At 41.6% G+C, this 72,089-nt stretch overlaps 2 protein-coding genes and 1 long non-coding RNA gene across 6 annotated transcripts in view; all 3 read right to left on the bottom strand.

Moving 5' to 3' along the window:
• LOC102714548 (switch 2) overlaps positions 1-8,789 on the bottom strand; it is a 9,168-nt gene extending 379 nt beyond the window's left edge. Inside the window, exons 1-8 of the mRNA XM_015835669.2 lie at positions 8,290-8,789; positions 7,934-8,040; positions 4,907-5,822; positions 4,579-4,826; positions 3,393-3,519; positions 3,031-3,306; positions 1,763-1,997; positions 1-266 (exon numbers count right to left, since the gene is read on the bottom strand). The exon at positions 1-266 is cut by the window's left edge and continues 379 nt beyond it. Of these exons, the coding sequence (XP_015691155.1) occupies positions 1-266; positions 1,763-1,997; positions 3,031-3,306; positions 3,393-3,519; positions 4,579-4,826; positions 4,907-5,822; positions 7,934-8,040; positions 8,290-8,688 (2,574 nt within the window). The 5' untranslated portion in view covers positions 8,689-8,789. The remainder of the gene's footprint in view (positions 267-1,762; positions 1,998-3,030; positions 3,307-3,392; positions 3,520-4,578; positions 4,827-4,906; positions 5,823-7,933; positions 8,041-8,289) is intronic.
• Positions 8,790-24,688: 15,899 nt separating this feature from the next.
• LOC102711413 (probable serine incorporator) lies at positions 24,689-29,868 on the bottom strand. Its single transcript, XM_006650181.3, has 6 exons — positions 29,566-29,868; positions 27,858-28,097; positions 26,300-26,411; positions 26,043-26,217; positions 25,265-25,505; positions 24,689-25,183 (listed from the first exon to the last, which is right to left on the bottom strand). Exons 1-6 carry the CDS (start codon positions 29,747-29,749, stop codon positions 24,882-24,884), a joined length of 1,254 nt encoding a protein of 417 aa, XP_006650244.1. The 5' UTR covers positions 29,750-29,868; the 3' UTR covers positions 24,689-24,881.
• A 22,877-nt stretch (positions 29,869-52,745) lies between these two features.
• Positions 52,746-59,818, bottom strand: LOC121053934. 4 transcript variants are annotated; one of them, XR_005811440.1, is made up of 7 exons: positions 59,746-59,818; positions 56,602-56,740; positions 55,486-55,713; positions 54,601-54,742; positions 54,393-54,489; positions 54,263-54,301; positions 52,746-53,277 (listed from the first exon to the last, which is right to left on the bottom strand). It is a non-coding gene; the product is annotated as an uncharacterized LOC121053934 (long non-coding RNA). The 4 variants fall into 4 exon arrangements; XR_005811441.1 differs by lacking the exon at positions 59,746-59,818 and adding an exon at positions 57,623-58,160; XR_005811442.1 differs by lacking the exon at positions 59,746-59,818 and adding an exon at positions 57,333-57,613 and having other exon boundaries at positions 54,557-54,742.
• Positions 59,819-72,089: the final 12,271 nt, after the last annotated feature.

Raw genomic sequence — 72,089 nt, 5'->3', positions numbered from 1 at the left:
CAAAACTTCGTGTCGCTGCAGAGGCGAGACAGATAGCAACCACTTGCTAAACTCAAGATCGTTCATACCCATGAAAGAAGCAATTCGGCTGAATTCCTTCTTTTTCTGCACCCGTGAGTAGGATTTTGTCCTAACTGTATATATTGCTTCACTCTTAATTCGCGGTTCCTCTACGTGGCTTGGGACACTTTTATCTTTTGCACAGTTGCTTGCTTCGTTTGTCCTCATGTTTACAACATCTTCATTACGGTGAGCATACACTACCCCTGTTTGGAGGGAACAAAGTTTGTTACTATAAAAATCAATCAACAGAGAATCTACAACTATAAAGAGAAGGTAAATATTCGGGCAGACAACTTGGCAAGCAACTTTCAAGTTTCAACTAGCTAAGTGCATGCTGTTTGTTACAGATAAAAGAAAATATATTAGAAATTGCCTAATAATTTTTCAATGATCATTTTTCTAGGGAATATTTGCCTTAATTTGATTTTGTATGTGACTATTAATTTAGATTTGGTTGATTCTTAACATTAAGAAGTTCAAGGAATAATTTACAAAATTTACAACAGGATACGCCACCACCTCTAATCCTCTATCTTCTTTTAAAACAGTATAGATTCAAAAAGGTAATTTGCAACATTTACGGTAGGAGTAGGTGGTGGCAAATTCACTGTCACCACCACATTGTTTTTAAGGGTTATGTTTAAATGAGTATAGATCTTGATTAAAATGATATTCTTGCAAAAGACAAATCGGTTTTTTCTTGAAACAGTAAACATAATACACAGAATATAATGACCAAATTCTATATAGATCAAGATGTCAAAGAGTTGCATAATTGGCCAAGGTTTATTTATTTTAGACTAAATTTCACAAACTGCAACTGTTTTGTCAGAACTATTAGTTTTAATCAACTTTTAACTGCATATTTCAGAAATCTGCAACAATAGTTGATGATTTTTTTATTTTTTTTCAGAGAACTGCAACTTATTCTTCTGATAGGTTGGGCCCTCCTGTCAACGTATGCTAAAGTAGTAGCAAACCAATAGTTGACAACAGTAATAAGTTTGTGAAATTTGCTCTTTATTTCATGATATTAGTGGTTAACCATTGCATTTGCACGCAATATTGATATTACAGTCATTTGCAATCATATGAAAGACAAAATACTTGTCATAAATATACATGGTGTATGAATATATCACTATTTATGAGGAAAAAGTAATTGATTAGAAAACAGAATTAAATTTACGTAAATTCAGTTTTTTTTTGGTAAAGTCTGATTAAGTTCTAATACAAATGTAATACTATTTTCCCTTATTTTATTCAGAATCATAGTTATTCTAACATAGACCAGATCTTTTTCTTTTAATAGGATTGTAGATAGATAATGCTGCAATTCCACCATATAAAACCATATTCTACAAATGTTTCTGATTTGAGTTCTATGGCATATGGGACATAAGGTTTTTTAAAATGTATAAAGAAAACTTAGGGCAGAGACTAAATAGGACTAAATAAATAGATACAAACATAAGAAGAATGGAATGCACAACAATTTAAAATATTTCGAGCCAGTATTTGAAAATAAAAATTTCATATCAAAACTGATTATTCAGCTACTACTATATTATTCGGTTTTCCACAACAGTAGTTGCAACCAACTGGTCATTTTGTTATTGAAGCTTTTTATGAAGCATATTATAAGGTCCACAATCAAGAAATTTAAATCAGAAATATTCAGATTGAAAGTAGAACTTACCACAATGATCCAAATTCTCATTCTCATTATCTACTGCTGCAATTGAAGATTTCATTTGATCTTGCATACTGAATATATTTGTATCAACTATTTCTCGAATTCCTGTTGTTTCAGCTGTATTACCCATCCCATGTTCTCCATGCATCTCAATGATCTCACTGGTGAACAGCTTATCAGACAAGTCGCGAAACAGATTGCAGATCCCAAAGAGCTCACCTTGAAATTTCTTGTCATCCTAAAATCGAAATCATGCAAGTTATCGATACTCCTTTCAAAGAAGGTATTGGAGGTGGCAGTTAATCTGCCACCACACCAACTCCCATTGTAAATTTTGGAAAACCCCTTGAGCTTCTTAATATTAAAACAATCTAATCTGAATGGATAGCCACATATAAAATCAAATGAAGGTGAATATTCCCTATAGCAAAATGATGCTTAAATATATTAGACAAAATTATAATTTTTCTCCATACCAAAGCACAGGCATTCAACTAGTATAAACAAAGTTCCAAAAACATGTGTCAGTGCCTCAGAGAGAGAGAGAGACTATTCTTAAAACTTGAAAGGTATATATGTTGGTAAATTACTTAAATGAATACAAAAGAAGCCTCATGAGAGTGACACAATCTCGTGAATTCTGAATTGTCAGAATGAAATCTACCATGTGATAGATTTAATACAAGTAATGACACGTTATTTTAGTAATGTATGTGTACTATGGGTGCAACCATTCTCTTAATGCCTGACTGCTAAGCTAACAACCAAAATTGAAAGTACATTAATGCCTGACTGTATGCAACACTGTAGGAATAATGCAGGCAGTTCATGTGTCACATGTTTAGTTCTACTATAATGTTATCTAATAAAAAACATTAATATCAGAATCATGTGCATTACACAATGTCCATGCTTCTCTATAACAATAAATCATCTAGGAAGTTTTATCAACTTACAAACTTCAAAATCACTGGTGAATGTATTAAACTGTATAATCAAATGGTGAAAATATAATAAATATATGAATAAAATATGAATGTCATGACTGTTATCCTCTAAGTAATAATCAGTCCAAAACAAGCACAGGAGAAAAAACGTATTTTGGGGAAGACAGAAACATTATAAGGAACTAAATGATTAGGTAACTCACGGAAATGATTTTAGAACAGGGCAAGAGAATCATATTTGGATGGCCCACAATTGTACCATTCTTCAAGTAATTGATACACTCCATCCAATTTCATCAGAATGCATTAGTTTTACAGCATTACCTGCACACCTTCGAAGTAACGTTTTTCTATTTTCCCAGAGACTGCAATATTGGAAAGCTGTTGCTTATATATTTGCCGAGAATAAACAAGTTCTTCAAGGGAACATGCACCGAGTAGGCGAAATACAGTGACATGCCGTCTCTGTCCAAATCGAAATGACCTGTCTTGTGCTTGCAAGTCTTGTGCAGGATTCCAGCTTGGGTCAAAAATCACCACACGGTTAGCACTGACCAGGTTGACACCTAAATTTCCTGCCCGAGTAGATATAAGGAAAACCTGTAGAAAAGTGATTCACCCTTTGATAGTGCTAAACAAAGTTATTTTTGCAATTCGTACCAAAATGCATGTCAACAGGAAGTTACCTGTTTGCTTGGGCTTCTGTTGAACTCATCAATTAACGATTGGCGTGCATTCATGGGAGTTGTTCCATCAAAGCGAGAAAAGCAGTAACCTTTCCGTATAAGAAATTTCTCTAGAATGTCGAGCATCCTGGTTGTCAATTTTGTGCATGAACAAGTGATTACACATGCAAAAGATATAAGAACAAGCAGAATATCTAAATTGTAAATATTGTCAAGCAAATGCAGTGAACAAGTACTAACACAGATGCTTAAGAGCAAAATGAGCTACCCGATACAGCAAGGTTTGCTTAACTTTCTTTCAGGTCTAAAACAGGTTTAGTTTGTGTTCAGTGTAACCTATGTAATCACATTCCCTAAAAAGTGCAACCATGAAGGGAGGAAGTCGAGGGAAGTTAATAAGTTTATATAATCATTGTCAAAAGTATCTATCCGCTAGTTGAATGCATGTGCTTTGCAAAGGATAAAAACATATTATGTTATTCCTAGAATAAAAAGAAAAATATTTTTCATGAAATATGTGACCATCTTTTTTATATAGGAAATATTCATATCAATTTAATTTTATGTGGATATCCATCTAGATTTGATTGATTTTTAATATTACTAAGTTAAAGGAGTAAATTGTAAAAATGCAATGGGAGTAGGTGGTGGTGGCAGATTCACTGCCACCACCACTATAGGCTTTTATAGTAGTAAAGATAACTCGAGCAAAAATTGGGAGCATTACAGGTATTTAGTAGCATAATGTAATAATAACATTATGGATACTCCCTTCGTCCCAACAAAACTTTATTTTTCACCCATCCCAATACAAAAGCAAAAAGGCTAAAATACCCTCCACATTATCAAATTCCAATACAATTGTCCCCCACTTCTTTTTGGTTCCAATGCATTTATTTTGTAGTTTCACAAACTCCAATACGATGATTGCTCAAAAGTGAACTTATTTTGGGATAAAAAAGACAAAAATGATCTTATTTCAGGATGGAGGGATTATATAGTAACAATCAATTCAAAGGTCTTCCATTAATAAGAGCAAGATATTTCAGTTCCAACATCAAGTATGGCTTAAAACTAAGAAATGTTCTGACTTCTGAGATATATTATTCTTGCTTTTCATTGAGTCAGAAGTCAGCACGAAGAACATGCTGAGAGAAGCATTGGCAGGTTGGAGATAACCACCGACCTGACTGAATAGCTGAAAACAAGAATTTTGTCACCCTGCAGAGTCCATAATGATAACAGTCTTTCCAACGCATGCATTTTTCCACAATTTTCTGCATCACTCAGGCCCATGAAGTTCTCACTTTTAGCACCTCCACCAATTAATTTAATATCTGTATCAAAGACAGCAGCTGCAAGCTCAGCATCTTTCTTCTGCTTCTCAATTTCATCTTTCGGATTTGGCTTTATCAGCTCCAGATGGTTACTGATCTATAGAAATTAGAAAGGAAAGTAAGTTCTTAAAAATTAAACATAAAACTGTCCAAAATATTTGAAGAATATGAAATAACCTGTTGAAGCTTCCCAAGGCAAGGAAGAACAAGACAGAAGGGGCACAAAGAACAGCCCTCCGGATTCTCTCTGTGAAGATAAGACCAGATAATGCCATGTGGTTCAGTTCTCTTACAACATTCCACTTGAGTCAAAGGACTTCCACAGCTACATGGGAGATCTTTGTTTATAAGGATTTGTACGTCAGGCTGTTGCAGCATTCTTCTGTAAACACGCTTTTGAACGTCACTCATTCTGCAGAAAACAATATTATCTTCTTTCCCAAGCATGAGATGTCCAATAGTCTCCTCCTTTGTTCTTCTCAACAGAAATTTGCTAAGAACAGAAACAAGGTGCTTCTTGCGCTTATCAGCAGCTTGTACGAATCTCTCAGGAGCACTGAACCTCTGTCCATGTTTTAAGGGCTCATCATAATATACTCGAAAGTGTTCTCGATCCCCCAAGCAACCAGGTATAACCCAGTCAAACAGATTAAATAATTCCATTATTTTATTCTGCATTATGGTTCCTGTGAGACCAAAACGCTTTGGTGTACTAATTCCCAAACAAGCTGTATATAACTTCGATTTTTCATTCTTCAGCCTGTGTGCCTCATCAACAACCACCAGGTCCCACGAGATGCCACACAAAATTTTGTCATGAATCCTAAAAGTGTCAAAACTGGTAATAACTATCTCTAGTCCTTGTGCTTCAACCTTTTGAAGAACCAGGTCACGGTTTGGGCCATGATAGACAGCAACAGAACATCTTGCCCATTCCGCAAACTCATTTTCCCAGTTTCGAATTACTGATGTGGGGCAGAGGATGAGTATAGGGCCAATCTTTCTTCCTTCCACTAATTGCTCACTGTCGTCATTATCTTTTCCAGTAACAGCCGATAAGAAAGCAATTGTTTGGATAGTCTTTCCCAAACCCCTAAATCAGAAGGCAAAAAAACCATGAGAAACAAGAACATCAGAAGTCCATGAAAATCTCGTTATTATGTTTTCAATTTGAGATTTAATAATAGGTGAGCAACATCATTGAGTACAAAAAACAACGTAAAAATAAAATGCTCAATCTTGGGGTGGTTGAAGTTCAGACTAGTTCTAGATATGCTCAAATAGCCCATCTAATTGACCCTGAGATTTTTTTTCCCAGCAGACCTACAGGATATATAACGGTATGTGAAGACCGGTGCAAGAGCCTGCCAATCAGCCACATGCTTATGCAGTATGCAGAATATGAGCAAACTATGTATATAAATCTGGTGATAAGAATAGGATAAGACCTCGAAGTAAACTGCCAAAAGATGAATGCTACATACCATGGGAATGTTTTGGTTATTAATTTTTCACAAAATAATTTAAACAGTGTTTATTACATAGAAGTTTTGGACATCAGGAGATATATTATACTTATATCTAGACATGCTAATTTTATTTTCTTTTAAAGACTTCAATTCTAAGATAACATCTAGAAACATTTCACACTAACTACAATTTCCATATTACAAAGGTATGTAGAAAATTAAATAAACTTCAAAAATATTAGTTGCCTTTTCTTAGTTTTGTAATTCCCTATAATTTCAGTTCTCTTACTGCGTAGTTGTCCTTGGGTCAACTAGCATTGATTGACAGTTTCGGCATAAGTGAAGAAGTGCAGGATTTAATGAAATAAGAGAGAATATGGTTTAAAGGATTGGTAAAGAATAAAGAGAATTTTCCTTATTATATGGTATTCTGTGCATGTGGGTCTCACTCCTAACAGGGATGAAAAAAGGATATACAGATGGGAAATGCCATACCCATTTTCATCCTATTTGCAGCATACAGAAACAAAGTGAATACAGTCGGACACGAATATATCTTGGAGCATAAAAGCTACTCAAACTACTCAAATAGCAGAAGCATCACAAGTAATTAGTTCATTTTGTCAAAATGTCTCAGTATGCATCACCAATTTCAGTTATGCAAGAAACTAGAATGATGAACTTGATCCTTAACCCTAAGAAAGATATATAAGGATGGTGTCCTCCTACCTAAATGTGGTTTAATGATTTCCAGATATGAATCATATGCCAAACTGCAAAGGAAGCCCCTGCGTAGCCAAGGGGGGTGAGAGGGTGCTGTCTTCAGAACACAAAAGCAGACCGTGTATTAAAAGGATAAGGGCTGCTGCGTGTAAGTGGGAAGGTGGTGTTGCAGACTCACCTAATGAATATGATCCCTATTTATTTGCATCAGGAAAGGACAGAAACAAGACGAGGAAACAATGCTATAACAAAGAAGAAAATAGCCATCAGGGGTCCACATGGTGATGGTGTAACAGCGAGGAATAGGTGGTGGAAGTGAATTCCATACCATGTAAAATTACCAGTCCTGCACTCATAATCAGGACAAGTAGGCCATGTAATTTAGGAAATTACTCCACAAGTTTCAAGTTGTTATCATGTTGGGGTTACAAATCAACCATAACAAAATCGTTTAAAGAAAGAATTCCCTTGTACTCCCTCCATCCACTTCTGATTGAAATATTTGGTCCAGAAAAGTATCCAAGATTAATCTGTGTATTTCTCTCAGCCACCACATTAGTATCTCGGTTTGCATGCATCGGGCCTCGTTTCTAGCATGCCGCATGCTTTGATACTTTCTCACGTGGGGGATGGAAGGCTGTGGGCATGTATAGGGAACAGATTTGAGGCACGGCCGAGAGCACAGTTGATCTAAGCAATATCACAGCTCAGCCAATGCGGAGTAAATGGAGTTTGGCACACACGTGGTTTCTCTTCAGGTCTCAGTGACAGGACGAAATACGTTGATCAAAAGTGGATGGAGGGAGGATGATATAATATCCTGGTGTGAGTAATATTACCAAGTTGCATTGAATAAAGAGTTAACGATTTAAGACCGCAACTCAGCCACAAGGTTTTCACATGGATACATAAAGATATGCATTGGTCTGGATATTATATAGTTTCCTTTCAGTCCAGCCAAAAGATAGTTAAGAGCATACTCATAGTTAGCAAAATAACTTCCAAACCTCACATGTCATCTCCGAGCACACCGCCATGGTTGTTTCTGTACAGATTGTATAAGAATCTTACACCATCCCTCTGGTGCACAAGTAACCTACAATTTATCGATGGTGGTACCTATACCAAAAGGAACAAGAAACAATAAAGTGAATGTACTTGTAATAACAAAAAAAAAAGATCATGACGCTGAAGAGAACAAGATTCTGTTAAAGGAGAGGGAAAGAGAGGTAAAGAGTAACAGATGGAAGGGGAAAGGGACGTTGACCTATTCCATGGCAGACATGGCAGTTGTGCAAAACGTTGGTGACAACTATCGAATCGTCGCCAAGAGGAAGGGGCAGCATAGTGCTTTTAGTGCTTTTATACCTGGACGACGGGGCGCTCTCCGGGTGGCGAGAGAACAAGCGGCTCGTAGGGCCCGCAGGAGCCGAGGGCGGCCGCTGGCGGAAGGGGTGCGCGACGTCGGATGCGGGGCCCCTCGTCCTCCTCATCCGGCAACGGCGGCTGTTCTCCCACGTTCGAGGACGGGGAAGTGTGAGGGAGCGGTGGCGGCGGGACGGAGGAGGCGGCCTCGAGCCGGAGGAGCTGCTGCGAAAGGGACGTCTTCGGAGGCCTCCGGGTGGGGAGAGGAGGATGAGGAGGAGGTGATCTGGGTTGGGACTGGGGCTGTGAGGAGGAAGAGAGGAGGGTTTCTTTGAGGCTGTGGAGCGACATGGCTCTCCGCCGCTGCCGGGGAGGAAACCGGGCGGCCGAGGAGAGTTTCATTGTAGAGGGATTGAAAACGAAAAATCAGTGAGACGGATCGGAAAGAGCATCGGGCCTGAAGCCCTGAACCCGTCCATTATCTGCCAAAAAGGCTATTTCGCGTCCGCGCGGAGGGTGTGTACCAACACATGCAAAAAAAAAAACAGTTATTTTTTACTTTATTTGTATTTCGTTTTTTTTTATTTTACAGTATAAAGTTTTGTTTGCATATAATATATATATGGATTTTCATATAGAGTTTATATATACATGTGTGTAAGTTTTTATGTGTAAAGCTTATACATATAAAGTTTATATATCTAAACTATTATTTATATATATTATACGTATAGTACCCGATACTATCTCGCACGGCGGGGCACACGCGGACTAGACCCCCAATAATCTGGGAGGATCCTAGCATAAATCCGAGACATTGGAGAAGAAACAACCATCACCATTGCATTCTTCTTTTAGGGCTATTATGGGAATTTTTTGTAGAAATATTAATTTTTTAATGGAAAATCGCAAGATTAGAGCCCAGGTACACAAAATCGTAAAAATAAAGGTCTGTCGACCGCTGGCCCGTCGATTGGGGACCTGTCGACGGACCACATGTCGACATGCCGCCACCGAAAGCCTGTCGATGGGCCGCATGTTGATAGGACCCCACCTGCCTACCAACAACATGTCATATTCTGGGATGTCGACGAGTCCCGGCACTATCCAGTCGAACCTTGGGATGTGGGCAGGTTCCGTCCTGTCGACTGGCCGCTGTTCGATACGTGACTGCAAATTTTGTATTAAATAAAAAACTTTCGGCGTCGCTCGCTATAAAAGCAACGAGGTCCCACCGTAGGCAAACATACAATCTTTCCTCAATTCCTTATGTACCATGGGTAGGAATGGTAATCGGGTACGACGGGGCGAAAATATACCCGCGGGTATACCCGTTACTGGATCACGGGTTTAGAATCTGACTGTACCCGTTACCCACGGGTGCCTTATACCCATGGGCATACCCGTCTTTACACGGGCACAAGATACCCATGTGTATACCCGTGACCCGCCTAAAACATATACAATACATACAGTTCGCAAGTCCAACTTAAATCAAAAAAATGACATAGTTCAATACACATGATAGCTCATAGTATCCATAGTTTGACACCCCGCAAATAATCATGGCAAAAATAATCAGATATGCAAAAATAGAACAAAACACATGCAAAAAAATCCGCTAGCATATACACCAGCCTCAAGCGGCGTCGGCAAGGACTGAGATGGGACGACGACGACGGCGTGGATGAGACGGTGGTGTCGAGTGGCGTCGGGGATGGGGACGTGGACGGCGGCGTCAGGCGGAGACTTCGGTAGGGACGGGGACAAGGGCGGTGGCTTCAGCCGGTGTCAGCAAAAACGGGGACGGCGGCTGGCGTCGTCGTCGAGGGGATGTGAGCGCCGGCGGCGAGGTGGCCGAGGGGATCAGCGTCAGCGGCGAGCAGATCGGCGTGAGAGCGAGGAGATCGGCGTGGGGGAGGGGACGCACAAGGGGATCGGCGGCGAGCAGAACAGCGTGAGGGCGAGGAGATCGGCGTGGGGGAGGAGGGCACACGGGGGGATTGGTGTGGGGGTTGTCCAAATTGGGATCGGCATGGGGGGATTTGGCTGGGATGGGTAACCCTAAAGTTTTCTTATATATGTGAGTACTTGGGCCCAACCGTCAGTCTTTATATAAACGGGTAAACAGGCGAAGCGGGTATGGGTAGTGCCGTACCCGTTTACCCGTTGGGTAGTAGTTTTGACCTAATAAAATACCCGTGGGTATTAAATAGGGAACATACCTGATCCTATTAGGGTTTTTACCCGCGGGTAAACGGGTACAATTGCCATCCCTAACCAGAGGCTCCACTCCTTGAAGCAATCAAGTAGAGTATGCTTAACAGGTAAATTGGGATTACCAAAAAGTCTTTTCAGTTTCTTCTAGTAGTGTACTTGTAGAGAGACTAGAAGATACTAAAAAGACTTTTTGGTAATCCCAATTTACCTGTTCAGCATAGTCTGCTTATAGAGGAAGGAGTAGGGATAAATCGTTATGCGGACTGTTCATACAACTTAATAGCAAGGTAAAAATTATAGTATATTGTAAATTCAGTTTGGTAGTTTCAGTTTAACGGTAATATTTGCTAATTTCACAGCTATTGAGAACTAATGGTACTTATTTACTTTGGCAACTTTACATGTCACTATATAAAACTACATAACTAGGATATTCATAACTTGTATTTATCAAGTATCAATATGTATTTGTATTATGGTTTTATCACCCGAACGGGATCTGTTTGGTTGTATCGTAAATTATTTAGTGTTAAATTTAGTACTAAATTTAAGCTAATATTTTAATAAATTTGATTTGTGGTTATGATTCATAGCAACCATTGTTGTATATAATGATCTCATTAAAGGTTGCGCATGCCGTGCGCGAAAGTGTTTAACGGATGCAAAAGTAAGCATAATGGAACAAAAATATTAATAAAGTGATTCATACATGTCTTAGAATTGAATAGAAATAGAAAACTCATGGACGGTCAGTGCCCTTCACACGCTTGCTAGGTCCCGTCTTCTTGCTATGCCTAATTTGCTCAGTGGGATATGTAAAATTATCGGGGGGTGCCTATCTCTTACTGTCTGCTGGGGTGTCGCCTCGGGTGACCGAACGCCTCTATCTCCTGTGTCGGTTGTGTGACCGGAAGTGCTTGGTGCCAAAAATCCAACCCTGGGTTCCCATGAGGAGGATCAATGGCAAACAAGTCGTTAAAGAATGCACTGCGAGGAGTAGGAGGGGACTAAGCAGACATTCCGAAGGTAGGAGGCATTCCGTAGGTAGCAAGCATTCTGTAGGTAGTAAGCATCCCGTAAGGAGGCATTCCGTAGGTAGGAGGCATCCCGTAAGCAGGCATTCTGTGAAGTGTGGAGGCCGAACCGTAGTTATTGTCCGTTTGCATAAGAAGGAGAAACCAAAAATATACGTACTTAGCCATGATACATGTAATTAGACCCTAAAGTATATTACTGTTTAAAATAACTTACATGTCTGCTGTGTTAGCCCTTGCTGCAGCGCAAACAGAGTGATATGAAGTCCCGTTTTCGGTGCGTTTAACACATTGTCCCATATTGGCAGCGGAGGAACATGTGCCGATGTAGATGCTCCCTGCGTGGACTGAACAAAAAGCGGAGTTTGTAGTACCTGCAGGCGTGGATGTGTTGTGCTCGACGTCGGTACCCCTGATCCAGCTGACCCCCTGGTGTAATCATGTTGTGTTGTGTGCTGAAAGGAAGGCCGACTATGAGATGTGCGAGGCTGTTCGTACCCACGACGTGACGTGGATGGACTACTGGTATCCATGCTGGAACATCGGGGTAGAGGTGGTGATCCCCTACGGGCCGACGGGGGCACCACATCTCCTGCGCTCTAACATGAGACACAACGTAGCAGTGCGGCAGCACGGGCACGGAAGTGGTGGAGGAGTCCCGACACATCGTCAGGAGTGACGACCGTAGGCCACGCCTCTAGTCTTGTCAGCATAACGTCAGACTCCTGATGAACTTGCTCAACAAATTCCGCATGTTGCACAAGTAAGACAGACAATCAAATCTACTGTAGTAATTGCATTATTAATTAATAATACTAGAGGTAGTGAGCTACTTGCAAATTTATTAAACACGTACCATTGAGTTGTAAGCTGAGTGCAGCTGAGCGGTAAACGTGTCGGTTATGGCTGCCTGGTGGGGCACGCTGCTATCTCCTTGTGGCGGGAAACACCTCCATCGTGTAGCACTGCGATACCAACGAAGGTACGACCCATAGAAACTGCCATCATCCGGTGCTGTCTCAGGTATCAAGTTATCAGCTGCGTGCTCCCACTCTTCTACAATCGACTGAATTGAGTTGACAATAGTAAGCTCGTAGGATAGCCCGAGCCCCTTTCTTGAGTACCTACACAACAATAAATGGAGACGTAAGCAGAAATGTTATGAATATGTATTTTTACAAAAACTGGATTCAACATATTCGATAGGTACTAACCTATGCAAGTTTTCGTCCAAAGCACTACCAGCACTCGGAGGAAAGTGTTGGTACATGCCCATTTGTTTCAAAACCCGATGGACATTGTGTGGTTCGATGTGCACGTCCAGCACGAGGTGACAAGTCGTCCTCCATAGTTGCATGTCTCGCGTGCAAAGGTCTGCGAGACCATGCGGGGCCCTGTCGTTGACATCGTGCGGGGTGTACGGAGTCCACCGAACACCGTTAGGCGTAAGCTGATCAAAGTCTGCTACGAACTGCGTGTAGACACGACGTGTCGTGCCACTAACCCACGTCGGCTGCAATAAGAAGAAATTCATTTTATCAGGATAGTATACCACTAGTACGGTGATCCGTTCGTAATGGTAACACGAAAGAATTACATAAGATTACCTCACGGTGTGTCCACAACGATCCCATAGTGGGATGATTGTCGAGGTCATCAACACCCGATGTGTACCTGTCGGACACCTTGTAGCTTGCGTACGAGTCCAGTTGAGGTCTCCCAATGTCGAAATGTCGAAGCGCTCGTGCACCCACAACATAAGCAGCAACGGACATCCTGTCAGTGAACATTTTGTCGTTCCTCACACAAGCATCGCACAGTCCGGCATAGGTTACCGCAAGTACCGCTGACCTTCAGCTACACTGTGGAATCTCATCGATAGGTGATGTTGCAATCTGCTCCGCATAATGGATGAAGTGTTTGTCCATGGAGTCAGCATGTGTTCCCGTGAAAAGCACCCATCCAAACAACCAAAGAAGGTAAGCGACTTGGTATCGTTGCTGTATCCACTCGTCCTGCTCATCAGGGAAGACATCCTGGCGAAACTGATTCAGCCAAGACTTCGTCGGCCCATGCCCATCCGTTAGATCATTAAGTCCATCGGGCAGCATACCAGCAAAACTGGCAAGAAGGTCGTCTACCCATCCAGCATGTACCATTGTTGGGCCAACTGCTGCCCCAGCTAGCGGCAAGCCCAACAAATAAGACACATCCTGCAAAGTGGGTACCATCTCTCCAACCGTGAGGTGGAAAGTGTGGGTCTCTGGTCTCCATCTATCCACAAGAGCACTAAGAAGCGCCACGTCAATTGGGATTCGTTCGGCCCTTGCACGTGAAGGCTCGACCAAACATGCAAAGGTCAATAGCCATGACAGAGTGGCAGTTAGTAATACATGAAGATGTGAAAATCTGTTGGTAGAACAACCCAAAAAATGTATGCACCTTGGAATCCACCGAGGATCAATACGCCAATATTGATCCGGTCCTCGCATTCTCAGCACATTGCAGAAAGTCCCTCTACTAAGTTGTCACAATCGGTGGTTCCTATCAGTGTCCCGATTGATGAGCTACTGCACTTCATTTTGATCAGTCATTCCTGTACATATGACGACATGTTAGGAAAACACAAATACGGTTGTAGTAAAGTACATAAAGCAATTACAGTACTTATCAATTTGAACTTAAAAGCTAACACAATGTGTGTTATTAACAGTACTGGAACATTGCACGTCAAAATGCAATTGACAAATCCACGACCCATACATATGGATATTGAAAGTGTACCACAAATCGACATGAAAGTGCAAGCCCAGAACATAGAAATTCGATTATTACAGTGAACTGTAGTTCGAAATAAAAATTACAAGCACACGTCACATAGATTTCGATATTAAAAGTACAAGATGGTACAAATTAAAATTACAGCCGTACTCGACATCAACACCAATACTACATACAGAGGTAAGGATTAATTTTCTTCTTGGACTTCCCCTTCGGAACGCGACGAACATCAGCACCTGTGGCGTCTTTCCCTACAGTGTACGAGGGGCAGTCTATACGGGAATGCTTCCCCCCGCAAAGAATGCAAGATTTCTTAGGACGGGAACCATCTTTGGCTTCAGCTTCGTCCATTAGGTTCTTGATCCTGCGCGACTTGTGACGACCCTTGGTATCAACTAATAGAGCTGAGTCAGGAACCCAATTGGCTTGCCCCGGAGGAGGACGAGTGAAATCGCAGACGGCATGCCAACCACGCAATTCACCATGCCAAGTAGCCTCCCACGCTTCCTTTATGAAGTACGGGGACACAAAAAAGTTTGCATCAACACCGGCTTTTGTCCTAGCGGCAAACACATGAGAACACGACCGGTGTGACAGATATGGCTTGTTGTAGTTGCATTTGCAAGCACGGTGCTCTGGCCACAAAGTGCATTCCAATGTGATGTCAGTTGATCCAATGCCGACACAACTCTTGTCACAAAGACGTATCTCAAATAGCAACTCTCTATTCCCATCAGCCCAAACTCTGTGCATTCCTCCCTTCTTACTTTTCTTTTCCATGTAATGCGTAATAGTTGGGCTGTACTCGGGCTTGCTGAGGTGCAGACTGGCCATGGCGAATCTTTTGCGGAGGTACTTCTGTGTACCCCTTGTGATACCCTCCAGAATAGCAACCAGTGGGAGAGGACGTGTATTCTTCATAACCCAGTTATACACTTTAGCAAGATTTGTTGTCATCACACCACACCTCAAACCATCCGTATCGTGCAGCAACGACCATTTCTACCTTGGCTCATATTCAATCCACTCCGTGAAGCACTTCGTAGCCCTACCACGCCTCCTGTGACGAGTAATACTTGGTGCTTCATTAGGGATGGCTTCAAGTCCCTCTGGCTCTTCCTGTCTGGCAACAACAGGCCTTTTTCTAATCTCTTCCATGCGTGAGGTGGTCAAACGATCCAGTTATTCCCATATAGCATCAAACTTTCTTTGTTGATTTTGCCTGCATAGCTTCTTGAATAGGTCCATCAGTCTCTTACTCCTAAATTGTCTGAAAAAATTAGCCCCCAGATGTCGCATGCACCATCTGCTATGCAAGTCTGGCCATGGCACTTCCTCGGTGACATCTTCTTGAAGCTTTTGTATCACCGATAGCAGACCGGGGTGTCGGTCATGCAACACACAAACATTTGGTCTGTTTTGAACAACACCCATTTTAATTTGTCGCAAAAACCAAAGCCAGCTTGATGTGTTCTCGCTTTCAACGAATGCGAAAGCAACCGGAACAACATGGTCATCCATGTCGACTCCGATTGCAGTTAGAATTGTTCCTCTGTACTTGCCAGTCATGAAAGTGCCATCCACGCATAGCATAGGAATGCAATTTCTAAATGCCTCTATCATGCACCCAAACGACCAGAAAGCACGACGAAGAACGTTCTCCCCATTTTCGGTGACCTCGTCCATAATAGCTATGTGTGTGCCGGGGTTTCTTGCTTGCATGACCTCCAACAGTAGGGGGAGATTGTGATAAGAATCCTCGTAAGTTCCAAACCTCATCTCCAGTGCCCTTTGTTTTGCCCTCCAAGCCTCGTCGTATGATATCTCATATCCGTACTATTTCTCTACGTCATGCATAATGGTGAATGGGGACAAAGATGTCTTCCTTACCACCTTTGAATATACCATTTGTGCCACAAATTCGGCTATCATGTTCCTATGTTGCAGGACAGTATTGTGCAACAAATAGGTATGTTGCTCAACCCTGGAAGCTACCCATAAAGTGTCATGATGTGGCTTGTACGCATGCACTCTCCAAGGACATCCAGCTTGTATGCACTTCACGTCATATGTTGTCCTAGTTGACACCTTCACCCTAAACTCACGCTTTTGGTCAAGTGCCCACCTCTTCACCGTAGCTTGTAGGTGACCTTTGTCGCGAAACATCTGTCCTACTTGCACCTGCTTGTTGTCGTAACACCAATGGGCATCTAAACCATCGTTAACCTTCATACGACTCATCGATATGGTCATGCAATCATCGGGTATGTCAGTTTCGTTGTCCCACAGAGTTGTATCTTGTCCCTCCACTACAAGCGCAAGGTATTCCTCGTCTTCCACTTCCATCTGATCCACAATTGCCTCATTCTCCTCCGCCGCATCAACACGCATGGGCGAATATGGTTGTTCGTCATCCGAATCGTTGGTATCCCGGTTATTGTCACAAACAATGCCCTCTGCTTGTGTAGTACCTTGTACAGCTTCTTTCTCTTGAGCTTGCTCATTCCGCCAAACATTTTCGCATGTGCATCTCCCAACGGAGTTTCTTCGACAGCGACATGACTTGGCTCCCCCGAGCGATCAACACATGTTGTTTTCTGCACCAGAATGGCCAGGCTATACCCTTTCTCCCTTACTTTACTAACGAACTTTCTCCAACTCCCAGTTGACGCAACCTCCACTACTCTCCACTGCCATCCATGTTGACCCCTCACTGGCCACACAGCGTTTATCGTAAATTTATTGAGTACTGGATCTACCCCGAACATACTATACAACCACCCAAACAGGTCGTTGAAACCCATATGCTCCGGTGCATTCGGACTAGTATCATGATAGCCATATACAGTCAAATCCACCCTGCTATCACATAGTTGAATATGAGCATCGCCATAATACAGACGAATGGCCATATCACCAGACATCCTAATAAAACATGACAAATAGTCTAGTGTTTAACAATTTAATTATTCGATAATTACCCTGTTAGAACTTATTGTACAATGCCACTTGCAGCTATTATTAACCAACGACTGGTTCCGTAATCCAAACGAAATGCAGTACCTTGCGATTAATAAGAGGTACTAACTAACAAATAATTTAACATTGTCACTACCGGGCATGCCCCTGTAATTTCACCAAATCCCTCCGACACCGCTGAATTATTTGAGTTGTGAAGACCAATAAGAAAAAAATTAGTGAATATTTGTATTTTATATGAAACATTATTTCATTATATTTTAAAGATTTATGGCAGCAAATTTGATATTACTTTTCAACAAATATGTGTTGAAAAAAGATTTGTTTTTCCTAGTTAGTTTTTTCACAAAATAGAAAACATATTGAAATTTTCAAAATAATTTTCTAACCAAAATTGATGAATTTCGTACATATTCCAAAAATTTGTACCTAAATAACATGTAGTTTTAATTCTTAATTTTCTATTAAAAGTACTGTATAGATGTAATCATATTTTAAAAAAAATTAAAAATTAAAAAGTTCTATTTTTAAAGTTGGTCATTACATGATTAAATCGCTTGCATATTAGTACAAGTTAATCTTTTAAATTTATTTTCCATGTATGTATCGCTTGTATAGCAGATATATATATAGGAGTGGTAATATAGTCATTTTAACATATTTTACGGTCAAGTAATGGTCAACCATGTACTAACTTACAACTATTTTTAACCAATTACTGGATTCAAAATACAAATAACATGTACTCCCTTCGTCCCAGATTATAAGGGATTTTGACTTTCTATGTTCAATGTTTGAGTGTTCGTCTTATTCAAAAAAAATTTGAAATTACTATTTATTTTGTTTATTATTTTATTTATTATTAAAAGTAGTTTAAGTAGTACTTATAGATTTTGATATTTACACTAAATTTTTTAATAAGACGAATGGTCACATTTTATAAGTGAATAGTCTAAAACCTATATATTATGGGACATATGTAGTACTAACTAACAACCAATTTAACCTTTTCACTAACAACCAATTTCACCTCAATTCATCTACCACCATTTAACAATGACACTGCAAACTGCTACATACTTAACAAATTGTCTACCAATTAACCATTTAATTATTCGATAATTACCTATTACAACTTATACTACATTGTCATGTACTAACTTACAGCTATTATTAACCAGCAACTGGTTTCATAATCGAAATAGAGTATAGAACCTTCAACCTAATTTATCCTTGTCACTAATCTCTAACATGTCCTGCCTGAGGACTAATTTAAACTTACAATTACTTGAATACACTACAAAATGCATGTACTGACTGAGGACTAATTTAAACTTGCAATACACTGGAAAATGCGTACTAACACTGCTAAACTAACACTGAGCAAACACGTGCTAACCAAACATACCTAGCTACTAAACAATTAACAAATCGTAAACCATTTTTTAATAAAGTTTACTTAGAGATTAGTAATGCATACCTTCACTGGTGGAGGTCGTCGCCACCTCTTCTCTCCTAGCCAGCAGCTCCTCGGCCTGCTCTCCGGCGAGTTACCCCTCCAGTAGCTCCTCGGCGTGTTATCTTGATCTGCCTTCTCGAGGAGGTGGTCCAGGAACAAAGAAGCTGCTGGTTTATAGAGCGGGCGGGCGGGCTGTCGACAGCTTTTTTCACACGCGCGGGACATGCTGGCTGTCATGCCAACCTTTTTTCACGCGCGCGGGACATGTCGACATACCACAGGTAGACAAGGTAGGGCCAGTCAACGTACCACAGGTCTAACACGGGCGGCAAGCGGGCCTATCATCGCGGTGCGTGTCGACAGGCCTCAGTGGGCGACAGGGTGGGTCCAGTCGCTCCGCCTCGGTTCGACAGGATCGGCGGTGGCCGCAGGTGTGGGCCCTGTCGTCGTACCGCATGTCGATAGGCCCTGTCGTCGTACCGCATGTCGACAGGCCCTGTCGTCGTACCGCACATTGACACACCACTAATCCCGCGATTTCATGCGCATGCATGTAATCTTGCAATTTTCCATTAAAAAATTAATATTTCTACAAAAAATTCCTATTATGGTACGAAATACTCTTCTAGAACATGTTGATTTTTATGAGATACGAAACATAATAACTTACCGGTATTAAGTTTGATATCGCATCAGTGGTGTATCAAGCTATCATCTGATACTCTGTCAGCAATAACTGATAGTAAAATGGTATCGGCAATACTAATCGATACAGGATGATACTTTAAAATATAAATAATACATTAAAATATCTCATTACTAATAAAATGATAAATTGAAAAAGAAAATTAAAAAAGGATTAAAAAAACTAACTGAGGTAACAGATTGAACAGTCGCTGGTACTGGAAAATCGTCACACTCCACACCGCATGCACGATGCACCCGTATTCTAGTAGTTCCGTTTAAAAGATACACATGAGCCAGGTATGTGACATATCTTGATTTCTTACGGGATACACACATGGCCATGAAGTTCATTTGGTTAAATATGACTATGGTTAAATAAAATTGTGCAATGTCTGAAACATAAACTTTATTTCAATCCTTTAATTTTTATTGTTAAATGTCATCATACGTTAGCACATGTATATTTGATATATGACTTGAATTGAGTTAAGGTGCAATTAGATCTATTCTGGGAAAATTAGTTTAACTAATGAAATTAAATAATGTATGAATGAAAATATTATGATACCGTAGCGTTAGCACGGGTATATTGCTAGTAGTGTCAGATACACAACTAAGGTGTACTAACTTACGTAGATGTCAATGTCAATTTGGTAGCACCAGTAAGTTATCGAAGCAATTAGAATATCTTTCCCTCATATAGTCTACCTGTTATCGAAGCAGAAAGTTGAAAAGATTTGAAAAAAACATCATATAACATGTGAAGCCCATGAATCATTGCTCAATGGGGAACCAATTGATGCAATGAGGCAGAGGAAAAGGAAAATATTACTTGGACAAGAAGAATATGTGACCTTTTTTTATATTTCCTAGGTCAAGAACAATCATCGTGGGACAAGATCACCACTCGGCAATGATGAAGATGGACAATGTAGGAATGAGGTTACCACTCAATGATGACGAACATGACCGATCGTGGAGGCGATGAAACCTAGTAGCGGCAGATGTGGCCAGCATGAAAGTGAGGTCACTATTCAACGGTGGCAAAAGCGACTAGCGTGGGGACAATGACACCATTCAGTGATGGTAGCTAGTGTGGAAGTGAGGAAGTCCGATGACGTGGGGATGAGGCCACCACTTGTTGGTGGATGTAGCATGTGTGGGGACGAGGTCATCACTAGCGGTGGTGATGGATGTGCTCGGCATGATCTATAAGGTCACCACTCGGCGGATGTATCATGTGTGAATATGATGTTACCAGTTGGCGGCAGCAACAAATATGGCCAACGTGTAGAGGCAGTTGATGCGTCCTGTGTGGGGACAAGGTCAACACTCTGTGACGAGGAATGCGACTAGTATCTAGACAAGATTACCACTCGGCTACGACGAAGGTGGTCGGCATGGCAATGTGGCTGCCACTTAGCAACAACAAAGACAATCACTCGTGAAGACTATGAAACTTGATGGTGACAGCAATGCAGCCGTCACGGCAAAGAACCTATGACCTTCTATAGGAGATGAAATAGGTGCCAATAGTGCCTATGACAGGGCCATTATATTCGTTGAGATTAATCTCTGCCCTGCCCTACCTACCACACCAATTGTTGATGTTTTATATCTACAATAATATTGAGGATGACACATAAGACCGAAAATACGATGTGCGTAGGAGGCGAGAGACTCCATGTTTGGGCCTTCGAATACAAAGTAAATCCTACTCCTACTGGCTAGGGGTATAGCCGTGTTTATTGGTGGGGTGTTGAATATCATCATGAATCTCGCGCCCTTGAGGGCCCCTTGTCTCCCCTTATATATCGAGAGACATGGTTACAAGTTAGTAAACCTAACCAAATACAACCCCGGTTTACTTATCTACACATGTTATTGTTTGATTGGGACTCAATTTCATACCATAGGATATCAGACAATATATAACCCAAGTTCTAGTCTATCTTATATATCATGGATCTCGACTGCTCCTGTCTATAGCCGGTTATGCCTTCTGTATGAGGGTACCTGGAACCTATATCATCCACATTGTTTTATTCTTGACATGTTGCACCACACATAACAATAGTGAATATTTGTTGAAATTGTATTATGAACTTGTTGGAACGAAAGTAGGAAAATGTTAGTCAAAATCTAAACTATACAGCCAAGTTGGGGACCTAATAGTTTAGATGATGCATCGAATAGATACTTGTTCCGTATTTTAGCAGATGGCGTGATTAACTTTTACACGTGTAACATTTGTTTTATTCAAATAACTTACGAGATTGTCATTTATTATGTCGTGGTTAGATTTATTACTAAATGTGTTTTTAATTGTACTTACTTTTTTAATATTTGTATAAAATTTTTAAACCAGATGAATGATGAAGTACATGTTAAAGAGTCAACGTCGTCTATTAAAACAATAGGGAGTATATTGAAAGGACTCTTGATTTGTTGGCTATTGGAACTTGGAAGGACTCTCGATTTGCTACATGTTGAACTAGTTTATCTTAAAATAGGTGTGTATATAGGGCAAAGTTGAAAGGAACACTAAAACTGAAGTTCACATACATTCGTGTGAGTACGAGTAGAGGTCTTGTTTTCATTTTGATAATAGATAACTGGAGAAAGATTGCGGTTCATACACCTGCACTCTGCCGTGATGATTCTCTCTATTGAGCACTCATGCCTACGTATTCCTAAGTATTCCTTCCCTCCGTCGTATATTATAGGACTTTCTAGCTCTGCTTAGATTCATATGTATGCTAATAAATCTAGACAAATATACCAAATATATATATATATATATATATATATATTAACACATGGATGAATCTAGACAAACCCAAAAAATCTTATAATATAGAACGGAGGGAGTACACAATAACTAGGGCCATCTTTTGGGGTTTTAAAAGAAAAAACCAAACAAACATATTTACAAACAGAAAATAATTTATGAATAAAACTTTTAAATATGTGTTTATAGCTATCTAAAAGCCATAACTATAACATAAACTACAATGTAAAAACTTCAAAATCAACTCTAAATTTAAAGTTAAAAATTTAAATTTTGGATTATAAGCATAAACAAAAGCGGGTGAATGGCTTCTAACTTCTTGTAGCCACCTCACCTGCATTTATCTATTAGATTATATTATTATGGACACGTTTGACAAGCCGCTAAATGCCAGTAAGTTTTTAAGTAATATTTTGTATAGGAGTTTATTAAAAAACTCAAAAGAATATATTTTATAAGTTTGTAATAGTTAATACTTAAGTATGTGTTAATTATAAATCTTCTCTAAGAAGACACATGGCTAATCAGCTCATAAGCCACTCCATCTGTTCCAAAATATAAACATTTTTTACTTTTAAATCTAATACTACCTCTGTCTCTTAATAACCTCATTTTTCGTTTTTCCGAGTCCAATGTTTGACCATTCGTCTTATTTAATCATGTTTTATCATCTAGTAAGAATAAAAATATTAATCGCAAAAAAATTCAAATAAGACGAATGGTCAAACGTTGGACACGAAAAAACAAAAAATAAGGTTACTATGAGACGGAGGTAGTAACACAGTGTAAGCATTTATAGTGCTCTTCCCGGTCACTTTCATTTAAAATTCGTTTTATTTTATTCTCACTCACTCTTATACATTTCTTATGTATTATAAGGAGCACCATATGTTCACACCTTTTCAGTTATGTTTATGCTTATAAACCAAATTTAAAATTTAAACCAGAGTTGATTTTGTAATTTATTTTTTATATTGGTTTTTAGATCACTAAGAATATGTATATAAAAATTTTATTCATAAATTATTTTTCGATTATTAACTAGCCGTATCGCCTATGCTTATAATAGGTAAAAGGATGGAGTTGTCTTTTCTTCCTAACTTTAGTTCCAGCTAGCGGTCTGAGGCTAGCGGACTTTTCTTCCTAATTTTATAAAGGAGGAATTACTTCGAATGGCGTCTGAGGCTAGCGGTCTGATTGGACGTTGAGAGCTTGTTCGATCCTTGTTTAGGACGATTTCTCACTAAAAATACAAGATTCGTTTTTTTACATGATAGAATAAGCATCCCAGCCTACATGCTTGAAATGAAACATAAGCGAATAGGTCGTATTAGCAATTAAAAAATTATAGCTAAAATTTTTATATGCATGTGCTTGTCATTCTTAAAAACAAATACTATAAAACAAACTATGTTAAAAAAATCTTAATATCAACTCCAAAATTAAGCTCTAATCAAACTTTGATATATTCTTATATAAAGTTGTCTAAGACAACGGGTACTTCGATTGAACATGATCACTATACTCGGCTAAATACAGCCCATTCATGTTAATGACCAGCGTTTAAAACTAGGGACCCTTCTAGAACCACGAATTTACGGTTTATCTTTTCGTTTGACTTATTAGCCAAAATTTAAATTTTTAATCTTAAATTTAGAGTTGATTTTAAAGTTTTTTTTATCATAGTTTATTTTTTAACCCATGCTTTTATATCGCTAAGAACGTGCACATAGATGTTTTATTTACAAATTATTTTTCATTTGCAAATATATTGTTTCAATTTTTATACAAGAGCCAATCCATGACCGTCCGATTGCTCTGAGATTCATGCGGTACGCGGTACACCCCAACCCTAACCCTAACCTAATACTAGCTCTCTTGTTCCTGTGGTTCACGCCGCACACAGAAATTCGCAACATTTTAGCCTTCAATTTGCAAGATTCTAAGGTTAGAAATTTGCAAAATTTTAGCCTCAATTTTCTGTCGACTATGATTTAGCAATTCCATTAAAACTACTACACATACAACTACATACATTCCAGGAAAGATACTGGCTTCTTCAATTTCCTGTCGAGTATGATTTAGCAATTTCCATTAAAGCCTTGTTTAGTTTGCAAAAGCTTTTTGCAAAAACATCACATCAAATCTTTGAACATACATTTAAAGTATTAAATATAATCTAATTACAAAACAAATTTCAGATTCCCTGGAAACCGCAAAACGAATCTTGAGTCTAATTAATCCGTCATTAACATATGTTGGTTACTGTAACACTTATGGCTAATCACTTCTTACTTAGACTTAAAAGATTCGTCTTATGATTTCCTCCATAACTGTGTAATTAATTTTAATGTTTATATATATTTAATGCTTCATTTAGATGTATAAAGATTTTAATATGATATTTTTAGAAAAAGTTTTTTTAACTAAACATGGCCTAAAACTACTGCGTATACAACTACATACATTCCAGGAAAGATACTGGCTTCCTACAAGCGAGGATCTGTTCACAACTAAGCTACTTTTACATGGAAATAGACACGTTTGAATCACGCACTGGCCTTTAGGTTCCAGAGGTTGTTTGATTATTTACATCAAATCTTTTCATGCGTTACCACATTTTAGCGATGGGTTACATACATGCCTACGAGAAATCCCGGTCTGGGAACAGCAGTGGAGCAACGAGGGTCCAGATGTACAATCCAGCGGTAGCCCACTCGGTGCAGATGCGAACCCAAACAGTAGTCCACCCAACATCCATCAGCTCCGAGCTGTCTGAAGCAGCGCTTGTCCAGCCCGTCAGAAGCATGGCTGAATACATGCTCGCAAGAGCAAAGATAAGGTGGAAAAAGGTATATGAATAGCTCACGGGGCGCGCATCAAGTTCTTTACCATTGCCATTCCCTGCCTCCACGTTATCATCACCGAGTAGAGGATTTTTGGTTCCTGTTCCATTGGTTATTTAGCAAAATAGTCAGCAAGCACAGCAGATGCAGACTGGGTACCTGGTAATTGGCAGTGACCTACCAGATCTAGGAGATGACGGTGGTGACAGAAACGTAGTGGAAGATCCAGCACGAACAGCAGAGTACACAACAGAGAGAACAGTTGTGAGCATCCCAAGTATAAGAGCGCTCATTGAAACCTGCTTAGAGTGCCTGTGAAGTCCGTTGCATGCATAGTCATCTGGTTCACTCGAGAGACTAGTGTAACACAGGTATGCACAATAAACTGAAATGATAGAAGCAGGCATAACACTTCCATTGACCTGGACGAGGGACATCATAAATTTAAATTATTACTTATCAAAAAAGAAGAAGCTGGAGAGAATTAACGTATTTGATTTTTGTATCATCAAGAAATCATCAGAAGCATTCAATTCAGTCCTACATCTGTTATATAGATGTATAACATTATGCATAATCAATGTGATGAATGAATGAGAGGACCCGGCAGATCCATACTTGGTGATAGGATGATTAGCATCACTAGTGATGGACTAAATGTAGTTTCAGTTTTTCTATGCAGACTGATAAGACTGAATACAGCAGACTGTCATTAAGTCACAAATAATATGGATAGGAAGCATATCTTGCCTGCTTATAAACGAAGCAATATTAGGTTGTGTTGTTCAAATAAATTTATCCGCTTATCAGCTATTACTAAAAGGTGATGGTTTGAAACCACATAAGAATATTCTTCATATATTCACATATACCTGTAGGGAATGGTACATGCTCAATATAAACAAAAACAATTAGACTGCATCATGAGAATATTAAAGTGTGTATAAGTAGCATGTCACCTGCGGATGCAACGCAATTATTGCGAATGCAAAAGCAAGAATAATGGTCATGGTAATGAAGAACACATTGAGACCACAATCATGACCAGAGGGATTGAACCACATGAAGAGCAAACCAGAGAAAGCAAATGTAGAGAGATAGCAAACCACAGTTACTACCAGCAAAGCAATTTCCCTGCAAGATAGCATACCAGAATCAGCGATAGGAAAGAAAAAATTTGGTTCAATAATAGTTGAATGGTGGCTAGTGCACACACCACTTTTGCTCATCCTTCTCAACCCACGAGTCATTCCAATTGTTTGTGAAGTCTAAAAGCATCACGACCTGCACCAGAAGAAACAAGCCTGATCCAAATTTTGACAGTATCTCTGCAATGAACAATCATGAAATCAGAGAAAATCAAGAGGCATGATGATAAGTTGAGAACCAGTTCATAGCAATACAAACAGCCAAACAGGGTACTAATATCTGCAAATATATAAGGGAGATTCATCTTGTGTCAACCAACAACTAACTGCAACCAGTTTCCCACAGGTAACATCCTGGTTAACTACAGTTAATTGAAGTAACATAGTTACCAGGAAAACTTGAATCGCCAAATGCTCACTGGAATCTAAATTTGAGTTTTTGAGTGAAGTGAACTTTGCTAAGATCGAGATAACTAGTACATAGAAGGTGGCCAAATGTAAACAGAGATGGTAGAACATTACACAGGAAATATACTAGTTCTTTTTTCTTGCCTGGTTAACAATGACCTGTCCACAAAGAATTAAACTCTATACTAAAGGCCTGTTTGGCATGGCTCTAACTCCTGTATTTCTATAGAAAATAGAATTTGTTACCTAAAAGAAGTGATCTAATAATCTTGTTCTAGCCTGAAGTGTGAACAAGATGTCTTACCCTAACAACCCTATTATAGTTTGAGCTCCAACTCTTAAGATATCCAACCACCAAAAAAGTTGGAGTTGAAGGTGTAACAAACAGGCCCTAAAACAGAACTAACAGATCAGATCTGAAGCAAATCATCACTGCACAGTGTAATTATCCTGGCACCAAAGATATCCTTGTTACTATAAGAATAACCACCATAGAAATTTTGGTTTATTTCAGGGCTTCAATGCATAGGACAGCTTTCAGGAATTATGTGACCTTGTTACAATTAAAATTCTTTTTAACTGCTGGGCAAAAGCCTGGCAGTGTTCCCTTAAAAAACAATCAAATTTATTGGAGTTAGTAGCAGTTGTTCCATGTATTGTCCCTTGTATTTCACTTTGTGCAACATTTCAATAATAAATATTGCAGTATACCAGGGCTCAGGCATGCTAGGAGCCACCAGCCAAACCTGATCTTGCTTGCAGATGCAAGCTAAAGAAGGTTGGCCATGTCACGTTGAATGTTAATGTTTTAATAAGTTACAGAAAAAGGGGCTAACACTTAATCTGCATACACATTTCTATTTGGGGGAAATAGCCTTAATTCTCCCCATGCAATTTTAGCATTGGGACCTGAGCTGGCCACCAGATTATAGCTGGCTTACCTAAAACTAAGTAACTCAATTTGACTTGATTTCTTTCTCCAAAATCTGGTTCCTACAGGTGCATTTTCTTCTGCAAATATTTCTTCTCAGTGTACCAATCCAAACTGCCCATCAAGACCCCAACATCACCCTCCCCCCAAAGGCCAAAACAATTGCCATCACCGACCCACACAGAACTTGTTTTAACAGAAACAGTAGCGCACCAATAATAGACAGGGAAAGAACAGTAGTGCAAATTTAATCTCATATATGGACGATTAATAAATAAAAAGCTTACCATAAATAGTGATAACAATGTTTGGCACACAGAACATGAGAACAGTAAGAACAGCCCAGACAACAATTTTTGCAATCCAGCCGCCATGGTGCCATGCATCACGCTGGTCATTCTGGTCTTTGACACCAATCATCATCAGAGCAAATATTGCAAAAAACAAGAAGTTTCCCAGGCTGACACGAAGAACAGCATTCATTTGAAACCATTCATCCGGTTGCACATAATCAAATGTATTTATCCCTGCAATTCATTTCAAATTTTAGCCCTTATATAATGCTGAAAATCAATGCCTCACTGATTCCTTTAAATTGCTAAACTGGCCAAAAGAACTGAAACGACGATAATTTAAACACAAAACACATGCTCCACATTACAATATAAGCATCCAGCTACAATAAACAAACAAAGTGATCATTCTTATCGATCAAAATTTGGTCAATGCCAATGATGCCATTTCAAACTAGAGCTACCTACCCTTGAGTGTCAAAAGAATTTAGTGAATGGCAATGATGCCAAGCATAGTTACACAATAGAAGAGATCTCACTTAGTTCTGGCCATGAATACATAAGATCTACAAATTTATTGGCCTAAACAAGCAATTCTCAAGTTCAGAGACCCATGAGAAATTCTTGCACAGGTTTAGGGACATAAAACACAATACTCCTGAATTAGTATCAACATGAGAATACACACACAGAAATACAAATCCAGTGCAGTATATACATTACCACAAAATGCTGTTTACTAATAAGATGAGAAAACACATAGACAGATGCAATTCCTGAGTAGTAGGGCACCTGAAATCTGGAAATCCTCGAAAACTAAAATCAACATCCCATTTAGGAATGATCCTAGAGCCATTATTCCCCAGTTCACTGCTACATGACTTGTTTCCATCTATCCAAACATGCCTAAGCAACCGCCGCACATACCTTAAGTTAAACAAGAGTACTGAATGATGAACCAGAAACATGTATGCCCATTTCTAGCACTCTGTAAATTACTGTCTTTGCTGTGCACATAGTGATAAATCCAATTTTACTACAAAAACATTACAAACTGACTGGCCTGTTTATTTCTTTTTCTAGAAAACGTGGAGAATTGCGTATGATTGCATTAAGAAAAAGTTAAATAAATACAAGAGAAAAGAAAAAGAACACCGAACAAGCGTGACACGACCAAAGTACCGGGTCAAATAACCCGAAACATCATCTGAGCTAAACTCCTATCTCGGTATCTCCTGCTAGGAAATTGCTCCTGCTATGCACCAATATGCCCTTCCTCCAAGAGCTGCAAACAAGGAGAGGCTCCATTGAATACACAACCATCTCGATGCTTCCAAAGCAGCCAAGATCCCAAAGTGATTAGGAATTCAAACCACATATAAGAACGTTTGGAATCAAAGAAATTGATCTTGATCAACCGTTTGCAAAAACTCACATCCCAAATTTCTCCTCAATTTTACTATTCAGAATCGGATGTGAAAAGCAAAGTGACTAGTCGGCACCCAAAAATTCCCTAAATCAGCAGTGCAAAAGAGCCTAATCCTCGTAAATTTGGACACGCGATGTCTCAGCAACAACGGCTGACAAAACAAGACAGAAGGAAACCCTTGAAATCATTTCAAGAGGAATCCGGAGCCGAGAAGTAAGAGGGGACAACGGGATGGGGGGTTTCCGCTGGGAGTGGCTGGCGGCGGGCACGTACACGGTATCTGCTTGAGCAGAGGAGTAGCGAACTGGCGCGTGAGAAAGGAGAGGACGAGGGAGGCGGCGAAGAGGCCGCAGTAGGCGAGGCGGGCGGAGCGGCGGGAGATGGCCGACGCGGCGGACGCGCACAGGTTGCAGGTGCAGCCCGCGCAGGCGGACGCCAAGCACGAGGCGCACCACATGTCCTCCTCCTCCTCCTCCTCTCGTCGGTGCCGGCGGCGGCTCTGCCGCTATGGCCGCGACGGCTTCCGGCTTCGCCGACGGAAAGCTTTTCTTGCTTCCTTCTACAACTCGCTGGTCGGATCTCATAGCACGGTGATATTATTGGCTACTCCAATTTTTATATTCCTCCAGGAATATTCCTATGCAATCGTATAATCTCAGTCACAAAATGTTAGCATGGTAATCTATTTCAAAATATAAAAAATACAACTATGGTAAAATGGATGGAGAAGGAAGTAGGGCGTGTTTACTTCGCGAAAAGAAAATTTTAAGTGTCACGTCATACGATTAATTGAACGTCGGAATGAGTTTTCAGACACGAACCAAAAAACGAATTTCATAACTCGCCTAGAAAACGTGAGACGGGCTATAAGCCAACTATAAGCATATATAAGCATATTTTAAAGAAATAAGAGGGGAGAGAGAAGAGATATGTAGTACTAATTTGTAGCCAGCTGTACACGGACTCCAAGACAAAATGTGTGTATGACGTGTGGGACCATATATTGATGTTTTATAGGTAACTATTGTATGAATTGGCTATTTGATTGGCTATAGATAAATTGGAGCTAGTAGTTGGCTATACTATTGAACTTGCTCTTAATCTATCATTAACGCATAATGGCTACTGTAGCACTTATGCCTAATCATACACTAATTAGGCTTAAAGATTCGTCTCACGATTTCTCTCCTAACTATGCAATTAGTTTTTTTATCTATGTTTAATGTTTTATTTACATGTCCAAATATTCGATGCGATGTTTTTACGAAAAACTTTTTAGGAACTAAACTAGCCCTAAATATATAGGACTATTATTATATTATTGGATCGTGGGGGTCCATGTCATTAAGTTGTCATAATTAGTTGGCTGCCTTCGTTACTTATATTATTCTAACATTATTTCTTTATATTATTCTAACATTATTTCTTGACTTTTACGCAAACGTTTTCTCCACATGCTAAATGATGTTTTTTAAAATTTTATATAAATTCATCATCTCATCTAAGTAGATTTTTAACTATGCATTAGGGAAATTATTCATTTATACCATTAAATTACTATAAAAGTTAGATAATGTTTCATCTTACAACAGGTTGCTCGATCATAGAGCCAGGATGCGTTCGGCATGGGGTGTAACTTACCCCGGTACAGAAAACGTAGTAATAGATTAATACATGATTAATTAATGATTTTTTAAAATAACTTTTCTATAGAATTTTTTTGCAAAATATACACTGTTTAACAGTTCGAAAAGCGTGTGCGTGGAAAACGAGAGAAATATGTTAACTTATCAGTCTAGCGGAACGCGGCCCTACTCATCTGCCCCTAACACGTGACCAGGGTTTACATTACCGTTATAGTTATTGTGGTGGGACGTTTAATTCAAATGAATTTTGATAAAATTCAAAAAGTTTGCAAAAATTGTGAAAAACAAAAAAAATCCTGGTAATATATATGGAGTTGTAATAGTAGTTTGGTGATGAAATTTCACCCAAAAAATGTTTCTAGGACAAAATCTTAACCAAAACCGATTGAATACTAGAAAAATAAATAAAAGTTGATGACAATGCTATTAATAACTGAGGCCCATGCCTGGTCCACTAATATTTTTATAGTGGACACTATAACGTTGGTACTATTTCAATGGTACGTGCATAATTTTTTAAATATCAATTATGTTTTATATTGATAGCTTAATTGGGAATTGTTATCTATAATTGTTCGAATGTCAAACTTTTAATAAATGTCATGCCAAAATTTTCTATTTACCAACTAATATGACCTACAGTACCAAATTTATGATAATATTATTTTGTTATTTGTCATAATTTTTAAACAGTTGACATATTTTTGATTTATACTCCCTTCGGACTGAATTTTGTGCACTAGATATTCTCCATTCTTATCAATTTTGCTAATAACAAATCTATAAAGTAATGTCTTCTCTAAACAATCAACTGGACATAGATTATCAAATTTAATATAGTCCCAAATATTTAAAGAACATAAAAGTCCCTCATTTTTACTAGTTATGTGAATAGCATGATTAAAATCAACACGCAGTGGTTCAACAACACATTTTTTTCACTAGTTGTTGACTTGTTGTATAGATGTAAGTGAAGCATTGCACAACCCTTATTTGTCACAATGAATAGCTATCTAAGGAAACAATTAGATGAAAGTAGCTTTTGGAAGGATAAGTATAGTAAAGAAGAAGTAAACAATGAATTTTCTTTTGTAAACTAAGGTTTTGACAAAATACATAACGGGGATTTCTTCCTTAACCATCCTAAGAAGGGAAGGAACCATTGGCTTTGTCCAAGAATCGTATGGCTCTCATACCAGCTTTGTCGGCCCCCGTTTTCAGAACATGAAACCTTACCCAATGAATGTACTAATCCCTAGATCAAATTGATAGTAATCACGAATACATGGTTGCTGACAGCAATTACACATACACATATATGTCTTTCAGAGATTTATTACATAACTAGCTCGACAGTTAGGATTACTTAGGACCATATGGTCCACAAATTATGACCAAAGGAAGAAATAAGATGAGGAAGTGGAAATGAAGGCAACGGTGAGCCATTGAGCCATGCAAGTTGAGACTTCGATTGACGAGTACATCATCAGTTCCGATATGATCACCGTACCTATAATACACATTAATAAACAAATGGTGCATTATTTCTATATTGGATTTATATTTTACATATTTAAATAAAGGATGTTGCACCGTGAATTTTGTGCGTTATTGTTTGCAGAAGTACTTGCGAGGGTCAAGTAAAGGGGAGTGAGCGTACAATGAAGTTCATTGGGGATCAGACCATGAGCTTATCCAAGTCTACGAGAACATCTCCATGTTGCTTTTGGCCCATAGAAGGCAAGATATAAAATTCCACACATTTTGAATTCGTATTTGGCCTTCATGATAGTGTCAACTTCAAATGGATTTTGACACTCATCCAGAAGACTTTTTGAGACTCATAAGTAGTTGATGAAAATCTTATGGAGTTTACTTTCAGATGGTTTTCATTTTACGTCAAAAATCATTTTGAGTTATATGGAATCATCAAAACAAGCCACACACATCATCATGTCTAAATCTATTTTCGGCCTTGTGCCTTATAATTGTGTTGTGGGCTAGCCCAAGTGGTGGAAGCCCCTAGGGGTAATCCTAAGAACTTAGTATTCATATGATTTAGTTGCCGTCATCACTTTTAGTTGGGTTTTGCATTGATTATTCTATCGTCATATTTTCGCTGGTAGATCAATTTGTGGAACTCGAATTCATGAGCATAGTCATTTATCTACAATTTACATTTCTTTTTTCTATTCCCTGTGAATTTCTTCATTTTTTTGCAAGAGCAAAACCTTCGTAGTGAGGTTGATTATATGAGAGCTTGGTCAATAATGACTAGACATGCAAGTATAGCAGTTGCAAGGTGACGATCGACTGATCTAAAGCCTCAAAACATGTACATATTCATATCACCAAATCGAACCTATCAGAACATCAAGGACCTAATCTCGCATCAACGACCAAATCATATATGGAAATCCTTGATTGTGTGACCTAACAGGTAGGTATATCTATTCCATTGGATGCTAATATTGTTTGCTAAAGTACTACAACAATTTCTAACACTAGAGGTCAAAGACTTACAACTTAACTCTCTGAAGTTCTAAAATCCAGTTCAGCCTTCTGAGAGAGTGCTGATTTCAAACGGCCACCAATTTGCATAAAGGCTCCGTTTTTGGCCCATGAGTACTGCATGAAAAGCTCATAGAGTCCTTTTATCCAACGGATCAAGTCTCATCTCAAAATTTCATCTAAGTTAATCCACATTGAAGAAATAAGTTGTTGTGCCAACTATCTTGGGTCTACGGATTCCTAACTTCATTTAGGACCCTGCACTAAGTAGGCCCGATGTTGCGTGCCCTAAATAGATAGAGCACGATCCTAGAATCCTCCTACTTGTTTAAATAACTAAGTACACCTTTAGGGTTTTGGATTTTTTGGATTGATGTTTAACCATTGCTACTTTACATTGCATATGCATTTGTTGGCTGGACCTCATAGTTACTTATCTTTGGAGTCCTACCTTATCGAGTGTCTTGATTTACCACGAGCTTTATTTCTTGCTTGTAGTCCAGTTTGCTTTTATGTTGTTGTTTCTTGTTTTTTGATTTGCTCACAAGATCAATATAGATTTTGACCCGCAAGATCAATAACCCACAGAGAGATGTATTGGTCGGTAAAGCATAACACGACAACATCTCGTACGACTGTAGTTAGATTATCAATGTGTCTTCTCAAATTATAGTTATATTCAACTCGGCGAAAGGTCAGGTCACTCCTACTCAAATCAACTGGTATTGAAGTTGTGAGTATATCAAACCATAGACATGTACAATTTAATTACTAGAAGCAAATATGCACAAGCCTATTCATGTCTATCCAACAAAAGTGCTCCATCCCATGGCTTTTGAGATGGCCCATGCAAAATATTGTTTTGAGATGGCCCATGTGGCTGGGAGTCCACATAGACCCTTGCGTATAGTGTTAATCTTTCTGGGAAGATTAGTTTTTCTCATATTTATATAGTGACCGTTTTTTATATTATTAGAAATAGTTGAGTTTTTCAATCATACTCTTAGTGCTAAATTGATAAATTACAAAGTAAATTACATATGCATCTATTATAAATTCCACATGTCACAAAAGCACATATTGATACAAACCAACAATTAACACTTTATACACCAGTGCATGCATGCAATCGACAAAATTGAAAAAAAAGGGACTGTAGTCATATATTGCCATTTAGACTTGTTCATGGATCCAACGACCAATTATACAAATGATAGATGGAAACAAGGGACTAGAAAAAGGTACAGAGAAGAAAAGAAATGCAGCAAGATAGTCATCTTTTATTTCCATAAAAACCAATATATTGCCATTATAGCTAGTATGACTTAGGCCCTTTTCGGCAAGGCAGATATGTTATCTAGTTTCTTTCCCTCGTTTTCCACGTGACACTTTTCGAACTGTTAAACAGTGTATTTTTTCAAAAAATTTTCTGTATGAAAGTTGCTTAAAAAATCAGATTAATCTATTTTATTTTTTATAATTAATAATTAATTAATTATGTACTAATATATTATTACATTCTCTGTGCCAGGTAACTAAACCTTATCTCCTTACATGCCGATCTTAGGAGACAAATTAAGACATATGCCACCTCCTATTAGAAGAGGGAAAAACAACCATTTTTGTGGTCCTTACTGAATTTTTGCACAGTGGGTTTTTGAGTTCATCACAACAAGCTTATCCAACTTGCAAGCTACACGAGACATAAGAGCCACAAAAGAAAGGGCGCAACTTTAACAACGTCCACAACACTATCCATACAATATTTCCTCCGACAGGACATCTATTCTTTCAGGTTTATTTTGGCAGAGAATGGGTGATGAATGCGTGATGGCCTTGCAGTGGCGGATCTAGAATTTAAGATATGGGTGGTCCGACTAAATTTTTTTCTCAGACGTGCTTAATCTAATGATACTATATAGCATGTAAGGAATAGACCAAAATGTACGATGATATATTAATAAAACATCGTAAAATCTAATCCATTTTCTAAAAAATAAAACATCTTAAAACATATAAAATAGTAGTTAAGTGAAATGTTGACTAAATAAGCATATATGTTAGAAAAGTTTAAAGAAAATTACTTTACTTCTTTTTCTTGTCTACGCCTTCTAATGCCCATAATTTGAAAGCATCCGCTCAATTAATTATATCTTTCTTCATGTTTCATGGTCTACAATAGAGTAATACCATTAACAATTTAATAGCACACGACAAAAGTTTAAATTTTCTAAACTGCAAATTGAAAAACTTCCACAAGTACAATTATACAAAACCTAGCCAAAATTTGTACGGTTGAATGTTGACTGCTGTCAAATACATAGTATTTGCTACCGCGCGTCTCTGTCGGCCACTGCCAGACTGCCTCCAGCTTTCGTCTGCCGCAGCGCGGTGTGCGTGGTGTGGGGTCGCCGCCTCGCCGGGGTGCCGGTGCGCCAGCCGGTGGTCGCCTAGCACCGCCGGTCGGATGCCCGGACACCGGCCCGCCACTGACTGCTCCGCCGCGCCGCGCCGCTGCCGTTTGCCGATCTGCCGCTCCGCCGGGCACCATCCGCCGTCCCGCTGCTGCGCCGATGATCGATCGCCAAGGCCAAGGAGACGGAGAGGAACTGATGTGATGATTAAGATGATTAATTAGATGTAGAGCAGACGATACGTCGTTCACGACTCCACCTGAGACAGTTCTGTTTCTTCCACCTTTCACGGTCCCACTGGACCCACTCCCACGGAAACGGGCATGCAGCGTAGCGTAGATGGCAATAAGGCATGCATGCGTTGATTGCATTGCATCATCTTCCTTTTTTTGCTTTCTTTTTTTTTTGTTAATAACAGGGGTATGGTCGCCCTTATTTTTGGCGGTCCGGGGACCACCCGGACCACCCTACAGCTCGGCCACTGTGGCCTTGGGACAAAGGATTGAAACTCTTTTGCTATTATCAGTTCATGACCTTGTCATCTCAACTGCAAAAGATATTTTAACCTCTCTTGGTGTTTGGAGCATTTTGGGTGGCTGGTAGTGCTGAATGCCAGGGAAATGAGATGAATCACGGATTGTTTAGATGACGTCATGTCACATCGAATGTTTGAACACTAATTTAAAGTATTAAATATAGACTAATAAAAAAACTAATTTCATAAATAAGTGGTAATTCGCAAGACAACTTTTTTAAGCCTAATTAATTCATAATTAGAGTATGTTTACTGTAGCATCACATAGGTTAATCATGGATTAATTAGGTTCAATAGATTTGTCTCGCGAATTAGTCCAACATTATAGATGAGTTTTATTAATACTCTATATTTACTATTTATAATAAACGTCCAAATATTCAATAGGACGAGCGAACTAAAAATAACTCACATGTCCCGACCACCACCTCAATTGGCTGCTTAAGATCAGGTGAATCCCATGACTCCAATAGCGGGCAGTAGCTGTCTTTTCCAAGTGGTGCTCGCTGGTGACGCACTTGATGTAAACACTGCAATCAGAGCATTTGGCTTTGTCGCAGCCTGGTTGTATGGATGTGGCATGTGGAAAAACCTACTGGGATTGGTGAAAAAAAATCACCTCATGCATTCAAAATTTTAATTTGTTTCTGTTGCAAAAAATATATACCCCTCCATTCTAAAATATAGCTATCAAAACTTTCTTAAAAAAGATGATCGTTTACTTAGAGCATCCCCAATAGCTCATCTAAATTTGATCATCTATATCATCATTTGGATAATCATCTAAAACAGTTTCATCCTTCATATCTCTTTGTACTCCAGCAGATCATCCATATATGACATCCTCCATATTTCTTTAGAGAATGGAGAGAGAACATCTAAATATAGAGTTTTTCTCTCATAATATGGATGACATCTAAAAATGGAGGATGAGATAGATGTTCTGTTGGAGCTCATTTTTTTTATCTCTCATCATTTATTTTTATGATGGAGGATGGAATAGATGAACTATTGAGTATGCTCTTACTTTCCCATTCTACCGTAACAATCTATGTCATACCAACTACCTAGTCCTAAACTATAATGAGTGACTACTTTGACCTTAGACTAAAATCGTTAATCCCTCCGTAAGGTTCTTAGATAGCAAAATTTTGGAATAGAGTGAGTATATATGCAATTAAAATAAGAGAAATCAATGGTAGAAAGCAGAACATAAAGGGTTAATAGCTAAATTGATCCTTCAAATTTCACCTAAGGCTCATTTTGGTCCTTGACATTTCAATCTATCCATTTTACTCCTTCAAGCTTTAACTTTGGTTCAAACTTATCCTTGGACCCACTTATAAAGCACATGATTTATCACAATCAACATATTTCTTCATAAATGACTCTTATACCCATCATTCACATACGAAAGAAAAAAGGAAAAATAATATGCCTCACTATCTATGCAATAAAACTATGTCTTTAGGAAATTCCATACACCCAACTTTCTATAGACATACATCCAAAAAATATATGACAATATTTTTAAATAAAATTTGTGTATAATGAATTTTTGCATAGGTGGGTAATACACGGTGACTTATGTAAAAATGAAAAATAATTATTTACTTTCAAGGTATGCGGTAAAGCTAAACCCTCGTGTGGAGTTGCTGAAATAATGAAGAGTAATATACAATGCTATCTATTTATTTTTTTTCCTTGTGTATGCAATTTCAAGCTATGGAAAAAAGAGACATTTTCTAATACAAATATTGAGTGTGATTAGTCATGTGGCATGTTATCTGGATCAAAGATGATTTTAAACCAAAATAAATACATGGAGGACACGTATGGATAAAATGAAAGCTCAAGGACCAAATTGAGCCTTTGATAAAACTTAAGGGATGAGATTGGGTATTCATCGAAGATTTTTTTTTAATACTCATAGGAAGTACACTTGGGCACATTAAATATATAAATAATATCACGTGTGTTCTTCTAGGACTATAATTAGTCCATCACATTCTTTCCTATTACTTAATTATATTCGAACTCGGTCAGGCGAGGGGGGTGGGGTAGGGGGGACGCTCTCCTTCGCCGGTGTGCCCTTTCACTGCCAGCGAGAGGGGAGGGGAATCCCGACAATGGGATCTCTCACCGGCAGTGTCTCCATCCCACCCGTGCCTGGAGCATCATCACCGTAGTTCCTAGTCGTTCTCCCGTTTTCTACTAGCAACTCAACCAGGGAACCATATGGTACCACCTGGTGTCATATGGTACCGAGCTAAGAACCTTGGTACCATTCCCTTTTTGTGCTTTTTTATTATTTTCTATTTGTGTTGACGTTAAAATTGACGTCGACGTGTCACACACGAAGGTCTGGAAGTCGATCTTAGACAACTCCAGTGCAGGATCTAAATTCTTAGAAGATGCGTGGGCGTGCCAGTCAGTTTGATCCTGCAACTAACAAGATGAACATTAAAACAAGCCGATTGGCTATCGAGCCGATAGGTAACAAATAATCCAGCTGATCGTATGTTGATGCTGTAACGGTTAGCCGATAGGATAAACAATCAGTTGTAAAAGCTTGGATCGGCTAGAAATAGACTTGAATTAAATATTAGACCGACGTAATCCGTCAAGTTACTTATTAATCTTAGTCGATCGGACGAGCCCCTATAACCAAATCGAAATGTACATAGATTGGACTTAACCAAGACAGTATACAGTCGAGCACGATAAGATGATAGGAAACATGAAGATCGATAAAGCTAATAAATAAACCGACGAATTACTTGGAATAAACAATAAATCGTTTGTTACGATCGGCCAAAACCAATTAGCATGTAACCCTCAGAAGCCAATGTGACATAAATAACTGTCCATCTAACTAAATCAAGCCGATTGATATAAAAATAATGCAATGCGGCAATCGGCTATTCTATTGATGTAAATATAATGAACATGTAGATCGACAAATATCATCGGCTATAAACGACTGACAAAGGACCAAGATCTATAAAATATCTAGCCTAGATTGCTAAAAATAATTATAGAAGATCGGACCCAACCGAGACAGTTCGAGACGATGCAGCCCCACGTCAGGTGCCAAGTTACGCCGGAGTTGAAAACCTCGGACAAGAGGGCGGCGATGCGCCGAAATTTGATTGTATACGATTTACAATCACCCCAGGCATACATATTTATACCCTCAGGTAGAGGCTAGGCCGTCTTAGAAAGGCATACAACTCCTAATAGATAAAAAGAAATAACAAACTGCTATGCAGATTCTATCTCTAACACAAAGTTCCGATCGGACTTTAACTCTCTTAGAGATAAAGAAAAAAATCTAAATTAACTCTAATTAACAGATAAAATTAAATTACACGGACTCTGATTATTCTTAAATCTATCTGTAATATTCTAGTCCAATCGGACTCTATTTCTTATCCGATCTAGACTCCATCGGCTGAATCCGAGTCATATTCCGCCTGGTTTTGTATCTGATTGCCGTATTTCCTGTTCGATTCAGTCTTTAATCACAGTTTAATCTCCAGCGGTAATTATCCAAATTATGGCGTTAACACTATGTTATTTTTTTTAGGATATACTTTTATATGATAGTATACATAGGCATTACACAAGACCATATTTTACATGTTATTTTTTGTACATGGTCATTATACATGGTCAATTATACTATGGTACAAGGTGCTACCAATTAATATGGTGTACCACTGTACATGATAATGTTTTATATGGTATTATGCATGACAACTATGCGTGACGAGGTACTACATTTAGGTAGCGGCACGAAGAGCAGTGGAATGAGGAAGCACGGTGTGTGGCGGTGCTGAGGCGCAGAAGTGTAGCGTGCACGGCGTGGAGGCGCACGTCTTCTCTATTTCAATCGCGCGCGTGTCTGCTGTGGCTACGTAACTTATACCGTTCATACGATATGGCATCTGCTAGATGGACTATTTTTGAAAGCAATTAAACACATGCCAATTTCTTTTATGTACTACTTAAAATCGGAGTGGTCCATCCTCTTCCCTACCCACGTTATGTAAAAACCACTGCTTACTCCTCACCCCACGTTACACAAAAACATTCATGAAAAACAAAAAAAATCAAGTGTTTTTTTTTTCTGTATGGGCATGTGTACTTATGAAGTCCCTCATCAAACAATTATGTGAGACAACTGCAATACATACGTACATTCTAGTTTTTTTTTAAAAAATGACTATTTTCGTAGGCAGATGCCGCAATCGCCTGTGATAATCAATTTCCTATTTTGGTTGCCAAAACATTTTTTTACTAAGCACCTACACACACTCAAGAGATTACAAGCCACACTATTTATTTGAACGAAATATGCACCCGCGTTGTTTATGAGATTCAAACTCATGACCTCACATCCAACTATACACACATTCTTATCATCACACTATCAAACAATGGTTGTTTGGAACCAAGATAATATATTCGTGTCTTTCACATCTTCTGAACTTGTAATGCATATTTAGTTCTCTAAATAATGTTAAATAAAAAGGTAATCAATTACAAAGTAGCTCTGTAACTTTTATATAGAGCAACTTGTTTGAAATAAGTATCAGCTATTATAATGAATATGTAGGGCTCTAAACAATCTTTTTAAAAAAACTATCAACTACAAAGCTTGAGATCTCGTCAAGCACTACAATTTTCATACAAAGCTTAGTTTTATCTAACTTCATATAAATAGATTATGTGTAGATACGAATTATTTTAAATTTGATTTTTGCTAGCAGGCCATTAAAAATCGTGCATGTGAAAAATCAATTTTCCTAGGCAGGCGTATTAGTAGCCTGCTTGCGAAAATAAGATCATCTTCTCAGGACGTCTACGTTGATAAGTTTTCGTAGGTAGGCCGTATCTTTTCCTCATGACTGAGCACATTGTAGGGGGTATATCTAATGGCCCGCCTGAAATTTGGAGGGTTGATCCCAGATATCATTTATGCCGTTTCCCGCAGGCGCTGATGAGGCGAATGCACTGCCACGCAGCAGTTCAATCTGCTTACAGCAGTTAGAAATTTGAAGCAATTCAGTGAAGAAAGAGGAACTAACTATCTATCTACATATATGCAACAAATGGACTACGCATATGTACCTCTCATGGTCATCATATATAGTTGTTGCCTGCTTGCATGTACACCGTTGGACCTCGGCTGGTTGAAACTCTCTCTAGTGGATCAGGGGATGGAAGGGGTGGATTCACGCGGTCACGTTGTTTTGAATCTGTTGTTGAAAAACGCCACACAAAAACCACCAAGACACAGAGATGGAACAGCCATATGCTACATAAGTTGATTCCTGCATGACACATATATATTGAACAAGACGGCGACATGCACAGACCTTTTTGGAGGGATTGGAGGCAAACTGCGGTGCCAATGTGCCATCCTGAATGCTGCGATTGAACTGGGCAAACTGTGACGGCAAGGCAAGGATTCAAGACTCCCAACCGCGGTGCACCGCCTCTGGACCTCCAACGGCCTCTCGGGCTTCTCCGCCAGCTGCTTCCTCATTAGCCTCGAAGCATCATCCTCGGCTGTGCACAAAATCGAAGCAAGATATAAATGCTGATCTGGTGATAAAGTGATACCAGTGCTATCGTTTTGGTTGATAAATGATGAAAGATGAAATATTATTTAGTATTTTGATAATTAGCTAATGGTATAAATGATGAAATTAATTACTATAAACTTAAATATCTACGTTTGAAATATAAGATAATAAAGTTATACGTAGATTTAAAAAATACACTTTTAGCGGTTTAATAAATTATGCGCAAGAACCGAGTAAAAATCTAAATATAATCAGTGTAAAAAAACACAGTCATCATGTTACCTGCATTCAATGCCTTTAATTATTACCTTTATAGAGTCCTTGATCAAACCCAACCAAGCTTGGAGGACAGTAGGAAACCATCGACCTAATGTTGTTGACACATGTCCTGCTTAAATATTTTTAGAGTGAAGTACACCAGCGGTCTTTAAACTTATGCATGTGTCATGTAGGTCCATAAACTCTCAAAATATATTTTTGGTTCTCCAAACTTGTCCAGGGGTATCATATAGTTCCAAACGGGCTCTGACCCGCTCCATCCGCTGACGTGGCATACTACGGTGGCGCCTACCAGAAGAAAGAGAAAAGAATAAGGAGAAGAGAGATACTGACATGTGGGACCCACGTGGCCAAACCAACACGTAGGCGCCGCCGTGGCATGCCACATCAGCGAATGGAGCGGGTCGGAGCCTGTTTGGACCTATATGACACCGCTGGACAAGTTCGGGGACCCAAAAATGTATTTTAAGAGTTCAGGGACCTAGATGACACATGCACACAAGTTTAGGGACCGCTGTTGCACTTCACTCTTATTTTTACCAAGCCATAAGTTCATGACTCTACTGTGTACTGTTTATGGTACGAAGGATGCGGTCAAACAGAGTATGGTGGTGATTGTTTGGATATTTTATGAAAAAACCAAACGATATATTTGCAAACTAAAAATAATTTATGAATAAAAACTTTTATAGACGTGTTTTTAGCGAGCTAATAAACAAGGTTGAAAAAAAACTACTATGGAAAAACCTCAAAATAAACTCTAAATTTAATTTGAAAATTCAAATTTTAGCTTATAAGCATAAACATAAGAGAAAAGATGAGGGGGTATAATGTCATGTGGGGCCGTCATTATAGGCGTCGATTAGGAGCCCAAGATAGGGCAAAACGAGTTTAGGCATGCACTCGGCATGCATGGAAAGCTAGATTCATGGTGTTTGTTTCCTTAGTTAGTTAGTTTATTTTCTTAGATACTTACAGAGTTTGTTTCCTTAGTTTATTTCCTTAGTTATTTGGGCTACGTACATATATATAGGATGTAATCGGTACTCTTAAGGATTAAGCAAGAATTAATACTTTTACTCCCTCCTCTTTCACCGTTGGGCAGCCAAGTAAAAACCCCGACGCCCCTACCGGCCGAGGCTACGAGTTACGTAACCGTGGTCTCGCCGTCTTGGGCGTCAACGCCCTTGACATATAACAAGTGAGATAAGTGGGCTTTAAACACTGTCACACCATATTTATGATTACATGGAGAGAAAAGAAAATGAAAAAAATTAGTAGACTACAAATTTACAGCTAGCTACATCACATACTTTGAGACGTTGCGTGTACGACCATATATACATGGATAGCATACTTGTTTATAAGTAATTGTTATACATGTTAGCTCTATAGTAGCTCTCGATGATATGAAGAGATTTTAGAGCCAACCACTAACTCTTTTTTGTTTATGTTGCTCTTACCTGTCGATGCACGTGGATTTCTCGCTGTAGGGCTTAACGAGAACCCGTGATCCGCAGATGAAATGCGGGTTGCGCCGCATTAGGATGGTGCTCACCGTTTCTGGGCTCTGGAAGCTCACGAACCCGAACATGCGCCGCTCCTGGCACGGGATCCTCAATTCCTCACATCGCGTACCGGACCATACTGCCTGCCAAACGCAAGAAGCCAATTAATTAATATATAATAATTAATGCCACGTCATTTGAGGGTATGCAACAAGCAAGCAAAGAAACACCGTATATATGCGCAAATGTATGTAGAATTGCAGACCCGAAGTAGTTGGTGACGTCGTCCTCGGTAAAGGTGCTCTCGGCCGGGAAGGTGAGGTATATCTGGTGCGAGCTGGCCTGTGTTAAGGTTGATTTATCGGTTCGCTGATATTTTAGGAAAAGATATGACCACCGTAATCCTGTCCGTAATCTATCTCTAACTCTAAAATTCATAACCCTCATGGGCCGTAACTGCGATCGGTGGTTACGGGTCAGAATCGGATTAGGAAAAGCCCCCGAGGCCCACTAGTGCTATATAAAAGAAGAGGAGCCCACGGGGACGCTCGTGTCGCTTATTCTCGCAACTAGAAATTCGAAATCAATCTCTCCCAATCAGAGACGTGCTAGAAGGGTTTGGTGCGGCAATTCCATGGCAGTGGCATTGGAGACCCGAAGGTCGGAGATTCAGAACAGATCATCAGCGATCTAATCTCGCCGGAGTTGAAGGAAAGAAGACGGAATTGAAGGAAAGAAAAGAAGGAAATCAGATGGCTTCATCTGCAGGTTTATTTAGTTTTCCGCATTTGAATTAACCGATGATCATGTATTGATTAGGGTTTAAATTCGTAATCTATTGTTTTTGATTGAATTGAATTATCTAACATTGTGGTATCAGAGCTTTACTACTCGTACTTGGTCCCATATAATCAATTTTCGGCCTAATTGATTGTTGCAATCGGATTAGGGTTTAAGTTTATGACACTGGTTGTTTAACATACAGTGTAATTGATTCGAATTCCAATCCGAGAAATCAACTAAACCCTAGATCGAAAACCCCAAAATTCATTCACTAAAATCAATTCGATTCGATTGAATTTATTGAATCGAAGAATTTACCGGAGTGGAAGTAGTAATCGTCGTCGCCGTCGTGTGGACCTTGGTCACTGCACGGTGTCGCCGCCGCCGCTGCTGCCGCCTCCGCTTCGGGGAAATAGACCGCCGCCGCCGCCGCCGTGCGGGCTTCGGCCCGCGCGTGCGCGCACGCGGTCATCGCCGCCGCCGTGCAGGCTTCGGCCCGTGCGCGCATGCTGCTGTCTCCGCACTCCTCCTCTAGCCGCGCTGGCCATGCCGCGCGCGTTGCCACCGTTGCCGGGCCTCGGCGCCGACGGGAAACGGCCGGCTTGGGCGCCGCCGTCTTCGGGCGCACGCGCCCCCCTAGCCGACGGGCGACGGGTCGCGTCCTTGGCGCATGCCCTCCCCACCGGACCGCCGCGCCGCCGCCTTGCATCTCCACCGCCTGTCGCCGGAGAGAGGAAAGGAGGAGAGGGAGGAGTTCGAAAAGACATAGGGTTAGGGTTTCGGCCAGCTGGGTCACTTGATCCATGCCGCGCCGGATCTTGGCCATCGATTTCGATCGGATGGCTATGGTGCAACCCCTCAAATCTCCTAGGCTGCCACCGCTACATGGGTCGTCGGTGCTTGTGGCCGACTTGGCCACATGGGCCGACACCCATCTACACACACACGCGCTGCCTAACGGGCCGGCCTCTTATGGGCCGGCCCGGTAATTAGATAGCTGGAGAAAAAAATTTATTTATTTATTTATTTTAATTTTTTTTAATTTCAGAAATCAATTTATACCTTGTTTGGGCTGTTTAAAATTGCTAAAAAAATTGATAAAATATTATTTATTGCTCAGAAAATTATTTCTAGTCAAATGGAACCAACGGGAAGTTTGCTAGAAAGAATTTATGATGTGAAATTATTTATTGACCAACGTTATTTATGATTTCACGTCAATTTAAATTTGATTATTTCTCCCTTGATTATTTCTGCCTAACGGTGATATAATTAAGGATTTATTTTATTATTTTCTAAGTCTTTTGTGCCCAACGGTGACTAGATTTGGAGAAGTATTATATATAATATTTTTTATTTTGATCAAATGTTTTATATTATAAATTGTCATCTGCAGCTTTGTCACAGCTTAAAAGGATTGAGCCACTTGATGGGGCTAATTATGCTGAATGGAAAAACAAACATGCTCCTGAATTTGGGGCTGTTGGAAAATGATCTTGTACTTAGAGAGGATCCACCTGTGGAACCAAAATTAGTTGATTACATGGATGAGAATGATGAGGAATACATCAATCTCAAGTGGGCTTACGATGAAAAGTGGTCCGCTTGGGAGAAATCAAACAGAGTGTCCATAATGTACATCAAGAGCAACATCTCTCCGTCCATTATAGGGAGGATTGCTGACTCTGACAATGTTAAGACGTACCTGGCCAACATTGAATCGAACTACAAGGCGTGTACCAAAACTTATGCCAGTACTCTTATCATGAAAATGGGATCTTCTGTCTATGATGGAAAGAAAGGCATCCGACAACACATCATGAAATTGTCACACATGGCTCATCAACTAAAGACGATGGACATGGAAATTTCAGAAGCCTATCTTGTCCATTTCATCCTGAACTCACTAAACTCTGATTATGATCTGTTCAAAATTCATTACAATACTCAAAGAGAAAAGTGGACCATTTCAGAGCTTATCTCCCACGCAGTGGAAGAGGAAGAGCGTCAAAAGGCCAAAAGGCAGAAACATATTGACCAGCTCAACCTCGTCAACTCTAAGGGCAAGAGAAGGTTCCATCAAGGAGAAGCCTCTGAATCAAAGAAAAAGGGCAAGTCATCTCACCCTCCAAAACAAGGAGGGAGTAAGACTGCTCAATCAACTGCTCAACCTTCAGCTGGGCCAAAATTCAAGAGTCCTCACTGCACTTTCTGTGATAGTGATGGACATTGGCACAGAGACTGCCCTCGCTTTAAGGAGTGGTTGGCCCGTAAAGGTATAAATGAAATTAATGAAATTTCCAACGTTAATGAATCCCTATATGTTGAGTTTTTCCAAAATTCTTGGTGGGTTGACTCAGGTGCCACTGTGCACGTTACTAATTCATTACAGGGATTGAATGGTGTCCAGACGCTAAGAAATGGGGAGCACATCCTAAGAGTAGCTGATGGAGCGGAGATTGAACTGGAGGCTGTTGGAGACCTCGCACTCAAGCTTCCCAGTGGCTACAATTTAATACTTAATAATATCTTAGTTGCTCCTTCCGTTAAAAGAAATCTTATTTCAGTTAGAGTCCTAGCAGAGTCAGGATATGACTGTTATTTTTCCAAGAGAACTTGTTACATTAAGTATCTAAATAAAGTAATTGGTCTTGCCTTCGTGCGAGACAAACTTTACTTGCTCTGTTTGGATCATACTGTGATGAATGTCATAAATGCCTGCAATGATAAAAATGAGACTTCATCGAAATTGTGGCACTATCGCTTAGGCCACATTTCTAGGGGGAGAATCGAACGTCTCATTAAAGAAGAATTATTACTGCCCTTAGATTTTTTTGACGCTGATCATTGCATAGAATGCGTTAAAGGAAAATTTGCTAAATCAATTAAGAAAGGAGCCACTAGGAGCACGAGTCCACTAGAAATAATTCAGACTGATATTTGTGGACCGTTCCCAGTGACATCTGTAGATGGTTTTGATTCATTCATCACATTTACGGATGATTACTCCCGTTATGGATATATTTACCCCATAAGCGATCGTTCCGAATCTCTCGAAAAATTCAAAATATTCAAAGCAGAAGTTGAAAACCAGCACAACGCAAAAATTAAAATAGTGAGATCGGACCGTGGTGGTGAATACTATGGGAAACATGCTCCATTTGGGCAAAGTCCTGGTCCATTTGCTCAATATCTTCAGATTCAGGGGATTATTGCTCAATATTCCATGCCTGGGGAGCCTCAACAAAATGGAGTGGCAGAAAGACACAACCACACACTCATGGAGATGGTGCGGAGCATGCTTAGTCACTCCAACTTATCAAATAAATTATGGATTGAGGCATTAAAAACGGTTGCACACATACTAAACGGAGTCAAGCAAGTCTGTGCCGAAAACTCCGTATGAATTATGGACCAGAAGAAAACCAACATTGAATTATTTGAAAGTGTGGGGCTGCCATGCAGAAGGTAAATTATTCAACCCCCAATTAAAGAAATTAGACCCTAAGACTGTGAGCTGCCATTTTATCGGTTACCCGTTGCATTCTAAGGGATATCGATTTTACTGTCCAGACCGTGTTACTAAATTTGTAGAAACCAGACACACTGTCTTCTTGGAAAATTATGAAACGGGGAGTTCACAGGAAAGGGAAATTAATCTTGAGGAAATTCGGGTGAGTGTTTCTTCTCCTCTGGAAATCCAAGGGAATAATGTCCCTATTTTTCATAATGTACCAGAAACTGTAGTTCCCACTGTTGGCGCTACAGCTACTGCCGAGGAAAATACCGAAACTCATGAAAATAATGAGCCTCAACACAGTCCTGTGATACATAATGAAGAAAAAAATTCCGCAACCTGATCCTGAACCGTCTGTGGTCAATAATGACAATCAAGAATTAAGACGATCACAACGGAACAGGAGATCTGCCATCCCTGATTATTATGAAATTTACATGGGTGAAGATATTGGGAAGGTAGACAACCCCACCTCATTTAAAGAAGCCATAAGCAATCAAAATTCATCCAAGTGGATTCAAGCCATGGAAGATGAACTCAAATCAATGAGCCAAAATAAAGTGTGGGATCTAGTAGAAATTCCTAAAGGAGTAAAAACAGTAGACTGCAAATGGGTCTACAAAACTAAATTGGACTCCAAAGGAAATATCGAACGATTCAAAGCAAGACTTGTGGTGAAGGGTTTTTCGCAGAGAGAAGGAATTGATTACAATGAAACGTTTTCTCCTGTCTCTAAGAAAGACTCATTCAGAATTGTCATGGCGCTAGTGGCACATTATGATTTAGAACTCCATCAAATGGATGTGAAAACGATATTTCTAAATGGCGACTTAAATGAAAATGTTTACATGGCTCAACCGGAAGGTTTTGTTGTGGAAGGAAAGAGCCATATGTGATGCAAACTTAAAAAATCTATCTATGGACTTAAACAGGCGTCAAGACAATGGAACCTTAAGTTCGACGAAATTATCAAGAAATTCGGATTTAAGGAAAATAAGGTGGACACTGCATTTATACCAAAATTAAAGGTGGGAAATTCATTATACTAGTACTCTATGTAGATGACATTTTATTAGCAAGCAGTGACAAGAATCTGCTGCGAGAAACCAAGGAATTTTTGACATCGAAATTTGATATGAAAGATATCGGTGATGCATCATACGTTTTGGGTATCGAGATTCACCGAGATAGGTCCAAAGGGGTGATAGGATTATCTCAAAAATCATATATTTCCAGAATATTGAAAAGATATAATATGAGCAAATGCTCGACATCACCTGCTCCAATTATGAAAGGGGATAAATTTGGTTCATACCAAAGTCCGAGAAATGAATTGGAAGAAAAAGAAATGACTAAGGTACCATATGCTTCAGCTGTCGGAAGCTTAATGTATGCTCAAGTTTGTACACGACCAGACTTGGCGTTTGTAACCGGGATGCTTGGCAGATATCTGTCTAAACCAGGTATGGACCACTGGAAGGTAGTAAAAAAAGTATTGCGTTATTTGCAAGGAACTAAACATTACATGCTCACATACAGAAAATCTGATAAGCTTGAAGTTATAGGCTATTCGGATGCTGACTTCGTAGGGTGTTTAGATACCAAAAAATCTACTTCTGAGTATATATTCACTCTCGCGGGGGGAGCCATTTCATGGAAAAGTACTAAACAAACACTGACTGCATCGTCGACAGTGCAGGCATAATTTGTGGCATGTTATCACGCAACGGGGCAGGCTGTATGGCTCAAAAATTTTATCCCGGGATTATAAGTGGTTGACAGCATTGAAAGACCACTGATAATATAATGTGACAATGAGGCCGCCGTTTTCTATACGAGTAATAATAAGTCAAGTGAAGCTACCAAACACATTGACATTAAATACCATGTTGTGAAAGATAGAGTACATGATCAAACAATTGAAATTGAATACATAAACACTAAATCAATGCTTGCGGATCCGTTAACCAAAGGCTTACCTTCCAATTTGTTCAAAGAACATGTAGCCAACATGGGATTGTGTAATGACCTTAAATATGATCCTGGAAACCAAAGCAATTAAGTTTAATCAACACCCGCTTAATTAATCAAGGGTTTATTTATGTGATATAGTGAACTATAAGTCTTGTTGTCTCAATGATGCTAAATGTTGCTGCGACACATTGTTTTGGGGAGCTATATTATATGATGGACTCGTAATTAACCTCTAAATCATGGGGAGAATGTTGGTTGATTTATCGATTAGCCGATATTTTAGGAAAGGATATAACCACCGTAATCCTATCCGTAATCTATTTCTAACTCTAAAATTCGTAACCCTCACGGACCGTAACTGCGATCGGTGGTTACGGGTCAGAATCGGATTAGGAAAAGCCCCCGAGGCCCACCAGTGCTATATAAAAGAAGAGGAGCCCACGGGGACGCTCGTGTCGCTTATTCTCGCAACCAGAAATTCGAAATCAATCTCTTCCGATCAGAGACGTGCTGGAAGGGTTTCGTGCAGCGATTTCAGGGCAGTGCCGTTGGTGACCCAAAGGTCAGAGATTCAGAACAGATCATCAGTGATCTAATCTCGCCGGAGTCGAAGGAAAGAAGACGGAATTGAAGGAAAGAAAAGATGGGAATCAGATGGCTTCATCTGTAGGTTTATTTAGTTTTTCGCATTTGAATTAACCGGTGATCATGTATTGATTAGGGTTTAAATTCGTAATCTATTGTTTATGATTGAATTGAATTATCTAACAGCCGGGATTATTATCGTGTCATCGCCACCTCTGAAATCCATGTACCTTGCTGCATCCTCCGCGAGAACCACCGAATGCTACCCATGCGGCCTGTTCAGTATTAGTTGCACTTCATGTTTGATTTAAGGGTAGTCCCAATAGGACATTAATGATAGTTTCTATGTATCTTAATTATCTTGATAACTTAACAATTTGCTGAGGTGGCACCAGCTTTATTATGGAGAGAGAAGGAAAAACGAAGACACCATTTCCTCTGAACAAAACCAAGTCTTCTCGCACACCGATGCGCTAAGAAACGGTAGAACTAGCGATGGGGAGACTCAGGTCGTTTCTTCCTCTTCTCCCCCAGATCCCTTGCGCCGCCGCCGACTTCTCTTGCGCGCTCTGGTTCCCTCTCCTCCGTTCCCGCGCGTAGCCCTGCTTCACTCTTCCTGTACGCGCTCTCGATTCACTCTTCCTGCACGCGCTCATCTCCCGCGCCCTCAGTTGCCGCCCCTCTCAGAGAATGGATCGAGTCAGTGGTTCCATGCAACGATCTAGTTCTCCAGCTGCCCACGGTGCTGCGACCTCTGCTCCGGCCGCCGGCGATACTAACCATCAGGTGGGTTTACCAATTTTGTGCAATGAAACCAATATGCTAACCATCTCAATGAAATTAATAGTTCAGATATGCTAACCAATTTTCTGGATTGGTATGTTTAATATATGGTTTGGGAAATTGTATGCGGTAGTCCGGACGGCGAACAATATTCCTATATGTTCTTTGTTGTAAGATGTTTCATCTGATATATAGAAATGAATCAGGCTATATGCTTTGCTTGCCACAGTTGATCTCTTCATTGTTTTTATTGCATTTAAGTTATCTCTAGTATAGAAATTGTTGTAGAAACTATGGATTAGGAAGAATAGTTTCTATTGCACTTTAATTGTCTTCTTTCTCTCTTGGAAACTGCATCAAGAAACCATTCATTGGGACTGCCCTAACAACTGCCTAATTGGTCGAAGAAATGGGAGATGCTAGATTTATGTACCTCTCGATGATGCGGATCTTGTTTAGGCGGGAGAGCAGCCTGGTGAGGCTGTAGCCTGACTTGCCATGGCGTTGGCTCTCGGTGAGGTAGCCGTCCGCCTGGAGGCCCTTGCCATACTTCCCGCGGTAGAGCGTTGGCAGCGACGCAATGGACACCAGATGCCCCGGTGTTGCGTTCAGCAACTGTGTGATCGGTAGCTCTAGCGTTTCCAACGAGCCGGATGTGGCACCCGGGTCGTGGCACACGTCGCTGTCATGCAGCGAGAGCGAGTCCAGCTGGTACACTTCATGGTGTGAGTAGTGGCAATTCTGGCCGTTCTTACGTATGCCTTTGGAGAAACTAGTAAACGTGCACGTGCAAAGCATATTGACATATACTGGATGGAGTTTATTAAAAAAAATTATATATCACTTATGTTATGCTCAAAGATGGTGTTTTATTATAATTGTATTATAATTTAATACAATAAAAAATACACAAACATTTTATTTCTTTATCGTGTCAATATCTATATTGGTCATATTTATAATTAAGTACATAGAATCGAAGTCCGGCAGATAGAGCAATTAAGAAATATGAATGGGGTAACAAACATAAGAAATCCAGAGTCTCTTGGCATGCCATAAAAACTAACTATACAGTGCCAAATTCGTAAATTAGGATTTGGAAAATATAATTAATGCATAAATCATTCAAAGCTGGCAGCTATATCACAACTCTTGTAGAGATCGAAGTTGTGATTGTAGATGCATTTCCTTGGCAATGACAATCAAGAATTCACATCCTTGATTCTGGCAACTGAGTTTGGACCAAAGATTCATTTTTTCATACACCTCTCCAGATCTTAAACTCAAACTTGTATGAACATTTTGGGGATATAGTACATATATGTTTAGACCACAATATAATATCAAGCAAATCAAAAATGTTTATAAAGACAAAACATCCTTAACATCTGTACATTTCCTAACTAAAATTCTTGCATGATGTACCATGTGTATATATGGACCTATTCTAAGACATATTCTCATAATTACAATTTAGTTTTTGCTTCGGTTCAAGAAACCCTCTTGAGCCCTCTGAAATCCATGGCATCAATACAGTTTCCTCTGGATTCATACTTGATCATCAACTTGAGCAGCACGGTCGCCTTCTCCTTTGTTGCCTCCCTGCACCCAACCTGCAGCAGCATCATCACATTCTGGAACACGCCCACCTGGACCGCCTCGACCACGGTGACCTGCCTCGCCGCAGCCGTCGCCGGAAACTCCACGTCGTCGCTGCATTTCTTGCAGATGCAGTGGAGCGAGGACACGCAAGCTCGGTGGGAGGACACGACGAGCTCGGTGACCGTGTCGGACACGCGGAACATCTTCTTGACGAGTACCGCCACAGCAAGCGCGTCAACGCAGTACACAAAATTCTGCAAAACAAAAAGAGTCAAAGGTGTATACTGTGTTGCCTACTGAAAGTTCCTTTTCTTCTTTTTATTTGCAGGTTGACATGCGATTTCTAGCATCATAGGCTATCTACAGATCCTTTTTTTTACTACAAGTACCTTGTCTTATTCACTTACATGGGCTCTTCAATATGATAATTTGTTCATGATCAGCCCTCCCTTTTATCATCTAAGCTAGCCAAGGTAAAGAGTCATCACCTTTGTGTCTGGCTCCCCTATTCATTTTCTTACTATCTCAGTTTAGAAAATTTTCAAGAGTGAATCCATATGTTGAATTTCATTGCAGGGAGAACAAATTAGTTGATGCCATTCCGTGGGAAATATTTTTCCCTTCTGATCTCACTTGTGATCTTCCTTTGTGCAGGCAATATATGTATATTTTAGGGATGGTGGATTTGTTTTTTTTTCTTGTTTTACTGTACTACATAACATTTTTTACTGTACTACATAACATTAGCTGGCTTTGTTTTTTTTTTCTTGTTTTACTTCAGAATTTCTTATCTCTCTGTACTTAAGATTTGGACAGGAGTATCAATGGTTTTCAGTCTCATATATATTATCAGAGGTCCACTCTCTATTAACTTTTAATCAATTTCAGCTCATTTTATGGTTCTTTTCCATTTGTACGGATATACACTGCTGAATCAAATAAATATACAAGTCAAAGTCATAGCTGCTCTCAATCAATCGTTTCTGTTATTTGTGCAAATGCCCAACTTAAGATTATAGTGGAAAATTGTATTCCTAAAAAGGAAAGCTGCTTTTCAAAAGTCACAAGTTGGTTGCTCATATATGTTGGGGTTAAAAACAGAAAAATCGATGATTTAACATCTAAATGTCAGTAGTATCTACACTGTTTTTTGTTTGAGATTAGTATGCAGCTTGCACTTTGTTTCTGTGGTTGGCTGACTCCTTATAATTCTTAGAATTAGAAAGAAAATGGAATCACCTCTCAAACTTCAGATATTCCAGACTTTATCTTCTGGATCTGTAAAAACAGTAAGTGAATAATAATCAGTAAAAAGAAGCAAAAGTAGTCTAACATAATGCTCAAAATGAACTTGTAGCTGCTCTTTGACCTCTCATTCTAAAAATGCTGAGTTCTGCACACTATCAATGACAATGAGAACTTCAACCATTCCTGGTGCATAACACTTCAGTGCATCATAAGTATACCTGCAGATTTACTCCTAAGTTTATTCTAGGTTCAATTATTGCTGGAAACAGAGACATTAAAATGTACCTTCTTGGAATTTGTATCCATCAAAACATTTGGCAGGACTTTACCTGCAGATTTGCTAACAAGTTCCCATGGATATCGTGGAGCTTTTTGAGATTTTAACAAGGTAGCCGCTTCCTCAATCCAATAATAAGCCCATGATCTTCAAGATTCAGCAGCAGTAGGTTGCATGCAGCAGAACCATTTCTTCTGCAAATAAAGAAATATATCATGACAAAAACATTCGGAACATTACCCTACCAAGTTAAAGTATTCCAATGTAAGAGTATGTAGTCCAGTTATGTTCCAGCATGCTTCCAATATAAGAAAATTAACCAAGAACAGTGCTCATCAAATATTTATGCATGATGGTATTTGAAATATTGTCAGTCATCAGATATGAGCTCAAAGATATTAAACAAACAGTGATGGGCTTGAAAGGTGAATAAAATCATGAGACTTGCTTGGTAGCCAGGAACAGCTGTGTACTTCAGCTACCAAATTTCTATGCACGTATAGAAAATTGTGGCTCCAACAATATTACGAAAATATATGCTTCATTTCTGATTGTTTAGACCATTCATCCATGTTAAATAACTTTACTTATGTATTACAGTATTCCAAGAATCTAATATTCCACCCTGAACATTAATTATAGCAGACCCCCTGAACTAACAATAATGCCCTTAGAAAGGTTTCATTGGCCCAGACAACCACACCCCACCACATGAATTGTACAATATAAATATCACGACCATATTATGATTGAAAATGCATCTGTTTTATTCGAGGAACATTGATAAGAACATTAGCTTTCACCCATGAGATCATGACATGTGAAGGAGTATTTGCTTCTTGATTAGAAGTTTGGAACTCCATTTTATCAGTACTCAACATGAAAGAATTGGAAAGTCCTTGAGAAATAAACAAAAGGGGAAGAAAAGAATACTTACAGAACTGTTTGGCTTTGCTGGATACAACCCTTGTCTAGATCGTTGTTCACTTTTTGCGGGCAAATATTGTCCCTATGAATTGCCACCAGTCTTCTTCTCATCTCCAGCTTTGCTACTCAGTGCAGATAGAAGGAAGACAGATGATATATCACCTCCACTACAATTGCCAACTTTAGCCTCACATGCTCACAGTCACGCCCTCCAGATGCCATCTCTCTCAGAACTTTCCTGGAACCAACAGGAGAGAAAAAAACAAGTTCAGGGGGTGTTCTCATGTGCAGTGAAAGGATCTAGATGTGTTTTCATGGAGAAAAAGAGAAGTTTCACAAGAATAAAGGGGGCAGAATATGCAGCTAGCACAAATTACATTACCACCAAGGAGAAGTATGAGTATGATCAATGCAACAAAGCCTTTCAAGTAACTCCGCATATCTGATTATTTATAATCGCGTATATAAGTGTAACAGTAGTGGGCAAGGGCAAATGGGCAACCGTTTGCAGTAAACTTTAGCTTTTAATAAAATGGATGTTTTTTAAAAAACAAAATTGAACGAAGTGGTACTTGGTGATTACCGATTCCACCCCATTTTTTTTCTCTTAACTCAGTTCTCAAATCCCAGCCAAGAGGCAAAAAGATATAAAGCGAATTACGTCTTCCCTAGAGCTACCAACCCTAATTCCTCTTCCAGTTTTAGTAGGATTGTATGAACATTGAGGATCACAAGAGTTCCAAAAAAACATCTCTAAACTGCTAAACCGACATCAGTAAATTTAAATTCCATCAGAGGATTACTAACTGAGCTAACATTGCAATCACCACCGCAGAAATCAGCGAGCTCATCAATACTCTCATCCAAGCAGACTGTGCTATCGACATTTTGTAGCTACTTATGGATAGAAATAATATAACCATCCTCAGAACCAGATTAGTGTCTGTAAGTTCAGAAAGTACCACTGCACAGTACATTCATAGCAGTGATATCTCCCAAAAAAGATTGAGAATTAGTTCAGAGCACTGATATTATACAGAGAAGCAGATGAAGTATTCCTTTTGAAAGTGCTAACATATTTAGAATAACAGGAAGGCTTATAAGCAATGAAGAATCCTTGACTTACCATCCAACAATGGTTCCTTGAATTTGATCTCCTCCATTTCTTGACAGGCAGCAGTCTCTTGGTCTTTTCTTTTCTGTCTCTTCTTTTAGTGCTCATCTGAACTGGGGGATACAGTACATTTTAGGGGTCTTCCAAGTCTCTGAAATGGAGCCGAGAGAAGTTATTGGACATGCAAAACCATGAGCCATACTCTACAAATTAATTGAGAAAGCCTCCAGATTTAACTTGGTGCTAAATATAAGAACCAGAATGGCTCCAAAATGTCAAGATAGTAATATGGGTGGCAACCCTGACGTGGAAACAATACTAATATAAGGGTTTATTCTAGATAGCAACTGCATACAGCATTAGATCTATTGTGGGTTGTGCAGTACAACTAAATGAATGTATCGAGAAGGGCGAAGAAGCATCTTTAATCAACGGAAACAAGTATAAGCATGTCAAGATTATGAAATGAAGTGTATCATATGACAAATAGCATTAGACTTGCCTCCTAACTTGTAGATTATACCAAACAAAGTTGATCTGTACACAGCATGCGACTACTGATTTCAGTATACAACATGTGTAGCCTACCATTCTACCTTCTGCTTGTTTTCGTGGGTTATGTTGCGATCTTTCTTGGGTTATTAAAATATTCTAATTCCTTGGTCTCATACTCAAATATAGGCACCGGAAGACATTAGTTCAGCCGTTGAACTCTACAAGCACACCATGTCAGTATTATATACCTTGGAACAATCATCCAAAGAGGAGCAATGTGATTACATCCATACTTGGTACTGTATGCTTATGTTCTGTGCTCAAGAATTGCAACACGGTGTGGTGCTTTGGCAAGAATCTTGTGAATCAAATGTCTCTGACGTAGTAATTTCACAAGGTGCAAAACTTGGGAAAAATGAGCTGAGCTGATCATTTCCTTTCTCAGTAATCATTTAAAAGGTGTATAATGGCAGAATCATCAGGGTTCACGTTTTGTAATGGCGCACATGATTCAAAAAACATTTTGGAGTTCATATACCTCAGCAAAGGAAAGCAACTAAACAAATACGTGGGCAATATTTTCTCTGAAATTTGGGGCAGAGGGAGCAGCGGGCCTGGAGTCCAGAGAAAGCGAGCGCGGCGGCGTCCGGTGAGGGAGACAAGCGGGCACAGCGTCCGGTGAGAGAGAGGGTCGCTGCTGCTCCTCGCTGGGGTAGAGGCGTGGCAGTCCGTGGTGGGCTGAGGGGCGACGACCGGGGGGAGGCGCGGCGGGGACAGTGGACCGAGGGAGCGGCGGTGGAGACAGGCAGGGTGAGGGGCATCAGCGCGGTGTCCGGCAATGGAAATAGCGGCCTCGCCGTCCGGTGAGAGAGAGGGCCACGACTGCCGCCGGGAGAGGGAGAGATAGACGGCGGGCTGAGGGGCGGCGACTGAGGGTGAGGCACGGCCGCGGCGACGGCGGGGTGAGGGAGGGCGCCGGGAGAGGGAGAGATGGACAGGGGCTGAGGAGAGGCGGTGACCGAGGGGGAGGCGCGACTGCTATCGTCGCTGGCCGAGGGAGCAGCGGCGGCGACCGGTGCGGTGAGGGGCAGGGGGCGCGTAGGTGTGGTCGTCGTGGGCTGTTAATTGCAGTGTTAATTGGATGGTTAATCCAACTTGAAATCTGGATCGTTGATGGACAGATCTGATGATCAGCAAACTCTTGTGTATACTTTTCTGGGTGGACTTAGAAAAGAACGAACTGCTACTTTTTATATTAGTTTAGATAATACAATCCTTTGCAAGCATAACAACAGGGTGGAATTATTCAGTGATTTCACCATAAAGAAACTATTTAAAATACTCCTAGAACTATTTAGAGTAAAATATAAGCTCAACATGTACATGTGCAGCCCTAGCAGGCTTGAGATGTAACATAATATGCACTGTTTTGTATTCCATAATTGAATTTCTACCTTCACTTGCGGTGCAAATACGGAAATAAAATGAAGAATTAATTTAACTCCTTTGATCTTTCTAATTTACTGTATCATATTTAAAGGTTCATTATGCTTGAACTTGTAGTGTAGAACAATGTAAAAAAAGGAATCAAAATATTCTATGGAAATCAAATAAAATTGATGTGCAAGCAACCATATACAAAGTAAAGTGTACTACAATATATCAACAGGACTTGGTCCAACTTACATACCAGCCAAGCTGCCAGCAACAAAAAAGAACCTTGGTCTATTTGACTGAACACTCATTGTTTGACACTTCCATTACTACCCCAATTTACATCAATATGACAAATGAATACGGAGCACGAATGCACAAGCTAAGATAACTAAAACATTGCAAGTTGTGCTAGAATTGGCACTCTTATCAAATATCAGTAAGCAAAGTAAATATTCATTTATCAATGATCTTCTATCAAGCAACACGAGTATATGCTGATAACAGATTGACAATGACATTATCAGTGGAGCCAGCTCAATAAGGCAGTCATAAACATATTCCCATTAAAATAAGCTCAGTGATATGGAGTTGCCCTGAAATAGGAGAGCATGCTGGTCTGAAAATCGGGAACAAAAATTGAAACGAAATTCAGTCTGCAAGTACCCTAACGATCTGAAAATTCGCACCCTCTTTAGCGCATACAAGCTAATATTAGTTTAGATAAGAAGGTAAATTGATGTTGGGTGCAAATTAGGCAATGCGGTAAACCCCAGGACCCAGCTCTAACGCAAAATTGCAGTAGGAACAGTATGTCAGTACGTGGACGCAAGCTAACCAACACATGATTTACTACACACAGTATAATTCATGGAAAACTTACAAAGGAAAATGACAGGAACAAGTGAAGAACAGCAAAGGTTTACAAATTATGCATTACATACTACAAAAACCAAGATTTTGGGACATGAAGTAATGTTAATTCCGTGAAGAAATAACTGAAAGGTTTGGGCCGTTCACATGAACTGAAAGCCATAACAGAATCAAGAACCATCTCCCTTCCAAATTCTTCCTGTTGCTCAAACAAGAAAATCCAGGACAAAATCGCCCAATCAAGAACCGGCATGGGAATTCAACTGAATTCGGAGCAGAAACAGCTCTATACTAAAGCATGAGCTACTAACGTTAACCATTTTACACAGGAATTACGAAAGAACTGTAGGTTACCTCTTTCTTTTTCACCGGAGATTAATGGTGGTTGATTTGGGTAAGTCGCGGCGGGGTGAGGGGCAGAGGGAGCAGCGGCGGTGACCAGCGCGGTGAGGGCAGGGGGCGCATGGGTGAGACGGCGGGTGAGGGGCAGAGGGAGCGGCGACGGCGACCGGCGCAGTGAGGGCAGGGGGCGCGTGGGTGAGACGGCGGGGGGAGGGGCAGAGGGAGTGTCACGCACAGAAATTCCTCACACGAATTTTTGAACTTAATTGTGTATTAAATCCTGTCCAGGACCAGCCAGGGTACACAAAAAGACAATGTTGATTACATAATCATCGTTCTTAGAAACAACTGAAAATTAAACTTATTCTAGCGGAAATGCAGCGGAAAGAAAAAGGTAGACTAGCTCCAGCGGGTACGGCTCCAGTCCACAGGCAACGCTTCGACGGCGGAACAGCTCACTCCTGAGAGGCACCTCCATCGGACTCGACTTCTAGCTCTAGGGTGGGAAAGTTAAGCAAGACTGAGTACAAACCACCATACTCAACAAGTAACACGGACTAAGGGGGAAATAAATGATGCATAGGGATTAACAAGGACAGGCTAGGGTTAGTTGCAATAAAGCAGCAGTTAAACAAATAACAGAGATTAAAAGAATAAAGGTAATAGAATACAGTAAAGAATAAGTAAGTAACAGTTATAAAGTACCACAACACTGTCCAATGTTACACCACGTTGCAACAGGCCCAACCACTACTCAACGTTACGCCACGTTGCAGTAGCCCAACCACTACTCTTCTTCTGACTTGGAGTAGATAAGAATGTCATCAATGAAGACAACCACAAACTTATCCAGGTATTCCATGAACACCTTATTCATGAGATTCATGAAAAATAGCGGGGCATTAGTAAGTCCAAACGACATTACCGTACACTCATACAAGCCATAGCGAGTAGTGAATGCCGTCTTGGGAATATCTTCTTCCCGAATTCTCAATTGGTGATACCCTGATCTCAAATGGATCTTGGAGAAAACTTTGGCTCCCTTCAACTGATCAAACAGATCATCAATCCTTGGCAGAGGATACTTATTCTTGATGGTGACATCGTTCAAAGCACGATAGTCCACATACATTCTCTTAGTTTTGTCCTTCTTCTCAACAAAAATAACCGGGGCACCCCAAGGCGAGGTATTCGGTCGGATATAACCTTTCTGGAGCTGTTCATCCACTTGCTTCTTCACTTCTGCCATCTCCTTAGCTGCCATCCTGTAGGGTCTCTTATAGATCGGTGCGATTCCTGGTACCAAGTCGATACGGAACTCGATCTCTCTTTCTGGCGGCATCGTTGTGAGATCATCTGGAAACACCTCCGGATACTCACAAACCACTGGTATGTCTTCCAACTTCTTCGGATCTTTGACTGTTTCCGAGGGTTGCTCTTCGGCTTCCATCTGATTCAAACAAGTCCTGATTGACACTGACTCCGGCGACTGATAAGTCACCACTTTACCACCTTCGCTGGTCAAGGTGACTGTACGCTTGGCACAATCAATCATTCCTTGATGCTTGGTAAGCCAGTCCATTCCCAAAATGACATCTAGGTCTTTGGATTCGAGAAGGATGAGATTGGCTAGGAAGGATGTCCCTTGGACTTCTATAGGCACCTTAGGGCTATAAAGGTTCGAAAACATACTATGCCCTGGAGAACTAACCCGCATCGGGTTTCTTAACCTTTCCCTTCTTAACCCAAGCAATCCCACAAACTTTCTTGAAATAAAAGAGTGTGTAGCACCAGAATCAAAAAGTACTGTAGCAGGTACGGAGTTGACAGGAAACGTACCCACTATTACTTCTGGCGCAGCCTGTGCTTCTTCGGCAGTGACATGGTTCACACGAGCTTGTACAAACCTCTGCCCGCTGCGCTTCGGCTTCGGGCACTTGTCGGCAAAGTGACCTGGGTCGCCATAGTTGTAGCACACTCCAGGCTTTGCACCTGCATCCTTCCTGGCTAGAGGAGGTTGAGCTGTTGGTGGAGGAGCGTTCTGTTGCCGGGGAACTGGTGCTGAAAGAGCACGCTGAGGTGGAGCACGTTGGGACGAGCTATTGGAGAAGTTGTTGGGATTGTAGGGACGATGTTGGCGGACAATAAAGGTCAATTGCCCGTGTTGCTGATTCTGAGGATAGGGGCCGGTGTAGAATCGAGGCTTCTGAGGAGGCGGCTGGTTAGACCTGAACTTTGAAGCCTTCCTTTTCCTATCCATCTGGAGGTGCTGGTCCTCTTGACGGATGGCATTATCCACTAGTTTTTCAAAGTCGGCATAGTCGCTCGAAAGCAACTGCTTCTTCAGCTCATCATCCAAACCTCCGAGGAATTTTTCTTGTCTTTCGGCATCAGTGCGAACATCCTCGGGGGCATATCGCGCTAGGCGATTGAACTCATGAAGGTACTCTGTCACCGTCTTGGTACCTTGCTGCAGAGCGCGGAACTCACGCTTCTTCTGTGTGACTATCCCGTCAGGGATATGGGCCTTGCGGAAGTTAAGACAGAACTCCACCCAAGTCACTTCCGTGGTAGCGGTGCGGGTAACCAGGAAATTATCCCACCAAGCAGAGGCGGGACCCATCAGTTGGTGTGCGGCGAAAGAGACTTTCTCTTGGTCAGTGCACTGCAGTAGATTGAGCTTCTTCTCGATAGCATGGAGCCAATCACTTGCCTCCATGGGGTTGGTAGTGCTTGAAAAGGTCGGGGGACGAACACGGAGAAACTCTGGCAACTTGGACTGCACTGGGGGTGGTCCATGCTGTTGCTGGGCATTCTGATTCTGATTCAAGAGCTGCTGTAGCACTTGCTGGTGTTGCTGCTGTTGCTGTTGCATCTGCTGCATCATCCAAGAGAGCATCTGAGTTTGGCTAGCAAGAATCTGGGCGAGTGACGGGTTCTCTGGTGGAGGTGGTGGGGGCGGTCCTCCGGTGCTGGACTGGTCGGTGTCGTGGTTGCCGTGGCGGGTGTTCACCATCTGCGGGAGCGGGGAACAGAAAGAGAAAGAAGAAAAAGAAACGGCTAAGCAAACAGGGGCTTTATTTAATTAGTGAACTGTAATTGTCTTGCTTAAGAAACACACTTAAAAACCACACAACTCCTGGCGGTACAACCATAACCCCACTACTGCTATGGTTCACCACTAGCCCCAAGTGAAGCAAACCTAACACACCAAAACTAGCACACAACGACAAAAACGAAGCTAACGGCAACGTCTAGGGCACGGAAGGAGAGCGACGATCGACGACAGGAGACGGATCTTCTTCCTCGTCTTCAGAACGGCTCCTGGAGTGGTTGGGGAGACCATCTTCATCTTCACCAGAAGCGGACTCGCTGCTGCTAGAGACTGCAACGATCCTGCTGCGGTTCCTTGCAGCGTTGAACGGGGAGACACCTTCCTCAGGCACTGGGGTCGGAGAGGTTGGCACCATCTGCATCAGGGGTCTTGGTTCATCCGGGGCACCGGGGTAAGACTGAACTCTGGGCGGCCCACGGGTTCGCTTCCTTGCCGTAGTGCGAAGCCTTGCACCACCGGGCTCTGGGAGTCCTTTGAGCCTGGCGTTCTCCTTCTTCAACCGATCGATCTCATCTTGCAGACGGACGATCTGGGTGAGCTTGGCGTCGTTCAAGGCCTTGGATGCTTCGTGGAGGTCGTGATGCATCTGGTCGAGGCCCTACAGCACCGTGCACATCCTATCGAAGGTAGGGTCTTGCTCACTCCGGGCAGACCGAAACCTACTGACCATGGAACTGGGTCCACGACCAGGGTGATACCGGTAACCCGAATGCCGAAACGTCAGGTCGTGCCTGGCCCTGAGCGTTGTCATCAGACTGTAAGCAGCTTCCTGGCAGGCATGCTCATGCGTGCCTCCGGCTCCTTCTGCTTCCAAGTTAGGGAGGAAACCGGGGATTCCATGTAGCTCCAATCTGACTCGGTGGGGAAACTCGCCTTCAAGGCGGTGGATCGTTGTGTACTCCGGCTCATAGGGGTATCCTGCCGTGAACGAGACTCTTGCCAACTCTGCCACGAATCCAGCCATTCCATTTCCACGATGGTACAAGGGGTGGTCAGCCATCTAAAGAACACAAGGGTTTGGAATCAATAGATGCAAAATTTTATTTCAAGATAAATAAATCATAAAAGAAACAAATTAAATAAAGTTTTACCCGTAAATCGATTTACTCACGCTTTTCGACCAAAGGGGTTTTATCTTTTTAAATCACTCACGCTTTTGAAAAACACTACCCCATTTTCAAAACACTAACTTTCGTAAACTATGCACAAACATGAAAAGCAGAGGGCTCTTAGGGTTTCCATTGGGCTGATCCTACGGTCAAAGGAGGCTCTGATACCAACTTGTCACGCCCAGAAATTCCTCACACGAATTTCTGAACTTAATTGTGTATTAAATCCCTGTCCAGGACCAGCCAGGGTACACAAAAAGACAATGTTGATTACATAACCATCGTTCTTAGAAACAACTGAAAATTACACTTATTCTAGCGGAAATGCAGCGGAAAGAAAAAGGTAGACTAGCTCCAGCGGGTACGGTTCCAGTCCACAGGCAACGCTTCGACGGCGGAACAGCTCACTTCTGAGAGGCACCTCCATCGGACTTGACTTCTAGCTCTTGGGTGGGAAAGTTAAGCAAGGCTGAGTACAAACCACCGTACTCAACAAGTAACACGGACAAGGGGGAAATAAATGATGCATAGGGATTAACAAGGACAGGCTAGGGTTAGTTGCAATAAAAAGCAGCAGTTAAACAAATAACACAGATTAAAAGAATAAAGGTAATAGAATACAGTAAAGAATAAGTAAGTAACAGTTGTAAAGTACCACAACACTGTCCAATGTTACACCACGTTGCAACAGGCCCAACCACTACTCAACGTTATGCCACGTTGCAGTAGTCCCGAGTGACAAACCAATTACTCAAGTTATTAAAGGTTCGCTAATCACAGTGAGGCTGGGAGCTCGCCCGTAACCGTGGGCACGACTATTCGAATAGTTTATACTCTGATCAGAGGTGGGAACGGGAGAGGGAGAGGGGAAACGCTCACCGGCGGCGACAGAGATGGCGGCGCGTCGGCGAGGGAGAGGCGGAGGTGACGACGCAGTCGCGCGGCGGCTGGCGACGCGCGGTGACGAGATCGGCGAACGACGGCGAGGCGACAAGGCGCTGCGGTGGAGAGGTCGGAGGAGCGGCGAAGGGCGCGAGGCGGCACCGGCGGCGACGGGAGCCGGGGAAGGGTTGGCGACGCCGAGGCGGAGGCAATGACGCGGCTCGACGGCGACGACCGGCGGCTGGCGGCGAGATCAACCGGCGGCGGCGAACGACGACAGCGCGGCGGCGACTCGGGCGGAGGCGGAAAGTGGGCGACGGCACGCGGCGGCTCGGGATTTAAAGGGTGGTGGCGCCGGCTAGGGCGGGCGAAGGTTGGAGACCGAGTCGGGCGCGACGCGGTTGCGGCGGCGGCGGTTGCGGCGGCGGCGCGGACTCGGACTCGGCACGGCGCGGCGCGGCGCAGGCTGGCGCGGAGGCGGGGTTTCGGTCGCTGACAGGTGGGCCCCACCTGTCAGTGGCGCGAGGGAGGAGGGAGGCGGCGCGGACTCGCGGCGAGCGCGGCGCGGCGAGCTGGGCCGAGTGGCGGCCCAGGCGAAGGGAGGGGCGCGCGCGGGCGGAAGCCGGCTCGGCTGGGCCGGCCTGGAGGGAGTGGTGGGCCGGCTCGGCTGGGCCGGCCCGGGAAGGAAAAGAGAGAAAGAAAAAAAAAGAAAAAGAAAAAGGAGGGAGGAAAATTGGACTTCGGCCCAATTTGAGAAGGAAGGGAAAAAGGAAAACCCCACTTTCGCCGAGTTTTAAATTAATTTGTTTGGCCAAATTTTATACTTCTGCAGTTTGAATTTAAATCCAGTTAGTCGATTCGCGAGCCTCGATTTAATTGAATTAATTCCTTTTAGAGGGATTTTTCCTGAGTTAATTAAGCCAATTGTTATTTACGGATTTCTTTTTACGATTTTAGGCTTATGACAAAACTCCGGGCGTGACAGGGAGCAGTGGCGGCGACCGGCGCGGTGAGGGCAGGGGGCGCGTGGGTGAGAGGGCGGGGTGAGGGGCAGAGGGAGCAGTGGCGGCGACTGGCGCGGTGAGGGCAGGGGGCGCGTGGGTGAGAGGGCGGGGTGAGGGGCGGCGACCGAGGGGGAGGCGCGGCGGCGGCGACGGCGGGGTGAGGGAGGGCGCCGGGAGGGGAGGAGGCGACCGATGGGGAGGCGCGGCGGCGGCGACGGCAGGGTGAGGAAGGGCGCCGGGAGAGGGAGAGATGGACGGCGGGCGGAGGGGCGGCGGCGGCCGAGGGGGAAGGCGCGGCTGCTATGGCGGGCAGAGGGAGCAGCGGCGGCGACCGGCGCGGTGAGGGCAGGGGGCGCGTGGGTGGGTGTGGTCGTCATGGGCTGTTAATTGCAGGGTTAATTGGATGGTTAATCGAACAAATCTGGATCGTTGGATGGACAGATCGAATGGTTAGGAAGCTCCTGTGTACCCTTTTCTGGGTGGACATAAGAAAGAACGAACTGCTACTTTTTATATTAGTTTAGATAGTAACATGGCCGTCGGGAGGACAGCTTGTTTTGTCGTCCAACCGTGCCGTCGTGGAGTTGTCCTTAATGCCGGATGGGTAATAGTACCTGCCTATGTTTTCGTCGAGCATGTGATGCCTCTCCGCGAAGTCCATGAGCCCGTGTGGAGCAAACGCATGTTGCATCGGTGTCGGCGAGGCCAGTGGTGAACCCGGCCTGTACTGGGGCTGGGGCTGGGGCTGGACATGGAAGCCGAAGCTGCCCATGCTGGGTGGGTAGCGATCAACTCCAGCGAGGACCGACGGCAAGTGGGAGCAGAGTTGCTGGTGCCGACGGCCGCCGCCGCCACCGCCGGGTGCAACTACAGAGCAGCACGCGCAGATGATAGCGAGCGTGGCCTTGGCATCGTTGATCTTGGCGAGCAGTGCAGCATCGGTGTTGTAGGCGAGCTTCTCCATCTCATCCTCGTCGGGCTCCCGCAGCAGCATGACGCCGAAGATCTTGCCGACGTTCTCCGGCTTGACACTTTGGATCCGGCCAACTTGGCTACTCCGGGACGTCCGTTCCCCCGCACTAGCCCTATGGGCATCGATCCAAATACCCTTGATCATCACCAAGTGATCGAGTGCATGCGTCAAACGAATTGATAGGAGGGAAGTGAAGAGCACCTCGGCTCCTAAAGGAAGGAAAAGCGACGACACGAAGAGAAGGGGAAAGTGACAGAGTAGCTAGAAAAGAAATGCGGCAACAATCTATAGGGAAATTATCATTTAGTAGTATTTCCATTTCCAATCATATGATGCGATGCATTATTGGATATGCAGATTCTTTTAGCTAGTATGGCTTAGGAGTCAAATATTAGACATATGGCACCTTCCACTAAAATAAGGAAAAACAGCGAATTTTTGTGGTCCTTACCGAATGATTTCAGAAGGGTTTTTGGAGTTCATCACATCAAGCATATCCAACTTGGAAGTTACCCTAGTGATAAGAGCCACAAAAGCAAGAGCATCACCCCAACAAAATCCACAACACTATCCATACAAGATTTCCTCCACCAGAACATCGATTCATTCGTGTTCATTTTGGCAGGGAATGGATCATGAATGCATGGTGGTCTTTGAACAAATGGATGGAGACTCCTTGCTATTATGAGTTCATCACCTTGTCACATCAAGTGCAAAAGATATTTTGTCCCCTGTTTTGTTTGGAGCAAATTGGGTGGCTGTTGAATGTCAGAGAAAAATGATGAAACGGTCGTGAATATGATGGTCAAGATCTGGTGAGTTCCATGACTACAATAAAAGGGACTAGCTAACTGCCTTCTGTAAGCTTCTAGAGTAAAGGGCTGATAGCCCGGCTTTTACTAACAGTAAGTTTCAGAAATACACACCTCTGTAATTTCATCCATGGAAACAACTTATTAAGAAAGATACAACATATACAAAACATCACCACTACACCTAATACACTAACTTTAACAATTGGTCAACCAATATACTCCTTTTTTTCTCTTGTATAAGAGGTAGCTCAGTCCCTCACTCATCTCTTCTCTCCTTATCATGCACAGAAATTTAGTCAATTTCCAAACATAGTATGAATTAAATCCAAGCCTAGGACTAGCCAGGTACACACTATGACAATTAATACAATTCCATCGTCTTACAAAGCAATAAAATAACAAGTCTTAAGCAACGCAGGGACAAAAAAATTAAAGCACTAGGAAGCAGCAACTATAGATAGGCAGTCCTTGAGCATAGGACTTGCCTAGTCTTTCGAACGATCCTCATATGACGCAGCTCCCACTTCTAGGAAAAGGAGGGAATTTGCAAGGCTGAGTAAAACTACCGTACTCAACAAGCCACACCAGACAAATGCAATAAATAATGCATAGGGGTGTCCAAAGAAATAAATGGCTCAAGGGACAATTTTGCATACACAACATTTGAAGCGTTTAATTTAGCAAAAATAAAAACATTGATAATTATTAATCAAATTAAACCAATCACTAGTTAGTGCTCTAAGTACCAAACCAAGCCCAACCGACACTAATATTTTGCTAAACTACACAATATCAATGTCAGTAATACCATGCTAAACCACACTGTACTAGTTTAACTCATCTATCTTAACCAACTACTAACAATGTTTATTTAATTAGAAAACAATGAAACTAATTACGACGAGTCTCGGTCACCCATAACCGCAAGCGTGGCTATTTGAATAGTCTTACTATTATCAGAGGTGTACAACTTCACCGACAAGACACAACCTCACGTTAAGACATTCCTATGCTAGAATCCGTTAAGACATGATTGAAAATTAATTTTTCAATGAAAGACTTTGGTGGAGCAGTATATATTATGGGCATAAGGAGCTATAAAGATAGGTCAAAGAGGCCAGTTGGATTAAGCCATAGTACATACATCGATAAGGTGTTGAAAATGTTGAACATGCAAGACTCAATGAAATGTTTCTTATCGATGCTACATGGTATTAATCTTGGCAAAACCAGTGTCCTCAAACAATTGATGAGCGGAAAAAGATTAATGCGATTCCATACGCTTTGGCTATTGGGGTCCATAATTTATGTCATGTTGTGTATGCGTTCAAATGTTTCATATACACTTAGTGTAATAAAGTCGATGCCAGTCAAATCTAGGTGATTGTAAGTAGATAGTTGTGAAGAATATCCTAAAGTACTATAGAAGCACAAAGTATGTGCTCATAGTTTATGGAGGAAATGAGGAACTCGTTGTAAATGGTTATACGATGCAAGCTTCCAAACCAATAAGGATGATTTTAGATCGTAGTCTAGGTTTGTGTTCTACCCGAATGGCAACGTTGTGTCACACCCGGAGTTTTGTCCTAAGCCTTAAATCGTAAGAAGAAATCCCTAAATAACAATTGGCTTAATTAACTCAGGAGAAACCCCTCCAAAAAGAACCTAATTTAATTAAATCGAGGCTCGCAAATCGACTAACTGGATTAAAATTCAAATTGCAGAAGTATAAAATTTGGCCAAACAAATTAATTTAAAACTCGGCAAAAGTGGGGCTTTCCTTTTTCCCTCCTTTTTCCTTTGTTTTTCCCTTCCTTCTCAAATTAGGCCGAAGTCCAATTTTCCTCCCTTTCCTTTTCTTTTTCCTTTTTCTTTTTCCTCTCCTCCTTCCCGGGCCGGCCCAGCCGAGCCGGCCCATCTCCCCGCTCGGCCGGCCCAGCCGACCGGCCTCCTCTCTTCCCGCGCGCGCCTCCTCCCTTCGCCTGGGCCGCCGCTCGGCCTAGCTCGCGCGCCGCGCTCGCCCGCGTAGTCCGCGCCGCCTCCCTCCTCCCGCGTGCCACTGACAGGTGGGGCCCACCTGTCAGCGACACCGCGCCAGCTCGCCCGCGCCGCACCGGCGGAGTCCGAGTCCGCTGCCGCGCCGCAACGGCCGCCGCCGAGACCTCGCCGCGTCTGACTCGGTCTCCAACCTCCGCCCCGCCCTAGCCGGCGCCGCCACTCTATAAATCCCCACCGCCGCCGCGCCGTCGCCCACTTTTTCCTCCCCACCCAAGCCGCCGCTGTGCCCCGCCGTCGCCGCTGCCGTTCGATCTCGCTGCCGGCCGCCCGTCGTCGCCGTCCAGCCGTGTCATCGCCTCCGCCACGACGTCGCCAACCTTCCTCCGGCTCCCGTCGCCGCCGGTGGGCACCCCGCGTCCTTCACCGCTCCTTCATCCTCTCCACCGCCGCGCCTCGTCGCCTCGCCGCCGTCTGCCGACCTCGTCACCGCGCGTCGCAAGGCGCCGCTCGTCTGCGTCACCACCTCCGCCTCAATCTCGCTGACTCACCCGCACCGTCGCCACCGCCGGTGAGCGTCTCCTTGCTCCTCCCCTCTCCCTTTTCCTTCCCGGCCGACCGCCACCGAGCCGCACGCCGTCGCCGGACGTGTGCGGAGCTCTTCGTCGCCGCCGCCCGCTGCTGTCGTCGTCGCCTTCGCGACGCCGTCGTCAAGCCGCCGCCACCCGTGCCCTTACGCGCCCGCGCTCGTCGCCCGGTCGTCGTCGCCGCGCCAGCCCGTCGCCGCCGCTTTGCCCGGCCGCGCCGCGTGCGCCGCCGTCTCGCTCGTGCGCCACGCGCCGTCGCCGGACGTCGGTCGTCGCCGTCGCGCCATCGCCGCCGTGCCGCGCACCGTCGCCGTGCGCCGCCGCTATCGCCGCCGCCGGCTGTCGCCGTCGTCGAGCTGCTCTCCCCGCTCCCCTCTCTGTTTCCCCTCTCGCCGACCGACATGCCCCACCCGTCAGTTGCCCCGTGCCTCTCCTCCCTCTCTCCTCCAGTGGGACTTTCACGCCCAGAAATTCCTCACACGAATTTCTGAACTTAATTGTGTATTAAATTCCCTGTACAGGACCAGCCAGGGTACACAAAAAGACAATGTTGATTACATTACCATCGTTCTTTGAAACAACTGAAAATTACACTTATTCTAGCGGAAATGCAGCGAAAAGAAAAAGGTAGACTAGCTCCAGCGGGTACGGTTCCAGTCCACAGGCAACGCTTCGACGGCGGAACAGCTCACTCCTGAGAGGCACCTCCATCGGACTCGACTTCAAGCTCTGGGGTCGGAAAGTTAAGCAAGGCTGAGTACAAACCACCGTACTCAACAAGTAACACGGACAAGGGGGAAATAAATGATGCATAGGGATTAACAAGGACAGGCTAAGGTTGGTTGCAATAAAGCAGCAGTTAAACAAATAACAGAGATTGAAAAGAAAATACAGGTAATTAAATACAGTAAAGGATAAGTAAATAACAGTTGTAAAATACCACAACACTGTCCAACGTTACACCACGTTGCAACAGGCCCAACCACTACTCAACGTTACACCACGTTGCAGTAGTCCCGAGTGAAAACCAATTACTCAAGTTATTAGGGTTCACTAATCACAGTGAAGCTGGGAGTTCGCCCGTAACCGTGGGCACGGCTATTCGAATAGTTTATACTCTGATCAGAGGTGTACTAATCGTACCACACTTCAGGTTTCACCCCCTCCTTTACACCAAGTCGGGCAGTCCCCTCTTGTGCCTTGGCAGATCCGGAAGCAGCAGAGGCTTTCGTTACACCACGATTGCCCGTCCATACTCCATCACGCTTACCCTTGCCACGGTACGTCAAATAGTTCGAAGTCATGCTTCAAATCCCACCTTACCCATTTCGGCATGTGGTTAGCACTTAATTACTTCCAGTGTTTCCCGTGAACCGGTCCTTAATTACCATGGGTGCGACTCTCAAAACCATGCACCCACAGCCCACCATTATCAATATTTTAGTTGACATTAACCCGAACCGGGTAATGAAACAATATATCAGCTATTCAGGACTAAGCATGATTAAAGGTGATCCCAATGAGCTATTTGTTCTAAGCACGGCTAAGCATTAACCTAGACCTAACTCTAATCAATTTACCCTTGGTCCAGCAATGAATACAGTCGGATAAACAACGGCATAATAATAAGGTTTACCCGGAAAGTAACATACAGTAAATACTTTAATTAAAACAATGCATATTTGAATTAATAAAGCGGGGGATTTGCAATAATGGGTTCAATATGATCAAGGATGAGTTTCACTTGCCTTGCTCTGGCCCTTGGGGAACTTTGGCGACGAACTCGAAGTAAACCGGCTCTTCGGCGGGGTCCGAATCTAAGCGACAAAGCACAAACATAAATAAACAGGCACAAACTCTACTGAAACAGCAAGAG

Source organism: Oryza brachyantha, chromosome 3 (genome assembly GCF_000231095.2).
Source record: "Oryza brachyantha chromosome 3, ObraRS2, whole genome shotgun sequence".
NCBI lineage: Eukaryota > Viridiplantae > Streptophyta > Magnoliopsida > Poales > Poaceae > Oryza > Oryza brachyantha.
This window is presented reverse-complemented; position numbering and strand designations above follow the sequence as displayed.

Excerpts from the sequence above, each read along its gene's own strand:
- LOC102711413 (XM_006650181.3), bottom strand. The coding sequence starts at position 29,749 with ATGTGGTGCGCCTCGTGCTTGGCGTCCGCCTGCGCGGGCTGCACCTGC. Across the intron at positions 25,506-26,042 it reads TAATTGCGTTGCATCCGCAG|GTCAATGGAAGTGTTATGCC; the intron begins GTGACATGCTAC and ends TCCCTCGTCCAG. Across the intron at positions 25,184-25,264 it reads ACCGTCATCTCCTAGATCTG|GAACCAAAAATCCTCTACTC; the intron begins GTAGGTCACTGC and ends CCAATGGAACAG.